The 72089-nt window shown below is 36.0% G+C and overlaps 1 protein-coding gene and 1 long non-coding RNA gene across 3 annotated transcripts; both read left to right on the top strand.

Moving 5' to 3' along the window:
• The first annotated feature begins 4332 nt into the window (after positions 1–4332).
• Positions 4333–7434, top strand: LOC141379184 (uncharacterized). Its single transcript, XR_012395263.1, has 3 exons — positions 4333–4382; positions 4455–4510; positions 6457–7434. It is a non-coding gene; the product is annotated as an uncharacterized lncRNA (long non-coding RNA).
• A 23198-nt stretch (positions 7435–30632) lies between these two features.
• On the top strand, positions 30633–61118 carry si:ch211-191i18.2. 2 transcript variants are annotated; one of them, NM_001045041.2, is given in 6 exon segments: positions 30639–30746; positions 48862–48948; positions 51491–51636; positions 55524–55643; positions 57922–58881; positions 60145–60174. In NM_001045041.2, coding segments are annotated over 4 exon segments (375 nt in total). In that variant the 5' UTR covers positions 30639–30679; the 3' UTR covers positions 55599–55643; positions 57922–58881; positions 60145–60174.
• Positions 61119–72089: the final 10971 nt, after the last annotated feature.

Genomic DNA, 72089 nt, shown 5'->3' with positions numbered 1-72089 from the left:
CGCGTGAAATGGACGATTTAGACCGTAAGTGTGAGGACTATCTAGAACCATTAAATGGAGATCACATTACACATGCTAAATGCTGGCTAATGAATTTGAAGGGACAGTTCACCCAAAATGTCTTCAGTTATTCACCCTGCACTCTAAAAAACGTTGAGCTATTTATTAACCCAATGGTTGAGTTAAACATATTTGGTGCTTTGTTGGGTTATTTTTAACCTTCTTTAGAATATTTATTAATAACTCAACCAGCTGAGTTAAATATTTGGTGCTTTGATGGGTTATTTTGTACCTTTATTAGAATATTTATTAATAACTCAACCAGCTGAGTTAAATATTTGGTGCTTTGTTGGGTTATTTTTAACCTTTATTAGAATATTTATTAATAACTCAACCAGCTGAGTTAAATATTTGATGCTTTGTTGGGTTATTTTTAACCTTTATTAGAATATTTATTAATAACTCAACCAGCTGAGTTAAATATTTGATGCTTTGTTGGGTTATTTTTAACCTTCATTAGAATATTTATTAATAACTCAACCAGCTGAGTTAAATATTTGGTGCTTTGTTGGGTTATTTTTAACCTTCCTTAGAATATTTATTAATAACTCAACCAGCTGAGTTAAATATTTGGTGCTTTGTTGGGTTATTTTGTACCTTTATTAGAATATTTATTAATAACTCAACCAGCTGAGTTAAATATTTGGTGCTTTGTTGGGTTATTTTGTACCTTTATTAGAATATTTATTAATTACTCAACCAGCTAAGTTAAATATTTGATGCTTTGTTGGGTTATTTTTAACCTTCTTTAGAATATTTATTAATAACTCAACCAGCTGAGTTAAATATTTGGTGCTTTGTTAGGTTATTTTGTACCTTTATTAGAATATTTATTAATAACTCAACCAGCTGAGTTAAATATTTGGTGCTTTGTTGGGTTATTTTGTACCTTTATTAGAATATTTATTAATTACTCAACCAGCTAAGTTAAATATTTGATGCTTTGTTGGGTTATTTTGAACCTTTATTAGAATATTTATTAATAACTCAACCAGCTGAGTTAAATATTTGATGCTTTGTTGGGTTATTTTTAACCTTTATTAGAATATTTATTAATAACTCAACCAGCTGAGTTAAATATTTGATGCTTTGTTGGGTTATTTTTAACCTTTATCAGAATATTTATTAATAACTCAACCAGCTGAGTTAAATATTTGATGCTTTGTTGGGTTATTTTTAACCTTTATCAGAATATTTATTAATAACTCAACCAGCTGAGTTAAATATTTGATGCTTTGTTGGGTTATTTTTAACCTTTATTAGAATATTTATTAATAACTCAACCAGCTGAGTTAAATATTTGGTGCTTTGTTGGGTTATTTTGTACCTTTATTAGAATATTTATTAATAACTCAACCAGCTGAGTTAAATATTTAAACTTCAACAGTCAGCTGATTTAACTGACCCAAAACAGCTGTATTAATGTGTGCATAATGTTGTTTTTGCATTAAAAAGTTTATTTAAGCTATAACGCAATAATTTAGTTGTTATTATTGTTATTTTTTTATGAAATTACCTCTTGGTGTCATGTTTTTATATCCGATTTACCATGCAAGACCATCTTTTAGAAGCGTTTGGATTTGGTTAAAATGTATTGTACATTGTGGACACTGAGTGAAGCCTGCTGCAGCTGCTGGACAGCCTCTACAGCACACAGAGCTCCATATTCTGCTCCACCAACACAGGATTTTCTGCTTGCACAGTTTATAACCGTCTGCACTTTGTTCTGTTTCTTTATTGTTTGTGATTCTTGATTTATTTTAACAAAAGTGTCTAGAACTAAAATGTAATGGAAATAAAGCATTTTTAATATTTTTGAATACTATATGGTATTTATTTACACAGTAATAATTATAAAATTAATAGTAGTACTAGTAATAGGAACAATAGTAATACCAGAATGAAAAAAATAGCATTTAATCAAAATAACCCATGCAAGGGGGTAAATTATATAATCTTCTCTGAGCGGAAAAAGTTTGCCAAGTCAGTCGCTTCTTTTTTCATTGTTCAATCAAATGAAAGCAGAGGCAGGGTTTCTGCTGAGGTGACAGCAGTGTTTGTCTTGTCAAGACGACTTTAGTGACTTTTAAAGAATCTTTAGAATGAAGGAAAGACCACTGGTCGCTGTTTTGAGTTAGCCAGAGCTCTATGACTTCACAAAATCGCGAATATCACAATATTATTAAAGCCTGCATGAAGCGGAGGCTGCAACCATTTTTTTTTCTTTATATCATGATGTAATTCCTAGAAAAACAGAATTTTAGTTGAGCAAACAGTGGGCATCGCTTGCTTTTTCTACTGCGAGCTGATTAGATGTAGTAAAGTAGGCATTTCATTAAGAAAGATCTGGCAATGGGTTTTAGTACAGTTGTTACAACCTAACAGACTCCGCCTCCTCACCATTTCTGTTTGTTGTCAAAACAGACAGTTGGAGGAGCGTGGTTAAGTATGTTAGTCATGCCAAAAAGCATAGAATCACCAAGAGGCGACACTCTGTTGCTATTTGGGAAACAGCCACTAGATGTCGGTAGTGTCACACGGATGGAAAACCTCAAACACACTGCTTCCTTTTGTGACAACATGGAAAATTCAACAAGCCAGAATCAACAAAAAAGCCAGATTACAATTTACTAAACTACACTGGGAAAAATAATCATTTTTGGAGACATGTCCTGTGGTCTGATGAAACTAAGATTGAACTGTTTCACAATGAAAAAGCGCAATCGGTGTGATCGGCCCCTTATGCTGCATGGGTATTATTGGGAATAGCCAACAATATAGTCTTTTATGTCAAAAATCACTAGAGTAGTAAAGATCATCTTCTATGAAGACATTTTGTAAAGTTCCTTCCTTATATATATAAATATATATTAAACAGTAATTTATTAGTAATATACATTACTAAAAGCTTCATTTGAACAACTTTAAATATGATGTTCTCAATATTCAGTTTTTTTTCACCCTCAGATTCCAGATTGTATTTCGACCAACTATTGTCCGGTCCTAACAAATAATACATAAATGGGCAGCTTAGTTATTCGAATTTAAGATGACGTATATATCTTATCCTATTATAGATATTTAGAATCTTTCAAGGTCAAAAAGCACATCCCTCCATCACTATTGTAATTCATACAACTCTCTCATAAATCTGAACAGGGCAGTTGCTGGAAGAGAGTCATAATTGTTCATTAAGTTATAAATATTAATAGTTTTCTTGGTAAAAAACAATAACAACATCCATAACAAAACGAAAAAGCAACTTATATGATGCATGAATGCACTTTTTTGGAGCTTTGACTTTCACTGTGAATAAATAATGAATTAACATGCTAAATGAGTAGCCCTAAATATATATTTTAAACATATCATCTTTTCTGCTTGTAAAAAGAAGATGCAACATTTCAAAAAGACGGAAAGTAAAAAAAACAAAGCCTGATAGAAATGCCGAAGGTCAAAATGTCTTGCGTATTACAGAGACGCAAGTATTTTCAGATGCCTCAACGTGCATGAGCAAAGTTTGAAAAATGCTAGTATTAACGGTGAGCATTTCAGACAGAAACACATTTTACAAATGTATCTGGATTAGTGTAGGCAGACTCAAATAAATCATCTCAAACTACCCTTTTAAGTAAGCAGATAACACTTCGCAAACATTGCAGTATTCTTAAGATCAGTATCAATGCTTCTGCGTTGCTCATATAATCAAGTGAAATGAACAGCAATGCTCAAACAAAGCTAAGAAAACACAATAATATGAAGTTCTGGAGTTGATTAGCAATAACAAGCGGGATGTGAGAGAGGTTTAATTGGATCCAGGTGAAGCCGCAAACCCACACGAGCGGGGTCAAGAGTGGACCTGGGGGATTTCAGTCACACAGTGGTTCAAGATGCAGACAACAAATCCTGGGAAAACACTGTCTTCTTGAATAAAACGCTGTGTAAATCTGAAACGGGAATGGGATAAGTGATAAAAAGGGCACTTATTTGAAACTACTAGTTGACTATCTTAGATTTCGTAAGAGGCAATAAAAGCTTGAGTAATGACTAAGGGATTGGATGGTACTGGTAAACATGATGACATTATTAAGTTATTTTCAGGCAGGAAAGTGGGCCAGTCGGTAATATTTCTGAGAGCTGTTAATACATCATTGAACACTCTAAAAAAGGTTTAGCACAGTTCATTTAGAGCCGTATTGACCTGAAGAATCATTGTTATGTTCAAATGATTCTTCATGTGAGTTTGGATATTTACCACCTTTTTGTTTTACAGATTTGTAAGCTTTTCTGGAGCTTTTCTTAGGTCAACTTTTTCTCAACAGGTATATTATATTTATTATTTTTTTTTGTAACTTGTTTCATAGCAATCATGTTTCTTCTCTTTTGGTTTTTAGTTTAACAGAACATCAGCTTTTTTAATTGAGGAAGCATCATCTACTTTACTGAGTAAGTAACAGAGATGTTTTATTGCTGATTAGTACTTGTGTTTATGCATAAGAAAACATATAAAAAACAAACATATAAAAAAATACTACAGTAAAAAAACAAAACGTTACCTGTATTACTTTCTGTTCATTTTTGTTACATATGGGCATCATATGCAGCGCTTCCCACAGGTTTGAAATATACTTGCGGTGGTAGCCGGATTGAAACGCACCGTTTACCCACATCACAGCTACCTATATGCGACAAACAAAACATAATTTAATTTTAATAATAATTGTATTTATTGTGACACTGTTACTTTTCAATGGGTTAAAGTAAAAATAAAAATACTTAAAAAAAGACTGAAATAAAAAATAAATACTTGTATGCTATTCAGGAGCCATGTGCACCCAGGCTGATCTCACGAGAAAACGTAAGCATTTTACGTTTTGCCAGTTTAGTGGCTAATTCGTACGAATTTGTACGAGTTCAGTTGTACGAAATTGTACGATTTTAAAAAGGAGGCGTGGCACCCAACCCCACCCCTAACCCAACCGTCATTGGGGGATGAGCAAATCATACTAAATTGTATGCATTATCGTACGAATTCATACGAATTAGCCACTAAATCTAAAAGTTACAGATTGCCGTGAGATTGTGTTGGTGCACCTACTGACAGGCTTCTCTCTCTCATTCAAGTTCAAAGCAAACTTAAATGCAAAAGCTTTTAAGATATGTATATAAAATAGCCTATGTAATATATTAACATCATCAAATTAATAAAATATACAGCAAATGAGAAATAAATTACAGAAAAAGGAATAAAAACAGTAAATTTCTCTAAAAATGATCATAATTGCAAGATTAAAACAGGTAGAGTTTTTAAAAAATAAGGCAAATGCATTGATTAACCATTACTAATGGTGTACATATATTTTGCAGCCAGTTTAGATGTCATTTCGTCCTCTCCGAATATATAGTGGTGTTTTTCTGAGTCGTTTAGATAAATTAATCTATTAATTACTTTTTAATCGCAGCTGTGCGTGTGCTGTCAGCTGTGAAAACAGGCGGAAAGTAGTCTTTAATAAAATAATATGCAAGCATTAGAAAGCAAAAACAAAAGTTGAATTCCGGGCATTTTAGGAGATTTAAAAACCTGGGCTAGACGAATTTTTTAAGTCCCAAAAATGCCTTACAGTCTGTGGGTCTGAAGAGCATGTAAAACTTTACACGATCGTTGATAGGTCTCGTGGGCACAGAACAAAATGGGCAAACGAGAGAAGATTTTCCACTACATAATTGATTGCTGATTGGGCGCAAAAGTGTAAAAGGATGTTAATAATAGTAAAAAAAAGTGTCACTAAATACACTTTGGCGGCCGTTAATATACCTGGGTAGCCTGCCCAAGTAAAGTCTATCTGTGGGAAGCACTGATACGTAACAAAAATGTTAACATTTAAAAATGTTAACATTTAAAAAACATTTAAAATTATAAGCCCCTTTAGGCGATATATTTTTTTGTGATAAAGAACAAACCATCATTATACAATAACTTGCCTAATTACCCTAACCTGCCTAGTTAACCTAATTAACCAGGTTAAGCCTTTAAATGTCCCTTTAGGCTGTATAGCACTGATACGTAACAAAAATGTTAACATTTAAAAACATTTTTTACTTTAAAATAAATGGAAGAGACACATAGTACCCTCAAAAAAATTTTTGCTTATTGTTCAAACTATTTTTTAAAAATAAGGTGAAGCAACACAAATCTGAGATTTTTTGGGACAACTTATTTGTTTTATGTTTACATATATATATATATATATATATATATATATATATATATATATATATATATATATATATATATAACTACATATATTTATAAAACAATTAAGTTAACTGATATGTGTTGAGACACAATTGTGTAGAACACTGCATTTTTTACATTAACTAATTTGTGTATTTCAGATGCTGTGAAATCTGATATCATCTGAAGAGAGAAAATACCACTCAATTTGACCAAAAAATACACTAATAATGAAGCATCATATAATAATCATCATAATAATGACATTATAGAGGGTTGTGAAAACGTTACACAACTTAGCCTTTAACACGCATACAGTTGTTTTATTTAAACTAGAATAAAGGCAGTTTTTAATAATAATAAAAAACAACACATTTTAAGGTTAAAATTATAAGCCCCTTTAGGCGATATATTTTTTTGTGATAAAGAACAAACCATCATTATACAATAACTTGCCTAATTCCCCTAACCTGCCTAGTTAACCTAATTAACCAGGTTAAGCCTTTAAATGTCACTTTAAGCTGTATAGAAGTGTCTTGAAAAATATCTAGTCAAATATTATTTGCTGTCATCATGGCAAAGATAAAATAAATCAGTGATTAGAGATGAGTTATTGTTTAGAAATGTGTTTAAAAAAACTTTTCTCCATAAACAGAAATTAGGGAAGAAAATAAACAGGAGGCTAATAATTCAGGTTGACTAATAATTCTGACTTCAACTGTATATCCTGTTTCTGATATTCAATCATGTTCAGGTTCAACTGTAATTTTTGCAACCCAGGATCATTATTGATACGTACCCCTACACACATTTCTGGAGAGTACAAAATATGTAACAGAAGGTCATTTTTTGCAGTTTTTTGTTTATCGCAAATCCACCAGAGGCCGCTGTGTATGCTTTTTCAGATCTCTACCATTCGTACCTGCTCTTCTCATGTAAATCCACCAGAGGCCACGACTGACTGATCAACTACCCCCCACCCTATTTCTTACTTGATTATTTTCATTTTTGTATATATTTTTTTTGTTTCACCTGTTTTCTGGAACCGTTCTTTGCCAGCTTCGAACCCCTTTGGTCCCCTCGAACCTCATCGGTCTACTCTGCTCTGCACCTCAAGTCTGCCGATGTACGCAGCGAGCTACTGGGAAAACTGGTAACAGTAAAAGCCTGTATTGCTCTTATTGCTAATGTCAAAATATGTAACTAGACCACAAAACAAGTCTTATGTTGCATGGGTATAGTTGCAGGAAAAGTCAAAAATACATTGCATACATTTTTCTTTTAAGCCAAAAATGACTAGATTATTAAGTACAGATCATGTTACATGAAGACATTTAGGTAAAGTTTATTTATAAAAATATCAAAACACTTTTTTTATAGATATTTGCATTGCTAAGAGCTTTATTTGGCCAACTTTAAAGGTGATTTTGTCCATTTTAATTGAAAAAAAAACTGTCCAGATTTCATTAATTTTTCTTCAGCTTAGTTCCTTTATTCATGAGGGGTCGCCACAGCGGAATAACCCCGCCAACTTATCCAGCACATGTTTGACACAGGGGATGCCCTTCCAGCTGCAACCCAATACTGAGAAACACCCATACACTCTCACATTCACACTCATGAACTATGGCCAATTTAGTATATTTAGTTCACCTATAGCGCATGTGTTTGGACTGTGGGGAAAACAGGAGCACCTGGAGGAAACCCACGCCAACACGGGGAGAACATGCAAACTTCATACAGAATTGCCGACTGGCCCAGCCGGGACTTAAACCAGCCACCTTCTTGCTGTAAGGCGACAGAGCTAACCACTGAGCCACCATGCCACCCATTCAAATAGTTGTATCCCAGCCAAATATTGTCCTATCTTATTTTAAAAGCGTACCAGGCTTCAAATGATGTCCACAAATTTACCTTTTGTAATCCAGGTTAACATATTAATAACAAAAATATCATGAAATACATTTATAGCACTTGCAAACCATGGCTCTACTTATGGAATCATATATGAAAAGCATTCTGCTATTTTGTTACAAGCCAAACAACCTCAGCTTGGTACTGTTTATGTGCTTCAGCCAAAAAGAAAGATTTACTTCAGTTGTGGATGAGCATATGAAGAGAAGGAGTTTGATCACACATAAACAGCTTCAAAAGCGCTGCGTTAACAAAAGGTTTATTTATGTATATGTCTCAATACATCACCGTCCTCACACCCTCAGAATAACATGTAAAGGCTCGTGAGGGTGTGTTTCTGAGTGTTTTAGAGAGGTTATGAATACAGCTTGGGCCAAACTGGGTGTATAGTACAATTCCTGACACTTGGTCTATGTTTTGTTCTTGGAGGATACATTTGAGGAATGCTAAAGAAAAGCACAAACCTAATCTGTATGAAAGACTGCTTTGAACACTTAAAAGAAGAATAAAAAGACTGGCAAATGTGATTGATTTTTGGAAAATGTTTGTGTAGTTAATTAAAGATCATTTTTCAGCAGCTCAAATTTTTGCATGTCGCTTTTCTGGCAACAAGAGCCGTTTTCCAGTAATTAGTGGCACAGCGCAGACAAATGCAGTATTGCTGTTTATATACAACTTCAATGCTAATCAAACTCTTTCCATGCGTTCGCTGTCATGCATTTCACTTGAAAGTCTGATTTATTTTATTGAAACGGCTGATCCTAAATGGGTCACTCGCTCTTGTTTGTAATGTTGGCACGGCAGACTGAATCTAGTGAATGAGTTCTTTCAGATATTGTCGTAATGATGTTTAGCATTACAAATCAGTGTCACAATTTGCCTCTACACTGCAAAAAATGCTTTTCTTGCTTAGATTTTTCATCTAAATATCAAGCAAAATAATCTGCCAATAGGATAAGCAAAATAGTCTTGTTTTTTCTTTTGACGTAAGATTATTTTGCTTACCCCATTGGCAGATTATTTTGCTTGTTTTAAGGAAAAACTCACTTAATATTGGCATATGATTTCTCAAAACAAGACAATATGTTTTGCTTGTCTAGAAAACTCTTCTTGATTTAGGAATTTTTAGACATTTGGACTAGAAACAAGACAAAAAATCTAAGTAAAAAAAGAATTTTTTGCAGTGTATATAGTACTATTCTGGGATGCAGATCAAATTTAAATGTTTTGAAGTATTAGATACATTTAATCTGCAAGATTGGAAGAAAGAAATGTAAAAGTACATGCAAAACAACTAATCAACAATTTCATTGACAAAAATGAAAAAATAGATTACAATGCATGGACGTTAAATAAGGATAAAGCATTACAGACATGTTGAAATAAAAGAAAGATTGAAATACAAGGGAAAACGTTTGGTGAAGTCATACGTTTGTTAAAGCAAATGGGGAAAAATTTATAAACATTTTCATCAATAAAATAAACTAATATTTAAAATAAACAAATTCTAACATGATAAACATAGGCTGCAGTGGCGCAGTGGTTAGCACTGTCGCCTCACAGCAAGAAGGTCGCTGGTTCAAGCCTCGGTTGGGTCAGTTCGCATTACTGTTTGGAGTTTGCATGTTCTCCCCGTTGGCGTGGGTTTCCTCGGGGTGCTCAGATTTCCCTTACAGCCCAAACACATGTGCTATATGAAAACTGAATAAATTAAATTGGCTGCAGTGTATAAGTGAATGTGAGAGTGTATGGATGTTTCCTAGTACTGGGTTGCAGCTGGAAGGGCATGCTTCAACATGATAAAAATAGATAAACACATTTTTACATAAAAATAATAATTGGATTACAATATTCTAAAATAATAATGATAATAATAATAATAATTCAATCATAAATTATCCAATTTGTTTTTATTTGTATTAATCAATTTGTATTTTATTAAATTAAATAAATTAAAATAAATATGTATTATATTTTTAAAGTACTTTAAAATAAATAAACTAATTAAATTAATTTAAATTAAAAACTTGATTTGGTTAAAAAAAGGTAAAGTAGCGTTAAATAAATAAATAAAATTAAGTTTAAAATAAATGAGAATAAATTTAAATAAGGCGTCATGGTGACGCAGTGGGTAGCAAGATTGCCTTACAGCAAGAAAGTCGCTGGTTCGAGCCTCGCCTGGGTCAGTTGGCATTTCTGTATAAAGGAGTTTGCATGTTCTGCCCGTGTTCATGTGGGTTTCCTCCTGGTGCTCCAGTTTCCCCCACAAGTCCAAAGACATGTGTAGGGTAACATGTACAATGTATATGGTATAACATGGTGAATTGGGTATACTAAATTGTCCGTAGTGAGTGTGAATGAGTGTATATGGATGTTTCCCAGTGATGGGTTGTTGCTGCAAGGGCATCCACAGCGTAAAACATACGATCGATAAGTTGGTGGTTCATTCCTCTGTGGCGACCCCAGATTAATAAAGGTACCAAGCCGAAAAAAAAATGAAAGAATGATATTAAAAAAAAAAATAAATTTGAATAAAAACACAGTAAAGTAGCTTAAAATAAATAAATACAAGTTAGAGTAAAATAACTCAAATACAGTACTAATGAGCAAAGATGTAATAGAATATAATTTATTTTTCACATTTATTAAATATATATAAAAAACACATTTCACTGTATAAAATGTATCTTTATTCAATAAGAAGGCTCTAAATGAATTATTAAATTTATCACTGAACTGATAATTAAAAACAATTACACTTTGAGTAGCTTTAAACCAGAAAGATACTTATTAATAGTAACTCTTAATGTGGTAAACTAGCAGTTCGACTGCTGTAACTGATGAGCTTATAGTGGCAAAGCACTTCAGATGTGGATTCCTTCCTCTGATCTCCATCATAACTATATTATCAACACTTGCATCTTTGTCTTATTCAAAGGCATCTAAATGCCCTATGGTCCAATAGATGAGTCAAATCAGAGGATGTCAACATCTCCCAGAAAAGTCCCAATCCTGTTTAATAAAGAGTCATTCATGAACTATAATTGCCTCCAGCACTAAAACCATAAGATAGGACGGAAGTGAACAGATACAAGCTGTTATCAGTGATCTCATCGGAGATCAGATTCTCTTCAGAGGAATGTGTGAAGAAGATGAATTGACTTTAAAATGACTGAGCTTAATTTATGCCCTTTTATTTCCTCTGCATTTTCCATAATTCACTTCTATGAAAGGCTTGGGAAACAAAGTCTAAGGCATCACCAGTGAAAAACTAAAATATAAGCCCTCCTTTGAAACTGAAATTATTTTTTAAACATTTCCCAAGTGCCAGAGCAAGGACATTTTTTAGCAGTACTATTATATTATTCTGTTATAACTGTTTAAAACTGTTCAATAATATTAGCCCCTTTTACTCTTTTCTTGCCATTGACAAGATAACTTGTCAATTAAAAGAAAACGATTTGCTGCCATTGACCAAGTTTCTTTTATATTACAACAGGGGAAGCTTAAAATGAAGAGTTATACAATCTTTCTTGGGCTTAATTAATTTGGCCTGTGTGTGTATTATATACTACATGCATGCATGAAACCCAGGCTCATTGGAAATATGTACCCATGTCTACATTTTTGAGAACCGAGAAATATGTACCCTGTCCTACATGTGCATGCAGTTCTTGGCAATCCACTAGAGGGCGCCATGTAAAAATGTTGCATCTTTGATGAAATCTACCTGCATTTAAGTGGGGATTAAACATGAACACATAAATTATAGAATAAAACGGTTCTATGTTTTGATATATACTATTCTCATATATTTCTTGCAGGAGATTTTCTGATGGCCGTCAAGTATAGGTGAAAATCTTTAAAAATTATTATAGCTATGTTTCAATCCATCTATTTTTATGCGCATCAAATATACACATACAAATTGCTTGATGGAAACGCCAAGATGTGCATCAATTTTGAAAATGTGCATAAAAAAATGTATGCACATAACTGAGGAGGATGAGGGGCGATGCAGTGGTGCAGTAGGTAGTGCTGTCGCCTCACAGCAAGAAAGTTGCTGGGTTGCTGGTTCGAACCTCGGCTCAGTTGGCCTTTCTGTGTGGAGTTTGCATGTTCTCCCTGCATTTGCGCGGGTTTCCTCCGGGTGCTCCGGTTTCCCACACAGTCCAAAGACATGTGGTACAGGTGAATTGGGTAAGCTAAATTGTCAGTAGTGTATAAGTGTGTGTGTGAATGTGTGTGTGGATGTTCCCCTGAGATGGGTTGCGGCTGGAAGGGCATCCGCTGCGAAAAAACATGCTGGATAAGTTGGCGGTTCCTTCCGCTGTGGAGACCCTGGATTAATAAAGGGACTAAGCCGACAAGAAAATGAATGTATAAATGAGTAGAATGAACTTTTTATTCGATAAGAAAAGATGCGCATAAACTGCGATGGAATCACTTTCACTGAACAAACTCCAGCGTGTGCATTAAAATAGGTCATGTGTTTTGTTATAAGAGATCATGTGATGATAAAATGTGTGTGAATGATGCTGACCACATTGTAAAATGTCTGAAAAGTTGTTTTGGTCATCCTAAAACGCTTTAACCATTTCAGTATTAGAGTTATCATTATTAAAGACCTCCAGAAAAGTCAAGAGCAACTGTGCTTCGCGTCTCACTGCAAAGCAGAGGAGGCGAGGAGCAGGGTGGCGCATCTTCGCCGGTGTGAGCGTCGAGAAGAGTTGAAATCAAGTTAACTTTATGGTAATGAGCTATGACGCTGTTCGGCGGCAAGCAGTCAGAATGAAGAAGTCCACCGCTTGAGAGGAGTTCAGAGAACACAGACCTGTGAACTTTGGTTCTGACCACAGTTGTTTCCAGGGGTTTGATTATTGCGGTTGCCGGATTTCCAATTATTTACGTTTTCTTACAGGAACGTACATTAAATAAGTTACTGGCGAGTTACTGATGTGCATTAATGTTATATATATATTTATATTTAAAAAGGCGGGAATCTCATGCGACAGTACAAAACAGTATTGCTGCTTCAGGATATTTCAGATATATGGACACATTGGAAAATGAAGTGGAGCAAAGCCACACCACATGAAACTTGATCTTCCATTGTTAAATGAATGTGATTAGAAGTGCGCAACATTTTCACGCTAGGAAGCATGTTTATGCGGGAATGTAACTGATATGCTGCAACGGCCTCTTTAAGTACGAGATCAGTGTAGCGAATTTTGACTCTCTTGCTGCCAGAGCTGAAGGCAGACAGCGTTTTTGCCCGGCGTTGGGTGGCCAGAGTGACCTTTGATGCTCTTGCTGCCTTCGGTGTGAAAGCACAGTCATGCCTTCATACACCACCGTGCATTCATTGAGTGTCAGCATCTTCTGAGAAGCAAGTAATTTATTAAACGAAGAAAAGATTGACGCAGCTTCTCCTACCGCAGCAAATTTCGTTTTACTGTTGATGTTTGGCGGCAGTTAATCAGAAAGTGACAATATCGTTGGATGGAAACGCTGCTTTATTCGCATGTCTTTTATGCAATATTCTAATTTTGCGCATAAAGTTAATTCGCATTTTGGATGGAAACATAGGTATTAACTTAAAAAATTATGGCAGGGAATTAAAAAAAATTATATATGTTTATTCATTGGCTGTCCAATGACTTGCCTTAATAACCTAACTCACCTAATTAACCTAGTTAAGTCTTTAAATTGAATACTAGTATCTTGCAAAATAACTAAAATATTATGTGCTGTCATCATGGCAAAGACAGAAGAAATCAGCTACTTGAAATAAGGTATTAAAACTATTATTAAAACTATTACCTACTTAAGAAAAAATTAAAAAAATTCATAGGAGGGCTTATAATTTAGCTTTTTTTTTACTAATCAGGGGCTTCTTTACTGTGGGAGTGTAATGTTAAGATCACTTACAAATCAGAAGCCCAGCCTGTTTTCTTTAGCTTCTCCGTGCGGTTATTCAGAGAGGAGTCCATGACTGATTTACAAAGGGAAAAGACCATGAACCTGAACACTGTATGAGGTCAAGGACAGAGGTCTTCAACTCCTCCTGTGGGGACAGAAGAATGCCGACATGAGACTGAGCTTTTAACCATGCCTGAAATACTTGAGAAGCTATTCGTCATTCTAAATCAGGGCACTTTAATATGTACCAAGAGTAAAATAAACTTTTGATTGAGGAAAAAAAATTGCCAAATGACATTTGTACAGAGTTAAAAATCTAACATGTAGTTACATTTTTGAGAGGTGCATGTGTATGCGACTGCGCAAAGGCTGCGCTGGACCATATACACGTGCTCTCTATATAAATCAGTATAAATCAACCTTAACAGAGGAGCCTCGTGACTGCACAAACACTAGGGAAAATAATCAATAAAATCGACCTAGATCGATTATAGGTTCTGAATGTTGATTTAAATTATTTTTCAATTAATCACCGAGCGTTACGTGACAGAGCTTACCTATTCCCTCTTCTCCATCTAGAATAATACACAGATGCGATGTTCACACTCCAGTTCTCAAAGGAGTTAGAAACAAAAACATTTCAGCATTACATGGAAAACAAAGCACACCAACAAAAGTAAATCAAACAACTGTAGATCAAAGCAAAAGGTAAACAAACACACACACTCTCAGAAATAAAGGTACACTAGCTGTCACTAGGGTGGTACCTTTTCAAAAGGTACAACTTTGTACCTAAAAGGTCCATCTTAATACCTCAAGGGTACATATTAGTACTTAAAAAGTACAAAAGTGTTCCTTTTAAAAATTTTAAGGTATTAATATAGACTTTTAAGGTACCAATATGGACCCTTTAAATACAAATGTGTACCTTTTGAAAAGGTACCACCCCAGTGACAACTCACGTACCTTTATTTCTGAGAGTGCACAAAACAAATGTCAAACACAGCTCAAGTTCACACGAAATGCCAGGTATCCAAAACTGATGCAGTGTTTTTTCTAATACAGTGTCCCACCCAGGGAGTGAATTATACACTGACTATTGTTGGGGTGAACTTTTTCGGTAATGTTAGTTTGTGTAATATATGTTTCAGTGAATCAGATTTATAAATGTATTTAAGATTTTTTAGGGTTTTGTGGGATAGGCTATTTAGTGTATTCCGAGCTGATTAGCTATTTCAGCTTACTTTATAGTCAAACTAGATGCGTAGTTTGTATAGTTTGACCTACTTTTATGCTTTATGTAGAAACAAACACCTATTTAATGACACTTGTGAACTCTTACAGTGTCAATCTGTGTAAATCTGCCAGTTTCAGACTGCTGATTTGCTTTTTTCTGCATGGACTGATTGACGCTATTATGCATTCACAATGGTGTAAACCTTATAGAGGTGGTCAAATGGATATTTATTATTTTAATTAATAACATTATGATTTAAAATACAGATCAGAGTGAACTTTTTCACAGATTTCATAGGGACCACCCCATACATTTTGTTTGGGCATCCTTCAGGGGGGGATCAAGCCTTAATTAGGGGATTAATCCCCCCAAACCCCCTTGTAATTCGCACCCTGGTCCCAACAAAACATAATAGTTAATTAATTAATTAATTCAGTCATTTTACTTCGGCTTAGTGCCTTTATTAATCAGGTCGCACATTCGCCACAGCGGAATGAACCGCCAACCTATCCAGCATATGATTTATGCAGTCATACACTCTCACATAAAGATACACACTCACACACTACAGCCAATTTCATTCATTCATTCATTTTCCTTCAGCTTAATCCTGGAGGAAACCCACGCCAACACGGAGAGAACATGCAAACTCCACACAGAAAGGCAACTGGCCCAGCTAGGACTCGAACCAGCAACCTTCTTGCTGTGAGGAGACAAACCACTGAGCCACCGTGCTGCATCAACATAATTTATTTGTCTTTGTCATGATAACATTACATAGTATTTAACTAGTTATTTTGTAAGATACTAGTATTAAAGTGCAGTTTAAAGGCTTAACTAAGTTAACTAGTTATGTTATGCTAATTAGGCAATTCATTAGGCAGCAGTGGTTTGTTCTGTAGACAATCAAAAATAGAATATTTAAAGGGGGCTTATAATTTTGTCCACAGCAGTATTTGCTTTATTAATATGCCAAAATAAAAGAAACCAGACATGTTCAAGAGGACAAACTCAACAGGAAATACTCTGCTCTGTTAAACATCCCTTGGGAAAATGTTTGAATTGAAATGAAATTACACAGGAGGGCGAATAATTTTGTCTTCAAGTATATATGTGTGCATTTACTTCAGCTATTTTCCTTTCCACCTGCACTCTTAGGGAATCATTATTTCTGCATGTTTAACCCACACATGTGGACGCTGTGTAGCTGCGGTGTGGGTTTAACAGCTCACTGTCAGTCAATTCTATGCTGTAGTGGCTTTAGAGGGGTTTTCTCAGTGAGCTCATTTCCTGCTTGTGCTTCCATGAGGGAAACGGTGGGAACTAGAGAACCTGCAGGTATCCAAACTCTGGCCTCTGTCCCAAACGCATTTTTTCCTACACCTCTCCACGGACTCTGTGGGTGGGTTTAGAGAAAAGCCTCATAAACTCCAAATACTTAAAATAGGCCCATTCGAACCACCTGTGAAATATGTGCATGCACCATATTTTAACAAAAGCTCAGCCAAAATGACCCACCGAGACTTGTGGTGATATATCTAGTGTCGAGGAAACTAAGCTGTTCCACTTAATGCATCTTGGGCATCTTTTCCTTTTGGAAACAGTAATAAACTATAATATATCGGGATCTGTTTTAGCCCAGATATACATAAAACAATCTTTAAATATGCATGTTTTTTATTTAGCGAAAAAAATATCAATTTGCAAATGCTTTAAGGGTGCTTTCTAGGATTCGGTTATAAGATTTTGACCGTGCAATAACCTTGGCTAAAAATACTATGGTTTGACGGTATTGTGATTGAATTTAAGAATTTTTAAGACCTTTTTAAGACCCTTATCAATTAAATTCCAGACAATCAAAGAGCAAAATGTTAATAATTTTCTGTAATAGCCAGTGGAATTTTCTTTTACTTGCCCAATTAAAATTACATTTCTGTTATTTCTTAGCCACACATTATAAATAATGTGTCAAAACAAGCAAACTCTAGTGATATACATATATTTTTATTAGCACAACCTTTCTTTCAAGCTATAATAAACTAAATTTATGCACAACATAAATTTTCATGATGTTCAATAAAATATTTTCAGAATTCTGAGGTCTAAAGCAAGGTTAATATTTATTTTGACGGTAACTACACCTTTAACTTCTAGATTATATTAAAATGCTATATATAAAACAGTAATTTTTTGGTGTCATTTATTTAATTGACACTCACAATGAGATACTAATCTAAAAGTCTTCCGATAATCAAACTAAATCAATATATTTTTCACAAATGCAATAAACAATATTAAATTAAAGACAATCAGAAGTTTTAAAAGCTATAATAAACAACATTTATGCACAATATAAATTTATGTATAAAAATATGGAGAACTTTTAAACAAAGGTTATTGTAAGGATGTAAGGAAGACAATTAAACGGCATTGCTAAATAGTTAATAAATGTTAATTTTGTTAAATGTTTTTTTTTTAGATGGATTTGTTGGTTGTACTGATTGGCTATAACTTTACATGGACAATTAGTGAAAATGATGACCTGTTTAAAAGTAGTTAAGACCTATAAAAGCATATTTCAGTGATTTTTAAGGCCTTAAATTCAGTTTTTCATATTTAAGACATTTTAAGACCCCGCGGACACCCTGAGAAAAACTTTTTTCCCTTTGAACACATTATATTTCTAAATAATACATTGATTAACAAACAAACAAAACTTTAAAAGTTTTATTTTTGCATTCAGGACTATTTTGAGCCTGAAAACATGCATAAAAAGGAATACATTTCAGTAAGCAAACAAATAAAGGAAATATTGTATGTTTTTTCCCTTTTTTTATGATTATTATTGTTTGTATTTAGTGCTGAATTCAACCTAAAGAGAAAAAATAATTGAATACAATAAATAAATAATAATAAAATAAATAAATTAAATAATGCATTGATTTTAATAAACAAACAAACCTTAAAAGTTTTATTTTTGCATCTATGACTGATTTAAGCCTGAAAACATGCATGAAAAACATAGATTTAAATAAGCAAACAAATTGAGCAAAAATGTTATGTTTTCTTATTTCATTTTATTATTATTATTATTATTATTATTATTATTATTATTATTATTATTATTATTATTATTTACGGCTGAATTGAACCTGAAGAGAAAAAAAATCTGAATAATGCATTAAATTAAATAAACAAACAATTTTTAAAAGCTTTATTTTTGCATATAGGACTGATTTGAGCCTGAAAACATGCATACAAATTGCAAATAATACATGTATTTTACTAAAAGAAAAAAGCTAAAGTAAAGCAATGCCCATATTGAGCACATTTAGCTTTCATAAATGCATCTAAAAATTATGTTATGAAGAAATGAAAAAGTTATGAAGAAAAAAGCTAACTTTGAAGTTATACAAGCATCTAAAAACTTAGTTGTAAAGCATATTTAGCCTTTTAACCATATAAAACATATTTTGGACTTAATTTTGAGGGTAAACAAATACATTTATAAAATACTGACAAACAACTTCAGCATGAACCATTTTCATATTTTTCCCACAATCATTTTCTTTATCAGAAAGTAAACATTTACGCTAGTAAAATGTATTATTAAAATCTTATTTGAAAACCTTTCAGAGTAGTATTTATGCTGTTTTGACATCGCTTTGTTAGAAATAAAAAATGTAGGCTTTTAGAAATTTGGACTGATTTTGAGCAATCAGAAGTTAGATAAATTATGAACAGTGATATGTAAAACACTACAACGACTAAACGAAGCTATTATTTGGACATATTATCTTTGGAAACATGCAGAAATTCAGAGTCAGGAATTTCATGCGGCAATTAATCATGTATTAAAAATAATAATAACTGCTTTATGGTGCACAAGACACACATACGTCAAGGCGGATCTGCCTTAGTTTCTCTCAGCGGTGTCAAACAACATCCTCGCCATTAAAATTGTGCTGTTTTTATTTTAATATCATACGTATACTTTTATAGAACCTAAATGTATATATGTGACGAGTTTTGTTTGTTGTCTAAAACAAAAGAAATCTGTTGGCATGTTTGATATCTAACTTGTTCAGTAAAACACTTTTGAAAAAGAAAATTGTCATTGATGGTTATTCAGAGTCTCGGCTGCACAACACAAAGACTAATCTCATCAGCTGAGAAGATCTCTGAGTGCCAGCATCAAATGGGTCTAGATCTGCAGATAGGAAGAAGTGTAAACAGACTCCTGCTTTCAGCCCTGATTCTTGGCTTTCAGCAGTGGCACATTAAAAATAATAGATGTTGGACCGAACACTGACCATGTTTTTTCTCTATTATATCTGAGTTCATATGCTGGAGCTTGTGTTTAACATCATGGGATTTTAGTTTGATAAATGAAAGTGTTTTAATCAATGCCAAGTATTTTTTATATACGGCACGGGTGGTTATTTTAATCTACTACTATGGACTGTGAATTACAGTATGTCACATTACCATCTGGTAATGTAAATACATTAAATCTGTCATAACTCATTGAACTGTTCCTGGGTTCAGTACAAGTTAACCCTTATGATGCATTCAGAGCTGATTTGAGATAGAATTTTTTCCCACCACAACCAGTTTGTCCAGTTAGCTCGTCATGTATGTTGGCGGAGTGGAGTCGACGAGCTGACCGGCGACGAAGGCGATGACCGGGTTCGAGTCCAGGGAAGAGCGGTTCCAGAAATCACGTAAGACAAAAACAGAATCCAAAAAATAAAGTGAACGAGTTCATAACATGGTGAGAATGTGATGAAATCCGAAAACAAGAAAATCAGATGAGGGCTTTACTTTTTCTGGACGGCTTTTGTAAATCGTTGCTTGGGTTTAGGGAAGCAAGCGAGCGGGCGGGTCAATCAGTAAAACTGGCTTGTGTTTAGGAAAGGAGGAGGAGGGTGGGTCAGCTGATTGGCCGGTCGCCCAGTCAATCATTTAGTCAGTCAGTCAGACAGACGGTCACTCGACAGTGGGCTCCGGTGGCCTTACACGAGAACAGCGCGGACGAGAATGGTGCTTGCAAGAAACGTTCGAGATGTGAAAACAACGAAACACGAAAACAAAATCTGCACAAATACGTACCTCCCGGGAAGTATTTCGCTTTCTCCAGAAATGTCCGCAGGACTACGTTGTCAGAATGAGTCTGGGTTGTAAAAATGTGTGTGAATGGACAAACCAGCAGCTGAGCACACACTGTAAAACATCTGAATTGTTGTTTTGGTCATTATAAAATTCCTTACCGTTTAAGTATTAGTGTTATTATGTTATTAATGACCTCCAGAATCATAAGCGTCTGTGCTCCGCGTCTGACACCTTTAAACGCCACCGCGGGTTTACTGCGTGTCAGGATTGCTTTCTGAGGCGCAAGTGATTTATTAAATGAAGAAAATATTGATGTAGCTTTTCCTACTGCAGCAAATTTCACTTTTACTGTTGATATTTGGCGCTAGTTAATCAGAAAGTGATATTGTTACTCGTTGGATGGAAATGCTGCTTTATCGCACGTCTTTTATGCGATAATCCAGTTTTGCGCACAAAGTTCATTCACATTTTTGCATGGAAATATAGCTATAGTAACATGTATTTATTGTTAGTAATAGTAATGGCATTGTAACGGGGGAAACAGTAATTAATTTGATTACTCGTTACTGAAAAAGATATCGTTGTTAGTAACGCCGTTTATTTACAGCACCGTTATTCCCATCACTGGCTAAGCGTGATTTGCACTGAACCAGAAACAAACCATTTAAGTAAAATTTTTAGCACAAGCAGCTCAAGATGCAGAATGCCTCACAGGTCTGCTCTTTACAGTGTGCATGGAAAACCGCTTCTGGATGAAAGCCCAGATTCCATGCAAATGCTCTCTGCTAAACACTGGCAAATGTTTTCTCCCAGCGGCTCTCGTCCATTGTGGGAGCTCACATGCAGAGCGGCGGATCAGTCCCCAGCGACCCCCGAGACTCATCTCTCTCTGTTCTCACGTACACACACGTCCATCTGAAGCTCCGGTCAGCATTGCCCACGCTGAGAGATCAGTGGGAGTGTGGCCGACGTCCCGCTCACATGTAAATCACTCACTTACCCCCAATGGAGGATGTTCATTGAGATCTATTATTACTCCGCCGACAGCTAGCTCTCTGCAACTCTCACATGGTCACCCACTGAAGCTAAGCAGGGCTGTGCCCGGTCAGTACCTGGATGGGAGACCACAAGGAAAAAATAGGTTGCTGCCGGAAGTGCTGTTCCAGCAGGGGCCAGCTCAACCTGCGGTCTCTGTGGGTTCTAACACCCCAGTATATTGAAGGGGATTCTATACAGCTCAGTGAGTGAGACTCTCTGTGGTCATGAAAAATTCCAGGATGTTCTTCGAAAAAGAGTAGGGGTTTAACCCCGGCATCCTGGCCAAATCTGGCCTCAGTCCATAACCATCCTCATATCATAATTGGCTTAATCACTCTGTCTCCTCTCCACCAATCAGCTGGTGTGTGGTGTGCGGTCTAGCGCAATTTGGCTGCCATGGCGTCATCCAGGTGGATGCTGCACACTGGTGGTGGATGAGGAGCTTGTGTGAAGGGTTTTGAGTGTCTAGAAAAGAGCTATATAAATGTAAGAAATTATTATTCTTAATTATTATTACTCAATTCTGCTTCACTATAGGGATGGGCAAATAATATAGAATCTTCAATTAAACATTGGCAAAAGGTGGTCGATTTCATACAAGTGTCAAAATGCTCATTTTGCTCAATATTCACGTGGACAATCTATCAAATATAAAGTGAAAGCATGTGAGAAGCAAAAACTTCCAAAGGATAAACAGGTGAAGTCAGAATTATTAGTTTCTTGAATTATTATCTGCCCTGTATATTTTTCCCCAGTTTCTGTTTAACGGAGAGCAGATCATTTCAACGCAGATCATTTCAACACATTTCTATTTCCAATATTTTTATTGCATTTTTTCCAGATATTATACAAACTTGCAAATGTATATGAAAAATAGAAGTCCTATCAGCAAAGAGATGACATGAAATACATAGCAATAAAAACAAGAAATCTGTAGAACTCTTTAAACAACCTTACATTTTTCTACCCCCTTCTATGCACCATCCCTCCCATCTCCCACCCCTCCCTATTTTCTGAGGCCTTCAATAAGTATGTAACGGTGAATCAAGACACTGATAAATAAATAATAAACATATAAACAAATAAATAATAACATTAGAAAAAAAATTATAAATAAAATAAATAAAAATAAATATATGGGTAAATACAAAGGATGAAAATGTAAAATAAAAACTAGAAGTCTCTCTTTCTCCCTTTCGAAATTCTAGTCAGCAGTTCCTGAAATGTTAAGGTTCTCAATGACTGACAGCATGGGACTCCATGTTTTGTTAAAGGAGTTCAGTGATCCTTTAAAACAATGTCTCAGTTTCTCAAGATAGATGCAATTAAGAACCTCTTTAATCCAGTTTTCTGATGAGGGAGGGGACACATGTTTCCATTTGAGGAGAATTGCGCGCCTGGCGAGCAAGGTGGCAAAGGCAATGACGCAGCGTGATGTTTGTGTAGTTGGGGATGGAAGATAACCAAAAAGGGCAGTCAGAGGGTCAGGAGTGATGATTATATTAAGAGCTTGAGAAAGAATTTTAAAAATGTTAGACCAAAAGGTTCTTAATTTTGAACATGACCAAAACATGTGAAGGTAATCGGCCGGTGACTGCTTACATCTGTTACAGGCATCACTTCTGTCTGGAAATGTTCTAGAAAGTTTGGCATTAGTGAAATGGGTCCTATGAAGTACTTTACATTGTAGTAGGCCATGTCTGGCACAAATAGATGAAGAATGAACTAAACTAAGAATGTCTTTCCATTGGTCCTCAGAAATCTCAATACCCAGATCTTGCTCCCATGTTTGTTTAAGTAAACCAGTTGGAGATGGAAGCAAATTTCAACACATTTCTAAACATAATAGTTTTAATAACTCATCTCTAATTACTGAGTTATTTTATCTTTGTCACCATGATGACAGTAAAGAATATTTTACTAGATATTTTTCAAGATTCTAGTATTCAGATTGAGGTGACACTTAAAGGTTTAACTAAGTTAACTATGAAAGCGTAATTAGGCAAGTTATTTTTATAACAATAAGTTTGTTCTGTACACAATCGAAAAAAAAAATAGCTTAAGAGGGCTAATAATTTTGACCTAAAAAAATGAAAAACTGCTTTTATTTTAACCAATATAAAACAAATCAGACGTTCTCCAGAAGAACAAATATTATTTGAAATACTGTTAAAAATTCCTCTATTAAACCTCATTTGGAAAATATTTGAAAAGGGAAAAAGTCACAGGAGGGCTGATAATTTTGACATCAACACTATGTTTATTATACTATATACTTTTAAAAGGTGTAATAGGTGATTGTCTTCAGACACTATTTTATTATGCTGGTTGAGAGTATGGAAACACTTTGCTTTGATGGTCCATTTGACTATTAGTAGACTGTCTGCTTAATATCTGTTGGTACTGCTCCTTCACCAAACATTTAACTGACTATAAGAAACTTTGCAAGTACATGTCAACCTACATTAACCCTAATCCTAACCTAACAGTCTACTTATAATCTAATGAGAATTAGTTGGCATGTACAGTTGAAGTCAGATTTATTAGCCCCACTTTGAATTTAATTTTCTTTTTTAAATATTTCCCAAATGATGCTAAACAAAGCAAGGGAATTTTCACTGTATGTCTGATAATATTTTTTCTTCTGGAGAAAGTCTTAATTGTTTTATTTTGGCTAAAATAAAAGCAGTTTTAAATTTTAAGGACAAAATTATTAGCCCCTTCAGGCACATTTTTTTTTCTCGATAACCTACAGAACAAACCATCGCTATACAATAACTTGCCTAATTCCCCTAACCTGCCTAGTTAACCTGATTAACCTAGTTAAGCCTTTAAATGCCACTTTAAGCTGCATAGAAGTGTCTTGAAAAATATCTAGTAAAATATTATTTACTGTCATCATGGCAAAGATAAAATAAATCAGTTATTAGAAATGAGTTAAAAAAAACTATTATGTTTAGAAATGTGTTGAAGAAATTTTCTCTCCGTCAATCAGAAAACAGGGAAAAAATAAAAAAGGGGGCTAATAATTCAGGGGGACTAGTAACTCTGACTTCAACTGTAGATGCAACGTGACTTAAATTTAACAAACAGACCTTCAAAATAAAATGTGACCGAAAGTATCTTCACATCCTGATAGCACTTATTAAATTAAGTTGTCAAAATGTATTTATATGTATTTTAATATTCTATAGACGGTGTGGGAACAAGGTTTGTCATGTCAAAATATTCCGATATGCTGTCCTACGTTCACAAACACAGTTCAGTAAAAATATTATCGATCTATTCATCGATCCATCTAGAAATTCATATTATGACTACATATTTCATGGCACAGTGGTTAGCACTGTTGCATCACAGCAAGAAGGTTGCTGGTTCGAGTCCAAACTGGGCCAGTTGGCATTTCTGTGTGGAGTTTGCATATTCTCCCAGTGTTGGTGTGGGTTTCCTCTGGGTGCTATAGACATGCGCTATGGGTGAATGAAATAAATTGGCTGTAGCGTATGAGTGTGTGTGTGAATGTAAGTGTGTATGGATGTTTCCCAGTACTTGGTTGCAGCTGGAAGAGCATCCGCTACTTAAAACATATGCCAGAACAGTTGGCGGTTCATTCCGCTGTGGCGACCCCTGATATTTAAGGGACTAAGCCGAAGGAAAATGAATGAATTTCATGCCTCTGAAAGACAGAAGTGGATGTAATGTACATGAAATTAGTCGATCACTGATCATTTTTAAAATGATCAATGACAGTAGTATTAAAAATACACTAACTGAACTGAACTGAAAATACAATAAAAAATGTAATCAAAAGGAGGGCTTGTGTATCAGAAAAACTTTTTACATACTTTATGAACCCCCTTAAACACTTAATCATGCCTGCGGTGTAGTTCATAAAATGTTTACAAAGGGAAAGGCAAAGCATCAGATGAAGCCAGAGCTGTTATAGGGGTTATGCGGAGCTGATATTAATCTCTAATTCCTTCCTTTCCTCACTTAAAGAAATCCTATCCTATTTTCCGGTGTGCTTCATCAGGGTGACAATTCTTATCAGCAGTTCCTTTCCTTACAAATGTTACTGGACAGCTTGCAGGAAAAAAAAAAGTTTGCAGTTGCATTTTTGGGGAGGAGTCGGGGGCGGTTTCATTTCCAAATGCACTTGTAACTCTCGCACAGATGGAGTCCATCTGTGTTATTTACTGTGAACAGAAGCTGCATGTACATTAGTTTTGTTTTAAAATGCACAGGTTTTGCATCCACATTATTCCTGAGATTTGATCCGCAAAAAAAATGATAAGTTCAGGAAATACAGACCCTCCACTAAAAGACAGAAAATATGACTTTACAAACTGTGTAAATAAATCATATGAATATTTTCATATTAGTCAATAATATTCATGAAATTAATTTAAAAACTGAATAAATATAGATTTACAGACATTTACACTGTAAATAAACAGAAATAATGATGGGCTAAAAATCTGTAGTTTCCTTGTGGGTCATGACTATCGTTTTGCTTTCTTTCCATTAACTTATACAGTTGGGAAAACAAATACTATGGAAGTCAATGGTTACAGATTTCCAACATTCTTCAAAATATCTTCTTTTGTGGAGAATCCCATAAATGTTTAATACCACACGAGGGAGAGTAAAAGATGAGGTAGTTTTTGATTATAGTGTGAATAACCTCTTTAAGACAGAAATGGTCTGAATTAGCATTTTGCATCATCAGCATGACCCACATGCACACTGACAGTTTCCTTGCAATCATTTCTCTCTTTTTTCACTGAACGGAGTTTTAGGTTTCAGCATAAGCCCAGGGTGTGTCCGGAGCCCACGGGCACAGGCTAGGACTGAAATAAGAGGACTAGGCAGAAGAATAGCTCTTAACTGTTCGTAGGAGGCGCATGTCCTGTCTCACACAGTCCCACGGTCCAATTCACACAGCTGGGGGCTGTGAAGAGGGCTTGAAGAGCCAAATCTGGATGACTCAGAGAACCGGAGGGCCACATCAGTGCTGCAAGACAGGAAAGAAAGGCTGAAAGGCTGAGAATATTCATTCATTTGCGCACTTTACTGACAAACACCCCCTGCGCTGGGCTTTTTCCTGTCACTGAAGTCCTGCTCTCTGTACCTTGAGTTTCTTGTGGAGCTCCTGCTGAGTAGAAAGGATGGGCAGGTCGAATCCGCCGCCTCCCACCGAACAACTCAAAAACATCTGGCACTTGGCATAGCAGTGGGCTTCTCATACTGTGGGACCCGCATGCAGATATTCAAGGTTTTTTTTTTTTTTTTGGAGGATATCTGACACTTACATTAAGCTAAAACAACTGTGTGTGTGAGTTTAACCTTCTCCTGCTTATAAGTTTCCACTCTTTCAAGTAAGAGTTTAACCCCTCACACCAAAAGAGAGATGGTATCAGATGGTAATACCATGTTATTTTGATTTATGTGTTGTGTTGATGGAAGATTAACTACACCATGTACCTTTGAGCAAACTGTTTTTACACTCTTGTTTTTGCTGCACTTTTCAGATGACCGAAGGATACCCAAGAAGAATTTGATGACATAATCAAATTTTCATAATGTTTTCATAATGCAGCACCAAAATACAAATTAACCTTCATTACAAAATAATAACAATATTATTCCGTTGCCAGCCATATCTTTTAAACCACTAGATTTCATTTAAGATATACTGAAATAAGTGCAGGTCAGAATGAGTGTTTTATTTTCCATAAATACACATTAAACTGAATGAAGATGGGACATTATTTCACCCATATTTAGTGTTTTGGGTATCACAGAGGCACAGTGGGTAGCACAATCGCTTCACAGCAAGAAGGTTGCTGGTTCTAGCCCCGGCTGGGTCAGTTGGCATTTCTGTGTGGAGTTTGCATGTTCTTCCTGTGGGTTTTCTCCAGGTGCTCCGGTTTCTCCCACAGTCCAAAGCCATGCGCTATAGGTGAATTGAATAAGCTTAATTGGCCATAGTGCATAAGTGTGAATGCAAGAGTGTATGGGTGTTTCCCAGTGTTGGGTTGCGGGTGGAAGGGCATGCGCTGCAAAAAAAACATATGCTGGGTAAGTTGGCGGTTCATTCTGCTGTGGTGAATCCTGATTAATAAAGGGATTAAGCTGAAAATTAATGAATGAGTGAATATTTAGTGATTTCCCAACACAATCTCACGGCAATTCGTAACTTTTTCATTTAGTGGCTAATTTGTATGAGTTCGTACGATCTAATTCGTACAATTTAGTACAATTTGCTTTTCCCCCAATGACGGTTGGGGTTAGGGGTGGGGTTAGGTGCCACGCCTCCTTTTTAAAATCGTATCATTTCGTACGACTGAAATCGTACGAATTCGTATGAATTAGCCACTAAACTGGCAAAACATAAAATACTTACGTTTTCTCGTGAGATCAGGCTGGATTTCCTCCACGCAAGTTATTTTTAAACATTAAAGTACACTTCACTGCATTTTCTATGTTTTTAAAACCACTTTTGTTAATTTAATTTGACGCAGACACCAAAATAAAGCCTAAAAACATACTTCAGTAATTTTGTCAGTGCCAACAGCAAAGTGGTTAGGTGCACTGACATATAGCACCATGGTGCTCACAGCGACCCGAGTTTAATTTCTGGCTGAAGGTACTTTGCCAACCGACCATTCCCTCTCTCTGTTCCCAGTGCTTTCCTGTCTGTAACCTCCACTATACTTTCCAATTAAAGGTGAAAACCCCCTAAAAATAATTTAGTAATCTTTGCTTTGTTTTGAATTTTATTTATATATTTGTAATTGTAGCAGCACTTAGAAATGTTTATTAATATACAATTGATGACAAAAATATTAGACCTTCTGTGAAATTTTTATTTATATTATAATATTTCTGAAGTGCCCATTTTTAAACAATTTTAAAACAACTTAATTTTTTTTAACCTTTTTAAAACAAGTAATCTCCTTGGTCTTTGCCATGATGACAGTAATATTTAAAAAAAAAAATCCAAAATAGCATTCAGCTTAAAGTCAGGCTAGTTAGCTAAATTAGGTCATTGAACAACAGTGGTTTGCTCTGTAGCAAATCAAGAAAAAAAATCCTAAGGGGGAGAATAATATTGAGAAGGTTTTACTTCTTTTGAAAATTTCTTTTTAACTTGAGCCAGACTTAAAGAAATAAAACTTGCTTCAGAAGAATAATATAATCAGAATACTGTATCCTTATTATTATATATTTTCTGTGCTGTTAAACATTATTGATTCATTCATTTTCTTTCGGCTTAGTTCCTTTATTCATCAGGGGTCGCCACAGCGGAATGAACCGCCAATTTATCCAGCATATGTTCTAAACAACCCTTCCAGCTGCAACCCAATACCGGGAAACATGCATACACATTCATTTCAGCCTCTGGCACCTAGAGCACACTTACACTATGCTATCCGGTGCCCAGGCCCGTTTCCCAGATCGTCTGAGAAGTGTGAGTGCTCTGAATTGGGCTCAGGTGCGGTTCACTTGACCTGCCCTGGCCCGGTTGGAAGAGGTGTGTCACAGTGAGGTTGACTTGGGCTCGGTACGCTTGAAGAGTGAGTGCAAAGCGTGCCTGAGCCTGAAACTGAAGACGAGCCGTGACTTTTAAGGGACTGTTTCATATGTATTTATTAATTATTCTTACTGTTCAATTAATTCAAACTGTCATTGATTAGTAAAAACGCAAACTCCTCACTGCATGATAGCTGCACCTTTAGTGAACTTCCTAATTCCTGCAGCATGAGAAATTTATGACTGTTTATGAGAGTCAAAAGTGGCTGATCTGATCGGCGAAATATTTGACTGTGTCACTGCATCCCAAACGACTAAAACAATATAACTAAAGAAATGTCCACTGTGCTGAGCGAAAGCGCTTACTGAACAGTGCATCATCAATGACGTAAGCATGCTCAGGCGCAAATGCAATGTGAGTGCAGGCTGTAGGGGGAGCTCTGCACAAGAAGTTAGGCCAGAGGAGAAATGGTCGTGTCCAACTGAGCCTGGTTTCTCTCAAGGTTTTTTTCCTACACTTTTGTCAATTGGTCAAGTTTGTTCCTCACCGCTGTTGTCACTGGCTTGCTTGGTTTGGAACTTGTGGAGCTGCGCATCGATGGATCTGCTCTTCAGTGTTTGGACTCTCAGCAGTGAAAATTAAACCACACTGAACTGAACTGGACAGACAAAGTTTCAATTTACTAAAACTTCTATGTCAAGCTGCTTTGACACAATCTACATTGTAAAAGCCCTATAGAAACAAGGATGAATTTAATTGAATTCACACAGTCATGCACTATGGCCAATTTTAATTTATTCAATTCACCTATAATGCATGTGTTTGGACTGTGGGGAAAACCGGAGCATCCGGAGGAAACCTAAGTCAATACAGGGAGAACATGCAAACTCCACACAGAAATACCAACTGACCCATGCAGGACTCCAACCAGTGACCTTCTTGCTGTGAGGTGACAGTGCTTACCACTGAGCCACCGAGTCGCCCTGTTAAACATCACTTTGGAAATATTAGAAAAAAAGGTACAATAATTTATTATATATGATAATTTAATTTAGCCAAATAATTTAGCCATTAATTTAGCCAAATAATTTAGCCTTAAATTGCATTTTTATTGTATTTAGGGGTTGTTGGCATTAAATTAACAAATAACAATGATGCAAAAAATCGTGTAGTAATGCCCAATAAAAACACACACATTAAATGCCTTTGTTAACTGATCCTGATGCATCCTTTCCGAACCATTAACTGCACCACAGGCATCCAAATTTTTCACTAATAAAGATCAGTTGACAAACAGCAGATACGAAACCAGCTGCCTGGATGACCTTCCCAAAGGCTCTGCGACCCACATCCCAATCCTTTCATCTCTCGCCTGCCTTAAAATGTAGCGCTGCTAAAAATAAGCTGTTTTACTGAATGAGAGCAGCTACACTCCTAATCCACCCTAGACACTGACTATAGTATTGTGGTGCTAGTTAACAGATGAATGAGGCAGTTCCCGCCCCCCGTTTCTCCTTCCTCCACCCCTTCGCTTTCCCGTTTACACACACACACACACACACACGCAGTCATGCGCTGCAGTCATTCAGGGGCTCAGCGTGGAGCTGCACACACACACAGCGACATGGCAAGACGAGCTGAGCGCTGTGTGATGATATCAGTGTGTTTGCTGCTGCTGCCGCTGTGCTGGGGTAAGTGAGACACAGACGCTTTACCATTCTTAAATGAGATCTATTTCTAAGTGAGATCAGTGGAAGATATAAAAAGTGGAGCATTTGCATGTGTTTGGTGTTGGAGGCTGAGGAAGTTGTGAAAAAAGTGGTAACTTGTGATTGCTTTCTTAGTTTTTCTAGGGATCACTTAGCAAGAAAAAACTTGTTTGCTCATGTCTATAATACCTGTACTTATTTTGAAAGTGTTCTGAACATATTTTCTTCTTGCAATGAAATTCAGTGGGATTAAAAAGAAAATACTAATAATAATAACATATAAAAATAAAATTGCACCTCAATGACTTTCATTACATGAAAATCATTATTCAGAATATTTTTTTTGTGTTGCACTTTTAGGGTTTAGGGATCAATTCTTAACAGTAATTTCACTTAAATACACTTTTAATTTAATTGCCAAGTAGTCAAACTCAATCGTGGGGTCTTAATTAGGGATCTTAAAGGAACAGTTCACCCAAAAATGTAAATGGTGTCATAATTTACTCCCCATTAACTCACCATTGAGTTTTTCTTGTTCTGTTGAACAAAAAAGAAGATATTTTGAAGAATGTTGGAAACCTATAACCATTGACATCCATAGTAGGAAAAACATATACTAAACTCAGAAAAAAGGTACTCAGTGGTACAAATAATGTTCCTTAAGGACCAATTTTGTACCTTTGTAAAAGTTGTACCTAACATGGTACCTCTTTTGATACTTCACTCTCAGAAATAAAGGTACGCGAGCTGCCACTGGGGTGGTACTTTTTCAAAAGTATTTGTACTTGAAGAGTCCATATTGGTACCTAAAAACTATATATTAGTACCCAAACATTTTATGAGGAACACTTTTGTACTTTTTATGTACTAATATGTACCCTTGAGGTATTAATATGGACCTTTCAGCTATAAATGACAGATCATGACAGATCATGTACCTTTATTTCTGAGAGTGTACTTATGATACATACTACTTTTTATGGTACAGCTAAAATGAAGATACATAGTTATATTCTTAGTAAAAAGGTACAAAAGTGTTGGACAACTCCTTCTTTATTAAAACAAATATGACTGGAAAGGGAAAGTGATTTTATGAATAATTTCCATACTAAAACATTAATCATCATTTAAAAACATATTTAAAGAAACTCATAAACATTAATTACTAAGACCTATTAAACAAAACAACTGGTAAAATTTAAAACTATAGATATTGTAAATTAAAAATAAGGCATTTTTAACAAACATTTGCTAAGCATTCTCATAAATACATTTATATTATTGATATCTGCACCTTTTGGCGTTTGCTTTCCACTATACGCACGCGAGCTAGCAAAAGTCCTGCATATGCAAAGTGTTCATGCAGACATTTTAGCATTGTGAAAGTAATTACAATACTTTTGCATGATTACATTTTTTTAAGTAAATAAATTACTTTTAGATGATTACAAAGCTATTGTGTGAAGATTAGAGAAAAAATGTTTTATATTGTAGATGGGAGAATGTGTTTCTGTAACATTTTGTGAAAAGTGCTGAGAAATGTTTAGCAAAAATGCATCTTTTGATTAAATAGATTAGATAAGAGTATTTTTTATTCTTGTATTATTGTAAATGAAAAGGTGCATTTACACAAAAATAAACGTTTTTAAAAACATTATGTATTTGATGTTTTATATTTACTGAAAATAAATTGACGCATTTTGGATAAAGCAAAGGAACACATTTGACACAGTTAAAGTGCAAAGTGTCTTGTCACTGTAGTGGTACCTTCATGGATCAGATTTGTACCATTGATGAAAGTACAACATCGTATATGCAGGTTTAAAAAAAAAACCAAAGGTACATTTTGGTTTCCCATGGCACAAATCATGTCCTTAAAGGTACAAACTGCAATGGTACACATTTGTTTTTTTGTCGTAAGGTACAATTCTGTTCCATAAAATGGTACTGCCCTAGTGACAGTGAGAGTTTTCTGAGAGTAAATGGAAGTCAGTGGTTACAGGTGCAACACTCTTCAATGTTCTTTTGTTTTCAACAGAACAAAGAAACTCCAATAGGTCTTGAACAAGTGAAGAGTGAGTAAATGATGTCAGAATTTTCATTTTTGTGTGAACTCTCCCTTTAGACACAGTCATGCAGCATAAGGCATTAATAAGTGCTTTATAAATACTAATAAACAGCCAATATACTAAATGCATATTAATAGGCAACCAGTTAATAGTCCTAACTGGTCCTCAAACTGCGTTTCACTAAAAAACAAAAGCATAATTTTATTGATTTTGTTGAAGCAACCTGATGTATGTTCAGTGATTTTATGTTAAGGTATTGATGCACAAAATATGCGACTCAAGAGCACTGCCAGAAAAAGACCATGCTGTGTGAATCTGGTTTTGATCTGTGCACAAGAAAACTTTTCCATCTTCAGAAAGCAGTCAGGATTGATGCTGTAAACTGAAAGAATGTATGCTGACAGATTCATTGCATCAAAATTATGATGCTTAATCCCTCAAAACACATGAACAGTTCACCAGCACAATTACATTAAGGAGTTATAATCAGTTTATATAAAATATTCTTATTTTTCGTGCCTGCAACCATTTAGATTTACAAAAGTACATAGAAAGTGTCATCAAAGTGCTTCAAAGTTTCAAATAACTTGTGAATATTTAAAAATATGCAATAATCTTTCAGTAAAACAGATCCAATTTACACTGAATAATATTTAAACATATTTATCAGTTACATATAACTAAGGCACTATTCATGCTATTAATAAGTAATAAATATTGCCTTAAACTCCTAATTGTCTGTATATTAATAGTTATTAAGGTGGTAGTTGGGTTTAGGCATTGTAGAATGAGATCATGCACAAATATAAGTGCTTTATAAGTGCTAATAAACTGCCAATATCTTATTAATAGGTAAGTAATAAGTATTTGTACTTAAATTAAAGTGTTTCCTATTTAATTATTCTGGTTAATTAAAATATAATCATGCTGAATTTTAATAAAGATTAAAAATGTCTTCCTAAAATTGGGATTGTTTGAAGGATAGTTGCAAAGTATAAAGATTGACAAAAATGACAATGGATCAGTATTTTAGAAATGCACTGATGCAGAGTCTTTTTGTTTCAAGCCTGAGAGATTATTCCTACATACAGTACAATATATCTATTGTATTACTGAAGATAAAAGAGGAGTATTTCTTGTCTAATGCATTCTGTTCAATTTTGTCTGAGCAAGTATTGCGCAAAATGACAAAGAACAAAAGAAGCCGGAGCATTAGTCAGGATGGCACTTGCTAACGCTGCATAATCCTGCTCATTTGTAAATTTAGCACTCAGAGTCATGCTGGAGATATAACTGTATGGAAATTCCCAGGAAAAAGCACACAAAAGTGCATCCTTATGGAGTTGTATGACATCGCAAACTCTTCGGCATGACAGACGGCCTCAGGGGGTCAGAACAATCACGAGGGCAAAGTAATCCCGCAGCGTGTTCCTCGCACAGCTGTTTTCTGTCGACGCACACTCACAGATCTCACTTCCTCCTCTTGTTCTCTTCATTGACTACCAGCAGAAACAAGCAGGAATTTGTTCTTTTGTGTGGAGGAAGTGACAGAACATCCATGACTTCAGAACTACAATAAGTGATAATTAGCAAAAGAGGACTGAATGATGTCTTAAGCGAGAATAAAACCTTCGCTGGTAAAGATTTACCACCAATACAAACAGCTGCATTACACATTCCTAGCAGAACAAATGAGTTGCCTGCTTTTAATGCGTGTAGGATTCCGATTGAAACTTGGCAGATTTACATGCTCAACTGCGCCTGTTGATGTCTTGAATTAATTACTTTAAAACAGAAGATAAAGTGAGAATTAATAAAGCAGATGTCATGAGAGGAGTAACATGCGTGTTGTGGGTTTACTGCTGGACTGAACTCACTGCCTCCTGCGGTTTTTGGGGGAAGCGATAAGGAGAAGCGTTGGCCAAAATTCATTATGGGAGTGAGGTCTTACCTTGAGGATATTTTCGTAACTTTGGGTTCATGCTTGTTTTGACATTTCTTTAGGATAACATCTTGAAATCACAAGTTTTGGGGGCTTTGAATGACTGATGGTAGTTAGGGGGAGTTGAAGGGTCAGCCTGACTACATTTCCCAACGGTTCACAAGGAACTATGTTGGTCAGTAATTGCTATTACATGTCAATCTCAGCTAAGAAGCATAAGTATTTTTCAGATTTTAATACTAAAGTTAACATATTTGCAGTCAAATAGATGGGCTTTCAAAAGGCAAATGCATGCTCTCAACACATGCACACTACAAAGATTCATCCTTATCCAGCATCTGTGGTATTCCTCTCCAAAATTAATGAACAACAAAAATGGTTCTATATGATCTCAAAATGCATTTGTGGACATCTCTTAATGTCCTTATACAAGTACTCTTCACCTTATATTAATGCACTTTGAAATTGGCAAAAAAAATCGAGTTGGATTTGGGCTTGTGTGAAAAAGCGTTAATGCAAATGGAAGATACAGTAGAAACACATCTGCTGAATAAACTCTGATGTAGCGAACATTACACCCATGTGACCAGTCAGCTTTCTTCATTATGCTTGCCTTGTTTACTGTTGGTTACCAATACATACATGGCTGTGTTTACGCATGTGTTATGTATAATATAATATCTTTTATATTAATTTAAATTGTTTGATAGAAATCATTTAATCACCAGAATTCGTCAGCACTTTGTCTTAAGTAATTTGTTTTTGATCTTGTTCATTCTGGCTCTTGACTGCATATGCAAATTTAAATTAAAAACATGTAGTTTGTGCACAGCTTAACTTTTCTAATCACACATGTGATTTGAATTGTTTTCAGAATCAAAGAAATACGAGCCATAGCCTATATTTTTGTGAAAAGTAAATTACATTGCTCCAGGTACGTTTTAGATGACAAATCCACTAGAGGGCGCTGTTTATTATTATTTTTTTGCAAATCTGAAATGCTACTTATGCTGCTCTCACACAAGATGTGGATGAAGCGTCAAGCGTGAGTGATTTACATGTTAAGACAACACAAAAGACATGAACAGACATCCTGTGGCGCGAATAAAGTTGCGCGAGTTGAGCATTTTGCTCGTCTGATGCACTTATTGTGGAAGTGGAAGTTGGAAAATTAACTTCAGGGGTAAACCAATCATGAGCTTGCTCTTTTAGGGGAGTGATTGAGACCAAAGTCCCTTTAAGGCAAGTCATTTCACTCAGCGGCTATCTTTATTCACCATATTGCGATCGATGATTGGCTCATGTACTAGTAGGCGGGGCTTTATTCACCATATTGATCATTATACTTTTCCCCATTCAAAAAGATACAAGTGACATGTCTTGTGTATTCTTTAGTCTTTGTTATGATGTAGTGCCTGTTGTTGGTGTCCTGAGGGGAAATCCTCTTTCTGAAACTGGACAACAGTTCATCAAACTAAGCTTGGCTCATTCAGAAGCACTGCTGAAAGCTTCCATCATCCAGGTATAGTTCTGGAAAAGCTCATGAGCTCTCGAGCTGGGTGCACCTTTGAAAGTATCTAGTGGACTCAAGACACAGCGCCGAACAAATTAATGCTGTTTTTCAGCCTTCCTAAAGCACATAAACACAGCTACTCTCTCAATAAAATCCATGTTAGCCATTTAGCAACAAAGCTAAAGTCACTTGTCAGAAAGAAGTCCTGCCCATGATGCGAATCTGCGTCTATTGTGAGCTGAATTTCACGCGGGGATAAAGCAAGTAAACTCAAACATGTTCATGCATCTGTTTACATGCGAATAGCTTGATTTATTTGCGCATTCTGAGTCTGGTGTGAACACAGCATAACAGTACATTTTGCTGTACATTTCAAAAACATTCTTATACCACACATTCATTAAAAGACAGTTTTTGTCATACAGATATCCTAGTGAAACACTGACCTAAACCCAACCAATAGTGTTTTCAAATGAAAGATTAAATTAAGAGAAAAGATCACCACAACCACATAGTCTTACATGGCATTTATCTCTTTTGAGGAACTGTGCATCACCAGACTCGAATCTGAGTTTATTTGATTACAAATCATTGACATCACTAAGCTGTGTGGTGATATTTAAATAGTGTTGTGCAAAAAAACGGCACAAAAAAAAGATCCTTCATTCATTGATAACGTCACTGTACTTATCATTAGTGTGAAGAGGAAATTTCATGAGTTCACACTTAGCTGACGATTGGTAATAAGCTTGTTTGGCATGCTGTCCCGGGAGAGAGCCCTGAGCTCATGAGATCCTCGAGCACAAGGCTCCCTCGCGTTTGCAGGGCGAGAGGAGAGTTTGAGCTTAGGTAGATTTCAAGACCCCCCTAACCACCCCACCCTACTGCTGCTTAAGGATTGGAATTGGAAGGTGGGATTATGACTATGGTGCTGATTGTGTTTAGTCAATTTACTTATGTCTCATGTTTTGAACTGTGGGAGGAAACCGGAGGACCCGCGGAAAACCTACGCAAGCACGTGGAGAACATGAACTCCACACAGAAATGCCAACTGGCCGGGTAGAGACCCAAACCAGAGGCATACTTGCTGTGAGGCCACAGTGCTAGCCACTGGGCCGCCGTGCTGCCCTAAAGAGGAAAAAGAGAGGGGGTGGAGGGGGGGATTCTTCATGATGAAGATGACTAAAGGAAATATGCTTGGTTATAAATACTGAGCCAGGAATCATTTGATTGGTGGTTGGTGAATTAGCTTGACTCGGGGCCAGCCGTGTCAATCATAAGCACGTTATCCTCACGAAATTAGTTTATAAATAAACTTCACTTAATGGCGTCATACTGTCCCAAAGCATTCATTTTTCATACAAACTACAGTATGTTGAAGAACATTTTTGCGCTTTCACAAAAATGTAAGCTAAAGCATATGCTTCCAATTAGCTTGTGTTGGTCATTGCATTAAACTGTTCATAAGAGGTCAACACAGAACTGGACTGTTTTCTGAAAAGTCTGAAAAGTTAATGGAGAAACAGCAACAAACTACTGAAGACAGCAGAAAAATAGCCCGTGTGTTTAAAGGTGATACAATATATTGCAACTTTTACTCTAAATGGACAATAATGAATCTTTCTAATGTGCATGTGTTGAGACCAGTGAAGTTTACATTGAAAGGCCATGCAATTGGGCTTCAGTTTAAATCACATTTTTGAGGTTCGTTCCCAGCTTTCACTGCTTTTTAGGCTTTCGTGTTCCAGCTTGTTTGCTCTGTGACTGATGTGACAGTGCTGGGTTTTATAGCCTATACTGAAAGCATGAAGTTGGACAAAGGCCAGACAGTATGCTGAACCGCTACAAACTCAGGAACTTAGCTCATATCTCACCGGCAATGACACGAGAGCAAGCAAGAGTGATAACAGGAATAAAAAGCAAACCACACGTTTACAGCTTAGCTTCATTAAGTTTCCTCGATGAAGGAGAAACTTGAAAAATCATTTAGCAGGGCATGTGAATACCTTCACCCTGAAATCCACCATGCTAACTGTAAGCAGACAAAACGTCACGCTGTTATTTTTGTTTCTTTATTTGGCAAAGCTATCTGATTAAGAGGGCACGGTGATGTTTGGATAAGTACTCATAGCATGAGTCTAGCGTGAGACTCAATTCACACTTAATAGACAGTGATTGTTTTGACCTCGAGATGATGACTGTAAAGTAAACAGCACGTCGTATATTAACCACAGACCCTGCCAGACATCTCCATATCTCTGATAGCTAAAGCGTTTAGCCTCATGCTGTTTATGGCACCACTTGTTTATTGGTGTTGATCCAGGTATTAACTCTGCCCTGTTTCCCATGAATCTCAAGAGAAAGTGGAAAGGCTTTGCTTACAGATGGCTATTAGTACACAGATGACAGTCTCCAAAGAAGAATGGCTGCAAATGGTTTGGTTTGAGGAACTATAAGGACAACCTCGTGATGCAGTGTAAAAATAAAGCACTCGAGAGTTTTTTTTTTAGTTCTTGTTGCCTTCAGGGATGATTGTAATGATAAAGCAAGGCAAGTCTGGAAAAAGATTTAAAGTCTTAATGGCAAACAGCCATAACGTAAAAGCCAAGTGTTGTTTCTTGAGCATGTGTGGCAAAAATATATTTTCTGCTGAGTCTGGTTTATGAAGCTGTCAATCAAACACTATTCTGTGTTTAAAAATAATCTTCACGATGTTGAACTGGGATTAATTTAAGATAAACAGCAGGGCTCGACTGCCTGATGGCCTGGGGAAAGCGTGCTGGACGCTCAGGACAGTAGACTTAATTGGGGCAGTGCTGCCTTGTCACCAAAGTTTAATTTGGCTGCAACTGTTTGTCAATTGTGTGAAAATAGGGTGCTTTTTACACCTAGAAGATGGTTTCGGAACCTTTCTCAGGCCCCGTTTACACTAGTGTGTCTTAGTTTTAAAATGGCGTTTTAGATCAAAAACGATCTACGTCCACACTAGCATTTCACCTAGCGTTTCTGAACATATCTCTGTCCACACTACGCCACCAAAAACGTATATCACGTGACCATGGGCATGCGCGTTCTAGTATAAACAAGAGCATGCGTCTCGCTCGGCATTTGGATATTGTTTGTCAACATACGCCGGTTGAACAATGAACGTGATGGCAAAGAAAGCAAGAGAGGTATTTTTGTGGACAGAGGGCGAGTTGTTACTAAACGTAACAAATGAATAACTGCACAATGGCGCCTAAAACAGACAATAGTGCAAACAACGCTCTCATTTCTGTGTCCATGTTGTTGTTTACAGTAAAGGCTGATCTGCTGTCTCCTGGTAGCGTTAAAGCCATGTGTTATAGTCATGTGATAGGGGCTTGATGAATAAGGGAAGGATACGCAATGACACAAAAGCCCCAACCAGGTAGCGAATCTCCGCAGCCCCGCCTCTGTTTTCAGATGTCTCCGTTTTCCCCCATCCACACTGAGACGGAGAATGAAAACAGAATGCAAACAGGCGCTTAAAAACTCTGGTGTATTGTGGACAGATGGCGTAACCGTAGCAAAACTTATGCGTTTTCAAACTAAAATGCATTAGTGTAAATGGGGGCTCATTTGCCCAGTTAGCATTGTTCGTTTGGCATATGTGAATCCTCGCACTCGGATCCGCGAGTGAGCGTGCCTGAATGAGAAACAAACTCTTGTGCGGATCGATTGTAGTGAGAAAGCAAAATGATCCAACGAACTAATGAACCAGGCTATATCACAGTGTGTTATGGTTGTGTAATAGCCATATATATGGCTATATGAAGAGAGAAATACAGTATGATTCGGGCAGGATGTCATTCCGACCGGCAAATGTGCGTTTCATGTGGAATATGAAAGTGAAACCATGCTGAAACATCACCGAGTGCTGTTTATCCGTTAGGAAAATTGACCGGAATTTACCATCTGATCATTTTTCCATATTTTAATATAGTAGTATTTTGTATTAGGCCTATTGTTTTGTTCATTTCTGCACTCACACCTCGAAAGAAAGATCATCATTGAACTGCTTGATGATCACACTGCAGTCTCGGTTCATCTGTGATTTCTCTCTGTAATGTACGCCTATAATGCAGAATTATAGCCAATTTTTTAATAGATTAATTGAATAGATAGATTTTTACAAATTTTGACAACTGAAATGAGGTTATGAGAAAGTCTTGCCTCCCTGATTTATATTTGGTGGCAATGTCTGTGTACATTTTGTCTGTGTACACAATTAAAATGTACATTTTCGCTTATTATATATAGGGCAGCACTGTGGCGCAGTGGGTAGCACAATCGCCTCACAGCAAAAAGGTCACTGGTTCGAGCCCTGGCTGGGTCAGTTGGCATTTCTGTGTGTCTGGCAATTTGGTGCTCCAGATTCCCTCACAAGTCCAAAGACATGTGGTATACGTGAATTGGGTAAGCTAAACTGTCTGTAGTGTATGTGTGTGGGTGAGTGTGTATGGATGTTTCCCAGTGATGGGTTGCAGCTGGAAGGGCATCCGCTGCGTGAAACGTGCTGAAAAAGTTGGTGGTTCATTCCGCTGGAGCGACCAAAAAGAAAATGAATGAATATATATATGGTCACACTTTACAATAAGGTTCATTAGTTAATGCATTTACTAACATGAACTAATCATGAACAACACTTGTACAGCATTTATTAATCATAATTGAACATTTACTAATGCATTATTAATATTCAAGTCCATGCTTGTTAACATTAGTTAATGCACCATGAGTTAACATGAACTAACGATGAACTACTGTATTCTCATTAACTAACGTTAACTAACATGAACAAATATAGTAGTGAATGTATTGTTCATTGTTTGTTCATCTTAGTAAATGCATTAATTAACATTAACTAATGAATCTTATTGTAAAGTGTGACCATAAATATATATATATATATATATTTTTTTATTTTTATTTTTTATTTTTTTATTTAGTTACATTATAAATTTCTTAATTGTCAGTTGCATTCAAAGAAAAGTTATGCTAAAGTTCTATTTGGATTTTGACACATTATTTAAAATATGTGGCTAAAAATAGCTAATTACTTATTTTTTTGCTGGGGCCAATGAAAATTTTGGCAGGGCAAGTAGAAATCTGACTTCAGCAGCTCCGTGCACGTAAACAAAAGTGCCAATCTGATTGGTGGAGGTTTTAACGTCAAAAAAAAAAAAAAAAAAAAAGAGCATGAGGTGTTTCTTTCAAAATGACACTTTTACGCCTGTCATTTTTCGCGTTGGTGTGCACGCTCACATTGGCGCCCTTTATTTAGTCATGAAAATGCTAGCAAAAAGCGTGAACAGGCCTTTACATTAATAAAAGTAAATACAATGTACTTACTGTGTTCATAATGCATTGCAGAACACTTCTGAGGTTACTGAGGGGTAAGTTTAGGGACAGGTCTGTGGGTATGAATAGGTTTAGGGATGGGTTAAAAGGTAAGGGATCGTCCAGCAGTGTATTATGTATGTGATTACAGACGTTAATTACAATGTAATTACATGAATGTATTTAATCAAGTATAAGTTCAATGTTAAAACGTGTATTTATACAATAAGCACATTGTAACAAATTATTGTTTTCAGTGTAAGTACTGTACATATTAGTTGTAATGGACTTTAAACAATGAACAGCATTTAAATCTTACTGAATATATTAGATTACACTGTTAAAACAAAATGTAATTTAATTTAATTTATCAGATATGTAAAGCTCCTAAAGCGGACAGCTGGAAACCGGTGTATCTGGGTGTAAATGACAATAGAAAAGAGCTTTTACAACTCGAACTGATATCTGATATTTACCTCTCTCCCAAAACAGTTCAAAGCAAATGAAGTCAGACAAATCCAGATAAGCCCTAGGCATCAGAGGTGGGCTTTAAGTCCAGGTGTAGTCTGGATATCGTTCCCATTCCCTGAAGGAAAACAGAACACAGACATGATCACGGCTTAACTGAACAGCTGTGTAAATGAGATACATGTAAAAGGAAAACCCTCAGAGATTATTTTTTTTTAGCCTAAGGAAGAGGATCTGGGGTCAGTTCCCATCCACTGTACTTTAAAACCAAGCTCAGAGGGGGGTCAGCACTTCAGGGACTCCTGTGCATCCAGGGGCCGTTTGTCCCATAAATACATGGTGATCTAAATGTTTGACAGACTTCCATATGATCCTGAGGAATATTCAACTAGAGACTGGTGTTTTTATAGTGGCAGGCCTGTTTCTGCAGCTTGCGTTTTTTAATTTATACTGATTCCCTTAGCAGACTATTTTATCCGAAGTGACTTCAAAATTAGCATAGTAGAAGCACTTCAAATGATGTGTGTAGATGCAGTGGCAAATCTTGGATGATTTAGCATTGTTTGAAAGTTTTTTAACAAACAAACAAATAAAAAAACAAGCAGATAGGCAAGACAAACATAAAATTAAGATAGTATTGGCAACAAGTATAAAAGCTACAACCCGGCAAGGGTGTAAAGAAGACCCAACAACTAAAGACGAATGGCTCAAATATTAGCAGAAGTTGAGGAAATGGAAAAAACTAAACATGAACTTCAATTACAAAAAAAGATCTTTGAAAAGAAATGGAGTAAATGTCTGGCTTACCCCACAACGACAATATAATTATCCATAATTTAACATTTACATAATTGTAGAAGTTGTGCATCAATAACCTTTTATTTTATTTATTTTCTTGACGAGGTTAATGTACTATGTTTATGTTTGTATGTATATATGTATACATGTATAGAATGGTGTATTGTATTTTTGTGTGTGTGTGTGTGTGTGTGTGTGTGTATATATATATATATATATATATATATATATATATATATATATATATATATATATATATATATATATATATTGCATAATTTTATTGCATAAGAATGCAATTTGGAACGCACCTTTTATTTCCACAGAATTCTGAAAAATAAGTCAAATCATTAAAAAAAATGTCCTTGAAAATTTGAGGAATGAGTCACAAGAATTTTAAGAATTTCAAGGGAAATTTAATATATGTTCAATTTAAACTCAGAATTGAGAGGAGAAAAAAGCAGAATTGTATTGTGTGATGTAAACTCAGGATTACAAGACCTAAATAATTGTGAGATATGCACATCAATTGTTATAAAAAATACTAATTGCAAAAAAGCCAATAAATTTACAATTGGAAGAAATAAAGTCAGAATTTAGAAATTTCTCTGATTGTGAGATTGTGAGATACAAACCTCAAAAATGCTAGAAAGTCAGAATTGCAAAATATCAAAAGCTAAAAAAAAAAAAAAAACTTAGGCCGTACTCACACTATGTACAGTTGCCTCTAACCGGGCCAAAGCATGCTTGTCCCCCCCTACCGTCTCCCCCGACGGCCCGCACTCACACTAATCGGGCCTGGGCACGCTTATGTCGCTCGATAATGAGCGCTCTCGCTCAGCACAGTGGAGATTTCTCTAGTTATATCGTTTCAGTCGGTTTGTTATGCAGTGACATGCAGTCAAATATTTCGCCAAACAGTCCTTAGGGATGCGGTGACACGCAGTCAGATATTTCGCCGAACAGATCCGCCACTTTTGGCGCTCATAAACAGTTATAAAGCCCTCGTGCTGCAGGAATGAGGAGGTCTGCTGAAGCCGCGCAGCTGTCATGCAGTGAGGAGTTCTCGTCTTTAATAAACTACGGCAGTTTGCGTTCACTGAACAGTAAGAATAATTAATAAATCCATATGAAACAGCCCCTTAAAAGTCACGTCTCGCTTTCAGTTCAAAGCCCAAGCTCAGGTACACCTCTTCCAACCGGGCCAGGGCCGGCCAAGTGAACCGTGCTTGAGCCTGATTCAGCGCACTCACACTTCTCAAACAATCCGGGAAACGGGCCTGGGCATGTTACGAATGGCATAGTGTGAGTAGGCCCTTAAACTTGCTTAAAAAACGTCAGAAAAGTGAGATATAAAATCAGAATTGTGATATAAAGTGTTTTTTTATATTTTATTCCATGGCAGAAGCAAGCTTACATATCTGCAGAGAGAAATATCTGTTAAAGGGACAGTTCACCCAAACATGAAAATTATGTCATCATTTTCTCATCCTCCGCTTATTCCAAACCTGTTTGAGTTTCTTCTTCTGTTGAACACAAAAGAAGATATCTAAAGAATGTTGAAATAAATCAACAATTTACTTCTTTTCCCAACATTTAAAATATCTTACTTTGTGTTTAAAAGAGAACAGAAAGCTACAAATACTTAGAAAGTGAGTAAGGAAATGTAATTGTTGGGTGAACTCTCCATTTACCCAACTGTCTCCTCATTTCCCCCACACTGTCTTGAGCCTGACAGAATGGGCTTCACAGATGTTACCGCTGACTCTTCAATTTAACATCTCCATAATCTCACAGTATCACATTCACATCAGGAAAAGACAGGATGCTTGGGAAGACAGAACGTCATGGGGATGGTCTCACATGACTGACAAATGGCAACAAAGCAATACAAAGATCTCAAATTACCAACGCTGCTCCTTTTCAGTGGGAAACAATGTCTTCTATAGTTCATTGAGGTGACTGAGGTGTGCTGGCCAGTAAAGATGGCCAGATAGTGTTTAAAGACTTAATTGTGTATGTGAAATGAAGGCAAGTCATGACTGAGGCCCCGTTTACACTAGTACGTTTTAGTTTTAAAACGGCGTTTTAGAATGAAAACGATCCGCGTCCACACTCGCGTTTTACCCAGCGTTTCTGAACTGCTCTCCGTCCACACCAAAACGCTGAAAACGCACATCACGTGACCACACAGACGCTCTCGGGCAAGCGCTGCAGCCCATGTACCCAGATGAGAGCTCTGCTAGTCGGACTTCTCATCAAGCATCTCCCGCTGGATCTAATCTCACTATATTTATTAAACGGGATATTTCATTCATCTTGTTGTCTTTATCTAACGACATATTCCCTGACTTTGGGCATTGGAATCTATTACTTGTTCTCAGGTAACGTGTTTTGGCTGAGCGCAAAGATAAGTTAATGATTAATGTAACCACGTACATTCTGTATATTGACTTATCGCTTGCCTTTATTTCCTATAATGTATAAACTTATTGTATGTTATACTTTTAAAATGGCCATTATCGATTCTTAAAACTGATACTCAGCAAAAGAGAGGGTGTGTTTCGTATTTTCACTGAAATTGAAAGGAGGCAGTTGTTATCGGCTCCGTTTTGTTATAAATATCCAGACAGTGAAGATGACGCTCATGCAGCACGGCGCCTCAACATGTCTGCTGTCTAAGTTGCTAATATTAAAATGAAAATAGGCAGTTCCTTAAATCATGTTTACATTTTATTGTTGACAAAGTGAAACAACGAAGCCAGGGTGATGTGAATGAAGTTATAAAGTACACTGTTCCCTTTGAAGATTTACCCGTGTCCTCGGTAAAGTCTGTTTTCCATATCAAACTGAGAAGAAGAGACTGCAGCCTTGATCAAACTTGCGAAGTCTGAACTTACACGGAGAAGATTCAGGACTGAACTGTGTGTTAGGCTACTTAATATTCAGGAAAAGCCCCAATCAGAGAGGCGAACGTCTGCAGCCCCGCCTCCGTTTTCAGATGTCTCCGTTTTCCATCATCCACACTGAGACGGAGCAGCAGCGTTTCAAAATGAAAACGGCCTCTCCAGCGTTTTCGAAACGCTCCGTTTTCGGCGCTCGAGAACTCCGGCGTAGTGTGGACGGTTGGCGTAACCGTAGCAAAACTTATGCGTTTTCAAACTAAAACGCATTAGTGTAAACGGGGCCTGAGGCTAGCATGCTGTGACAGCCGCTGTCTGACTCCTGGTATAAAGTTGAGTTTTTGTCAATCTGATAACAACACAAATAAAACTGTAATAATAGTCCTCTAAAGTTTTAACTTTGTCCAAAGGTGCTCATTGGATTAGCTTTCACAGAATTCAAGCAACCATATTCTTGAATGTTATGAAGACGAGAAAAGGAAAAGAGCACAATGTCATCTTTCAGTCCAGATTTTAATACAAACCCTAAGCATGCTGTGTAGTTATATGGCTATAATCAGAGCAGAAATGAAAGCTGTTGCTCTTTTTTCCCTATTCCGATGTCTCCATTGGTGTTCATATGTACATTTCATAAGCTTATTTCTCAATATTTATTCATCCATTCATTTTATTTTCAAAAAAGTCAATCATCAGTCCATTTTAGGAAGAAATAGTTTTCATTCACTATCATTAATCATGTATACTAACGATTGTCAGAGTGTGTACAGGAATTGTCCTATCATTAAACATGCAGATGATTCGGTGATTGTGAGTCACCTCCACGATCAGGATTTGGGACATGGTCCTGTTGTGGAAGAATTTACTGAGTATAAATGCAAAGTAAAACAGAAGACATGGTGATAGATTACAGGAAGGCTTCTCCTACCCCCAGCATAACAAATACTGAAGACTTGGACATTGAAATTGTTAACACACATAAATAACAAGGGGTCGCTATTGACATTAAGTTGACATTTCAATCTAACACCCAGGCTGTCAGTAAAAAAGTTCAACAAAGACAGTTTTTTTCTGAGGAAACCTAGATTGTTTCAGGTTCGTACCTCTATGATGACACTGTTTTATAAACAATTTATTGAATCTGTTTTATCTTTCTGCATTGTAGCTTGGTACAGTAGTCTGAGTGTGTCAAGTAAGAACAGGTTTAGTAGCCTGATGAAGGTGGCAGGCAAGATCATCGGTTTTAACCAAATTGGTCCAATGGTGATTTACCATGACTATGTTTTGAAGAGAGTTCAGGGTATCCTATGCACCCCGGATTACCCATTATACTCTGTGTTTCAGCTGCTGCCCACAGGACGTTGATTTAGAGTTCCTATTTGCAGGACAAATAGAACTAATAATTATTTTATAATGGTGGCCATTAAGCCATTAAATGAGTCCAGCGGGGAGAGAGATGCACCTACATAATGATGCATAGTATGTTGTGTTGTGTGGTAATATTTTATTAATGTGTACATGGAATTTCACCTGTGTTATGGCATCTTGCTGCAATTTTAGTTTCCCTAAACAGAATAATGAAGTTGAGTCTGACTCTGAGTATTTACGTTTTATTTTCAGAGACAGATAATGTATGTTTCAGGTAACGTAATGTCCCTTATCCAACTATCAGTGGATCTCCAATGGCTTTTCTGACGTAACGGTTAACCTAGCCTACGTGACATAACGCTAGCAAGATATTTTCAGTAAAATAAGTAATAATAAGTAAGTTGTTCGGGGCTCAAAACACTGATCTAGTGATTTTTTTGATGCGTGGCTCATTGCAGGAAGTCGTGCTGTTTATTTCAACTTACCTTCTAATGTCCGTTGATGTTTTTATCTTGCAGTAATTACTGTAAATTTTGTGAGCTTCTGAGTTAAGCTCCTCAATACTCTGGGAAGCAAGTATGATGACGGATGTCTTAAGCTCGCCTTCACTTGATCTATATGGAAATGTAATTGGGTGGTAGTTCGGTTTAAAAAAAACAAACCTAAAATGATCGGCCAACACTGATGAAGCTATATTTAATTGACAGAAAAGGATTAATAGTACCAAAAGTCCCTTTAATGCAAGTAATTTCACTCTGCGGCCATCTTTTAAAATATGCCCAGGCATTCTGTTTAAATGTGGGAACATCTCTTAAAAATTGCTTGCCAAGCTGACGACTGAATTTCATATTAGAAATCACCAATGAAATTAAACAATAACTGTTTCTTTAGTTTTATTTCTAAAAGTCCAAATCACTCAAAATCTGCAGAAACTCATGCCTGGACCGAGCTCCTCCCCTATAAAATCGTTCATCTATATCGATCGATGATTGGCTCCTGTACTAGAAGCAAAGAGACCCAATAGAATGTTCCATTGCAACAGCAGCGCCCAGCAACAGCCCTGAATTTTGCCATTTTTGAGTGAAAGTGATCGGCCGTCCATCGGATCTCATTACTGTTGCGATGGCAAGCAGCTGCTTTGTTTTTTTGTTATTTATTTAAAAAGCGCATTAAAGCTGAGATACAAGCTAAAAGATGACAATACAACACTTATTATCACAATCATCAGCACTTTTAATAGTTTATTTTACAGACTTTTAATATGCTGTTGTTCTATTGGAGTGTTCATTCCCAAATGGCCGCCAAGCCCTCTAGTGGCTGTTTCCCAAATTACACTAGAGTGTCGCCTCTTGGTCATTCTAAGCTCTTTGCTAGAAGGCAGGCTTCATTTAAAAAATAGCAATCGATGATTGGCTCCTGAATTTGTAGGCGGGCTTTATTCAGCATATTGACCATAACACTTTTCCCATTCAAAAAGATACGAGCGAGAGCGATAGTCTTTTGTAATTCATAAGTAAAAGAGAAATAGCATCAAAAAAGTGTCATTAAAATAGAGCTGAAATATGGCACTGCACCTAAAACAAATCATAACACCAGATGTGGTGATAAAAAGGGCCTTAACCCCAAAAAAGATTTTTCCACAAATAATAACTATATTTAATCTATTTTGTCTTCACAGGAGTAGAGCCGGATCACGAATATGAATATGAATTCACTGATACTCCAGAGTTTGACTACAATACAACATTTGAGTACAGCTTCTTTAGTAAGTTTTAGTTTTATCATCATTACATAACACACTTTTCACATGTAGCATGAGGTTTGTTTCAGCTTTATAAATGTATATGAAAGTATTTCAACGTATAGAGTCAATGTCAGATTAAATAAAACAGCAGAGTTAGAGAAGCTATGCTGCATTCCAGTCCAATTTCTCATGCTTGCTAACTTCCCTCCGTCTCAAAAACTCAGATGTCACTGATTATGTTATGCAAGTGTCCACTATTGGCAGAACATATGAATGGGTTTAAATGGAATGCCCTAAATCCTTGAACACTTTTTTGGGACAAATAGGTACTGGGGTGGACATATGAGTTTCACTCCCTTGGTCAAAATAGAGACATCAAGGGTGTAAACATCCCTCATTTACTTGACAAAGTGGAACGCACTTTAAATGGCAGCGGGGAGCCCACTGAGGGCAAAGTGCTCTTGGACGAACTGTCATAGGTCATTGGTCCCCTACACTGTTAACGATTTTGTAAATTACACAGTTTTTAACTGTAATATGAACTGTATTTTACTGTAGGACACTTATGCCGTATGTTATAACTAGGCCCACACGGAATCTGCGCGCAAAATTCCGCAGATTTTCTGCAGAATTCTGCAGATTTCTGCAGATTTTTAGCCCATTATTAATTCTGTTTATTTACTTGAGTAAATGTGTAAATCTGAATTTATTCAGTTTTTATTCAGTAATGTATTACTTTTTATTTATTTTGTTAAGGTTTAAGTTATGATACCCCGCAGGATACTCCCAAAATAATTCCGCAGAAATCCGCAGATTTTTACCAAAGTTCTCTGCAGAAATAGCAAAAAATTCCGTCTGGCTCTAGTTATAACTATATTTTAACGTTGCATTGTGAAAATTACTGTATATTTTAAAGATATACATACAGTTCTGTAAATACACATACAGCAAGATAAATGGTGCTGTAAATGTAAATATAGTATTGTTGCTGCTATTGATTTACAGTAAGTTACTGGCGAAATGTTAATTGTGTGGTTATCTAAACAATCAGATTAAGGGTGTATGGGTTACCCGACCACAACCTGAGCATGATTTATTATCTTCATGATGTAGGATTAATGACTCAAAAGAATGCTTAAGCCTAAAATTTACTGCAAAGTATACTCAATTTGATAGCAGGAATGAACGCGAAAGATTCATCCTCATCCAAATAGTTTGAAATTTGTCTTTTCAAAAGTTATGAGGGATTAAAATACTCTTTTCTACACCTAAAAGTCTTTGCATTCATTTAAAAACTCTATTTCACACATGCACTGTTAAACAAAGGAGTAAATTGTTTTTGTTATATTCCAAATGTTGTTTATCTCAAAATTAGCCAAATTTATAATGCTTTACTACACATTATTACTACACAAAATACATGTTTTTTGTAGGTAAACCATGGTAACTATGAAGTAAACAAGTCAAATAAGTTAATCTTTGTCATTCTAAGCCAAAAACATGGTATATTTTAGATGTAGTAAAACTGTGGTTAATTTTCATAAGGGCTAATGAATGCATTTTAAACCAACAGTGTCATAAAACAAGTCATACCCTGTCAAACCCAAATGTTAAGGTAACTCAAACCATTTGAGGAAACTGACTGCAACAAACTATTAAAGTTCAAAAACTAATCCGAATGAGTACTGTGAACTTAATCCATTTGAGTAAATGAAGCAATTTAAGCACAGTAAAACCCAATTAGTAAAGAGAGCTCAAACCAACTGAGTACTGTTAAACACAATAAGACAACTCAAACTGTCTGACTGCTACAAACCATTTGAGTTGAAAATCTAATCTATATGAGTACTGTGAACTTACTCCATTTAAGTTCAGTAAAAAGGTATTTAATTAACTCATTACCTTCAATAACTTTAGTTCAAAACTCTTTTTAAATGAGTGGAATTAACTTTTAGTCAATTTTGAGTTCACTACACTCAATTTATTAAATAAAGTTGACTGTTGGGTTTTACAGTGTACAGGTTTACAGTTTACTTTGCTTTTTAGATGTATAATAATTTACATATTATGAATATCTTTAATAGATCGTGTCATCATTTCAAATAGTTCATAGAAATGAGTGAAAGGAGAACGTGAAAACTAGAAAGCCTAATGTATGGCTCAAAGTTTAGGGTTGGTAAGATTTTATCAGCTCTATTTTTGAAAGAAAAACAAAACTTAAATTCATAAAGGATGAAGTAACTGGATCAAAAACAGCATTTATAATATCACAAATGTTTCAAATTACGTTCATTTGAACTTTCTATTCATCAAAGTGTTTCTCAGTTTTCACAAAACTGCACAAATGTTTTCAGCATTGATGATAATAAGAAACATTTTTTGGCATAAAATCAGCACATTACAATAATTTCCAAAGAAACATGCAAGACTGAAAACTGGAATAAATGATGCTGAAAATTCAGCTTTGAATCACCAAACATTTAAACAGTAATGTATGTAATTATGTACTGGCATGAAACATAACCACTGCTCTTTTTTATAATCTGCTGTATCTCTTGATCAGGCAATGTTAGCAGTGAAGATCTAGAGAAGTTTTTAAAGGGAGAAGAGCTGTACACTGAAGGAGAAACAAGCTTTACAGAATCAGAAACAGATGGACGGGTGCATCAAGAAAAGCCCACCGAACCCCCAGTCATGTTTGAGAGTCAGGTATTTCTCAAACCATTTCAGATGCATCAGAACATGCTGAATAGACAAAAACACTCGCAGCCGATACATTATGAAGTCTTGAGTAATGTGGTTCATCTCTCCTGCCACATAAAGGCCTTGTGTCTGAGGTGGGATTGTGAAACGAGGCTGTTTTACTTTATCATTTATGTGGGCGGACAAAACTCCTCCACACTGATCCGAAAAGCAGGTCAGATGTTCAGCATCTTAAACCCTGCCTTTCCAAAATGACAAACAAACCCGCTTAATAATACAAAACAGCTATCATCTGTGAAAAAAGGGGAGAAATATGTCACTGACCTGTTCGTACACCCCAGAAAAAGAAACAAACATTGTGAAACCCAGAGCTGCTGAACTTTTCAAATGTCTGGATGATTTCATAACTACAGTATTCATAAAACACATATGGTCATTAGAAATCAAATAGCTCTCTCTATATGAAATGCTGAGAAAATATCACCAGGGAGTGATATTTACGTTCAATGAGTGCAATAAAACTCCGCTAGGTGAAATGTCTCTATTTTATTAGTCTCACAAGCAGTGGTGGAAGGAGTACTGAAAAACCATGCTCAACTAAAAGTACCATTACTTGCCAACAAATTGTAGTGCAAGTAGTGTAAAAGTATCTGTTCATTCATTCATTTTCTTTTTGGCTTAGTCCCTTTATTAACCAGGGGTCGCCAACTTATCCAGCACATGTTTTATGAAGCAGATGCCCTTCCAGCTGCAACCCATCACTGGGAATCACCCATAAACTCGTATTCACACAAATACACTCCGGGCAATTTAGCTTACCCAATACATCTATAGCCCATGTGTTTGGACTGTGGAAACCGGAGCATCCGGAAGAAACCCACACCAACACGGGAGAACATGCAAACTCCACACAGAAATGTCAACTGACCCAGCCAAGGCTCGAACCAGTGACCTTTCTTGCTGTAAGGCGACAGTGCTACTTTTATAAAATACTTAAAGGCTGTGAGTAGCTAGTATAATGCTGTGAAAGGTTGATGCTGTGCACGTATCTGTGATCATATGTTAATGCTAGGGTTATGCATTTTGACTGCTGACATGAAGCTGTTAGTGTCCAGCAGGGCATATCATGATTTTACCAAGTACGATGCGATCCTGGATTAACATCTGTGTTGATCCTGAAACATTATTTGTGTTCAAAAATGTAATCCATAACCCATTCCCAACCCCTAAACCCAACCATAACTCATTTAATCATTCCTTCATTCATTCATTTTCTTTTTGGCTTAGTCTCTGTATTAATCAGGGGTCGCTACAGTGGAATGAACCATCAACACACACACACACACACACACACACACAATGGCCAATTTAGTTTATCCAATTTGCCTGTACCACATGTCTTTAGACTGTGGGGGAAACCGGAGCACCTGGAGGAAACCCACGCAAACAGGGGGAGAACCATAACATAACTGTAAATTATTATTCCCAAAATCAGAGAGAAATAATAGTTGAATAACAATAATGTAGAAGTGCATAAACCATAAATATAAAACTATAAGCCTAAACATAACATAAACTGTAAATTTATCCTTTAATTCTGATTGGCTGATTGGAATCTTGTTCCATTATCAACATAGAGGTTAATCCAGGAACATGTCCTATTTGGTGAAATCAGGTTGGCGTCCAGCAGGTGGCGCCAAAAACCAACTTCATGCAGCTCAAATAGAATACATACAATTTGTTTTGAAAACGTAACATTCTGTAGTGCATGTGGGCATTGCGCGTAATGATTTAGCATCTTCTTGGACACTTTGTAATGCTTCTATGCTGTACATGTGGATTTATAAAGCTTCTGTGTCTTGAGGTCAGTCTGTTGGATGCAGTGTTGGCAGATATAGCCGATTTTTTCCAGCCCAAAAGCTATTTAAAACTCGCCCAAATGCACAAATATCATCCAAAATATTCATTCATTCATTCATTCATTCATTCATTCATTCATTCATTCATTCATTCATTTTCTTTTCAGCTTAGTGCCTTTATTAATCAGGGGTTGAACCATCATCTTATCCAGCATATTTTTTACACAGCGGATGCCCTTCCAGCTGCAACCCAGTACTGGGAAACACCCATACGCTCTCATTCACACACATTTAGCTTACCCAATTCACCTATAGGGTATGTCTTTGGACTTGTGGAGGAAACCCAGGAAGAAAATGAATGAATTTATGAACCACACAGCAACCAACACCAACAGTCACAGAACCACAATATATTGAAATTACACAATAGTAAACCAGACCACATCAAAACACTGCACCCCTCCCACCCACACACTGCATTTATAGTTGTGTAGATCACACTACCTATTGGATATTGTAGATTTAAATTGTTTAAAGATGAATTTTAAATAGTTTATAAATGCTTTACCTTAAAATTATATCTAGCTATTATTTTATTGATTTATTATTTTATTCACACTATTATGAATTATTAATTAATTAATTAATATTATTTAACGATTTTTTGACTCTGATAATAAGTATGAGAACAAGAGACAGACAAGAATTTGCTAAATGTGTCAGGCCAACAATTAGATGCAGAACAGGAGGCTGAAGAACTCAGCTGAACGTCTTATTGGGACAAAGGCATCAACAAACACAGATGTTGGCGTCACTACTAACTAAATGTAGTAGGAGCAAAATTTGTTTTAAAACCGCCCAAATTTGGTCAAAGATATATATTTTTTACCTACACAATACAATTCAAACTCACCCAATCTAGCAACACTGGTCCAATGTGATTTTTCTATGCGCAATCTGAGTCACAGAACTGATTATTTTACTCAGCCAATCAATGAAGACAAAATAAAATAAAGTAGGGATTGAAGGCTGAAGGAAAATAGTGGAGAAAAAGTACTGATACAGAGCTATTCATTCATTTTCCCTCAGCTTTGTCCCTTATTTATTAGAGGTTGCCACAGCAGAATGAACCGCCAACTATTTCAGCATATGTTTTATGCAGTGGATACCCTTCCAGCTGCAACCCAGTACTGGGAAACTCCCAAACACTCTTGCATTCTCACACACACACACACACACACATGCGCACTACAGCCAATTTAGTTTTTAATTCTCCTATAGCGCATGTCTGTGCACTGTGGCGGGAACCAGAGCACCCGAAGGAAACTCCAACACTGCAAGAACATGCAAACTCCACGCAGGAATGCCCAGCTGGGACTCAAACCAGCAACAGTGTTAACCACTGAGCCACCGTGCCACCCTGATATTAAACAAAAAACGTATAAAACATGTTAAAACTATTTACTAAAGTACAATTCCTAAGAAAAAAAGTACTGAATACAATAGTTTGCGTATTTCACTACTTTACGCCACTGCTCTCGAGGCACTACGGACCTGCTGACTCATCAAACTATAGGAGTGAACATGAATGTAAACAGGTGTCCTGATTATTTTAAGATCAGCGCTCCATCTGCTTCTTATCCTCTTGTGTTGGGAAGTTAAACAATAGCTCTGCTCTGCATTAAAGGAAAGCATCTGCAAATAGAGGAAATGCGGAGGGGGAGACGCTCCCAGCAGTGCAATAGTGAACCTATATACACATGCACATTTAATTAAACAACCTAATAAGTTTACAGCATCTTCTGAACTCCTGTGTAAAAATAAATGAGATACATTTGCAACATCCGCTTTAAGACCACAATGGAAAAACCCTCTGTCATACTGCTCCACATACACTGTATATACTGTAATATATACTGTACATTTACTTTAAACACACAAAAGCACAAGATAATTTAGTATTATACTACAGGGCTGTTGAAGGCCTGATTCAGCAGTGCACTGACACAATGCCTTTTTTCATTATAATTTCAGGCATCTCGATCATCACCCGCATGTCTCCTTCTTACTTTGGTTGTAATGGTTCATCATCTGCTCAGACTGTTATAGCAGACCCAGTGAGTACTACAGGATCCCGTCATACAATCTGGACAGGTGAGTAAAATACCTGAATCCAAATTAAAAGTCAAGAACTTCAGGTTTATAATGTGAAGACAATCCCCTTTAAATGATAAAAAGGTATGAATTACACATTTCTACAGCAACTCTACTTTTTTACTCTTCAGAAAAGCAAAAGAAATCTTTCTTCTAAATTTGTGATCACAATTATGACTTTATTCCCTTTAAAACTGTTCAACTAATGCTAATCCTGAGATTATAGTTTTTTAATGGAGAAAAAAAGCAGAATTCTTGTGTTCTAAATTTATGATTTTTTAAATAATCTGTTTATGTTGAAATTCAGACATTTCACCCCTTAAAATTGTGAAGAATTTTTTTTTTATTGCAGGCTTTTCGCCTTCAAACTGATATAAAAAGGTAGCAATATTTATATATTCATTCATTTTCCCTCAACTTAGTTCCTTGATTCATCAGAGGTCACCACAGCGGAATGAACCGCCAACTTATCCAGCATATGTTTTACACACTGGATGCCCTTCCAGTATATATATATACATACAGTTGAAGTCAGAATTATTAGCCCCCCTAAATTATTAGACCGCTTGTTTATTTTTTCCCCAATTTCTGTTTAAGGGAGAGCAGATTTTTTCAACACATTTCTAAACATAATAATTTTAATAACTCATCTCTAATAACTGATTTATTTGAACTTTACCATGATGACTGCAGATAATATTTTACAAGATATTTTTTAAGACACTTCTATACAGCTTAAAGTGACATTTAAAGGCTCAACTAGGTTAATTAGGTTACCTAGGCAGGTTAGGGGAATTAGGCAAGTTATTGTATAACAGTGGTTTGTTCTGTAGATTATTGAGAAAAAATATAGCTTAAAGAGGCTAATATTTTGTCCCTAAAATGGTTCGTAAAAAATTCAAAACTGCTTTTATTCTAGCCGAAATAAAACAAATAAAACTTTCTCCAGAAGAAAAAATGTTATCAGACATACTGTGAAAAATTTCCTTGCTCTGTTAAACATAATTTGGAAAATATTTAAAAAAGAAGCAAAAAAATTGAAGGGGGCTAATAATTCTGACTGATATTATATATATATAGGTTTTTATGAAATATGTTACTTTCCTCCCAGCTCTCCCCTATACATCAATGTAAAGCTTATTTATTCATTTATTATCAATCTAGGAATTGTCCATGGTCACATGTATATAAACATAATTATTTAAATAGTCTTCAGAGTCTTTAAACATTAGCATGTGATTCTCTATGCCGCCTGCAGAGGGCACCCATACATCAGTGCTGTAGCTTATGTGGTTTACTGCTAGAAGGGATACAGCTGCAATAGAAAGATAACAAGAATTATTTACATCCTTTATTAAATTTACCATTTATTGTATTTTATTAACATCAACCCCAACACTGTAAAATATCTGTAAATAAGCATTTTTTCATATTGTGTGATTCATGTTTCTATTTTTTCCCATTTATTTATAATTTTGATATGCATTTTGGGAGCTTAATCTTTCTTCCAACAACATTTAAAACTTTGAAAATTTAATTAATTTTTTTTATCTTTAAAAAAAACTATATATATTTCTAATAGTTTAAAGTGATTTATTGTCTGGGTTGGCGTTGTACATTACACTACAAAAATCTTGTTTTACACTGCCAGTACATTTTATTTTATTTTATTTTAAACACTTATATCTTTATATGTATTATTTCTTATCAATTATATTATTTCAAACTACTAAAATATCACTTTGTTAAACTGTGGATTTAAATTTTCAACATCAAAAGTCGACAGAGCAGAGATCAACGTCCCATAATGCAATTTAAGACACTTGTAAATCACAAAATGCAGAACCCGATCATCACGGTAATGTACCAGTAATTATACAGTCTTATTCAAATGATTGAATAAATTATTAATTAAACAGTTTTTTAAAGCCCACCCCAACACCTCACAAGTCATGTGAAAATATTAAATAATAAATAACAAAAATTGATGCTATATTGATGCTATGTGTCTGCAGCTGTATCCCTTCTAGACGTTACCATTGTTGTATTGGTGTAACAGCACACAGAGGGCAATATCAGCAGCAGCGTATTGGGATTTGAAGTGATTGTCTGAAAGCTCTAGAATTGAAAAGGTTCAGACTTCTTGCCCCTCATTACGCTCCAGTACATTGCTTTTTATGTGCCGTCCTGCCCTCTGCTCTCATCATGAGCCAATAAACAAACGATAACATCTTTTAATATTTTAGGCTCAGTTGCTTTCTCTTTTCTATTACTCCAGGAGTCCAGAAGGAGGAGGAAGAGCAGATGGACAGATAACCTGAGCGAAAGACTTTTGGATGACACACATGCACACTCACGCACCCTCAAAAACAGCAGTGGATCCATGACAAACCATGACAACACATGGCTTGCAAGCTGTAAATGAAAAGACACATTGTTCACCATTCTTAGTCACCGAAAAACAAGCGCACAGAGGTCAGAGGTCTCATAGGCTGGAATATGGATGTGAAATGGGGCTAAACTAAATGACAGGGTCTTTTGTGGTTATTCTTTCAGGCTGAGCACGAGCATAACAAAGAAGCTGAGGAAAAACAGGATTTTTCCCCCTTTTTTTGGTTAATGAACAGATGTAGAAATGAATGCGCAGTCCGTCCACTGTCATGTCAAACAATGCAGGCTCTTTTATGACAAAAAAAAGCAATGGAATTTCAATTCACCTGTCCCATTTATTGGATTTTTTTAGTTTGAAAGCATACTTTTAAATATATTGTGGACATCCTTTGTCGTGACAAAATGCACCAAAGCTTGCAAAAACAGACCAATCATTCATAATACATCATGTACACGCACTAATATAATATATTACGCAGTTTAATATTTAAAGGGACAGTTCATTCAAAAGTTAACCGTGCTGTTGATTTGTTAAGCAGTGTTGAGTGCGATTTCCTATAAAAGTAAATAGATACCGTAATTAAATGGCTTTTCTGCTAAAAAAAGTTAAATTTAAGGGATTAAGGGAATTTTTAGGGTAACTTAACTACAGTAACATAATGTGCTTGCCTTAAATGTACATAAATTCAACAGTTCTGCATAAATCAATTTAGAGAAGAATTATTTTGTTGTTATACCACAATTTTGCTGAATAATTCTGTTTCTCCACTAAAAATAGTGATGTTTATCAAGACAACTTCAGAAATTAGTTAATCACGATAGCTGGTATGAATTCAGAAAAGTAGAGTAATTATCCACTCACCGGCCACTTTATTAGGTACACCTTGCTAGTACCGTGTTGGACCCACTTTTGCCTTCAGAACTGCCTTAATCCTTTGTGGCAGAGATTCAACAAGATACCGGAAATACTCCTCAGAGATTTTGGTCCATATTGACATGATAGCATCACACAGTTGCTGCAGATTCATCGGCTGCACATCCATGATGCGAATCTCCCATTCCACCACATCCCAAAGGTGCTCTATTGGATTGAGTTCTGGTGACTGTGGAGGGCATTTGAGTACAGTGAACTCATTGTCATGTTCAAGAAACCAGTCTGAGATGATTCACGCTTTATGAGGTTGTGCGTTTTCCTGCTGGAAGTAGCTATCAGAAGATGGGTACATTGGGGTCATAAAGGGATGGACATGGTCCGCAACAATACTCAGGTAGGCTGTGGCGTTACCACGATGCTCAATGGTACTAATGGGCCCAAAGTGTGCCAAGAAAATATCCCCAACACCATTACACCACAACCAGCAGCCTGAACCGCTGATACAAGGCAGGATGGATCCATGCTTTCATGTTGCTGATGCCAAATTCTGACCCTACCATCCATATGTCGCAGCAGAAATCGAGACTCATCAGACCAGGCAACGTTTCTCCAATCTTCTATTGTCTAATTTTGGTGAGCCTGTGTGAATCGTAGCCACAGTTTCCTGTTCTTAGCTGAAAAGAGTGGCACCCAGTTTGGTCTTCTGCTGCTGTAGCCCATCCGCCTCAAGTTTGGATGTGTTCTTGTGTTCAGAGATGCTCTTCTGCAGACCTCTGTTGTAACGAGTGGTTATTTGAGTTACTGTTGCCTTTCTATCAGCTGGAACCAGTCCATTAGGCCATTCTCCTCTGACCTTTGGCGTCAACAAGGCATTTGTGCCCACAGAACTGCCAATCACTGGATATTTTCTCTTTTTCAGACCATTCTCTGTAAAGCCTAGAGATGGCTGTGCATGAGTGTGTGTGCGTAAGTGCTAGTAGATCAGCAGTTTCTGAAATACTCAAACCAGCCCGTCTGGCACCAACAACCACGCCACTTTCAAAGTCACCTAAATCCCCTTTCTTCCCCATTCTGATGCTCAGTTTGAACTGCTGCAGATCGTCTTAATCATGTCTACATGCCTAAATGCATTAAGTTTCTGCCATGTGATTGGCTAATTAGAAATTTGCATTAACAAGCAGTTGGACAGGTGTACCTAAAAAAGTGGCCGGTGAGTGTTTATATATTGTTTATAAATGTTTATATATTTGTCGGGATATTTTGCAACAAAAAAGGAAAAAAAAGAAAGATTTTTCAACTACAGAAGGTTAGATTTGTCCAACAAATAGACTTTGGAAAGAAAGTGATGATAAATGGCATATGGAGTCATTGCTTTTAAGTACAACATTTTTAAAAGCCCTATTTGACTCGAATGAATTAAGAGTTTAATTTCTATCCCCTATGCATTGAGATTCATAGGGATTTTAAGTGGAATTAAGTCAAGTAATGTAAATACTTTTACACAAAGTAAAGAGAAAAGTGTTTATATTTTAATAATGTAATTAGTAATAATTATTTTTTTAAACTTACCCAATACTGTGTGTTAGTGACTAAAGGCGAATTTTATTTTCAATTGTGCTGCTTGGAGATTCATAAAAAGCAAGTCAGTTGCTACCAGCCCTTTAAGAGAAAAAAAACAACAAACAAACAAAAACAAAAAAACAAAACTAAAAGAATGCCTGTGTCTCCTAATGATACTTTGAAGAATTACAAGCTTATGCAAAACATTTCGTAATATCAATTCATAAAACATTGGTTTAAAAAGTGCATCATCAGAAGTCACAGGTATTAAATCTGCTTTGCCTGTACATGTTTTTTTACTCTCAAAGTGCCAATACACACTAGTTTATGGTGAACTGCCCCTTTAAATAAACATAAGGAACACATTCAGTAAAAAAAAAAAAAAAAACTCTACAATCAAGCTTTTCTAGTCATCTAAAGCATCCTGACCTCTTGCAGATATTACATATAGGCACTTTCCACTGCACTTCTAAGCCTCACTATTTCCTCAGTAATTCAAGCACGTTTTTATAATTATTTTGTAATGGATTTATTGTTTTTAACAAAAAGGCATGGTGAACTTCACCAAAAATGCACATGAACTTGTAAGTCAATTGAGCTTTTTTATGTGTTGTTTTAAATACTGAATAAATATTTTTTCAAGTAACACACTGCTGCCTTATCATCTGTGTGAATTCAAGATTTTATTCTGGATATCATCATCAGCTTTTAAATCTGACCATAGACCACAAAACCAGTCATATTGGTCCAGTTTTGGAAACTGAGATTCATTCATTTATCCACTTTCCTTAGGCTTAGTCCCTTTTTTATCAGGGTTGCCAAAGCAGACTGCCCTTACAGCCGCAACCTAGTACTGGAAAACACCCATTCACTCCCTCATTCACACACACACACTCATTCACTATGGCCAGTTCTGTTCATCCAATTCACCTATATTGCATGTGTTTGGACTGTGGGAGAAACCGGAGCACCAGGAGGAAACCCACGCCAACACAGGGAGAACATGCAAACTCCACACAGAAATGCCAACCGGCCCCAGAAGGGACTCGAACCAGCAACCTTCTTACTGTAAGACGGCTAACCACTGAGCCACCGTCCCACCCGAAACAGATTTATACATCATTTATTCATTAATTTTCTTGTCGGCTTATTCCCTTTATTAATCCAGGGTCGCCAAAGCGGAATGAACCGCCAATTTATCCAGCACGTTTTTGCACAGCGGATGCCCTTCCAGCCGCAACCCATCTCTGGGAAAGATTTATACATCATATAAAAGGAAAATGAATATACTTTATATACTGTACCGTTTGTTCACAGTATATTATACCGTATTACCGCGTTTTTAACATTTTCAACGTGGCTTAAGACGCAATATGAGAATATAAAGAGTTAACCAGGTACATTACAAGCGGTTGCAAGTAACAAAACACAATTAAATACATCATTTGCAAGCTAGAGAAAACAAGGACGCAGCTATGGTAATGCACTTACTCACACTTGTGAAATGGAGGAAGAAACTGATCCATAATCCACTGATCCATGTACTGACAAAGTGCCTTACATCAAAAGTTCTGATCCTTCGTTTAACAAACGGCCAACAAATGCCCAGTTGTAAGCATGTAGATTCCAGAAGCACACGAACAGCACAAGGCTGGGCTATAATAGTGAGGAAAATAAACCTTAACCACTGACTCGTCACAGTTTCATCTTTGGGTAGAGAAAATAACACTAACTTTCCCTCAGACTTCCAATAATATCCAGCTGAGCACAGCGTTGATTTAACTTACGTCTGCTACAGTGTTTGTCTTCTTCTTTTTCTTTGCTACTGTTTGTGGGCGGGGCTGCAGGTTTCAATTTTCACGGGTTTGCATGCGCAACAATTGGGCGGGGCTTCAAATTCATATCGACATCACGACGAAACGGCTAAAGACTCATTATCAAGACGATTCATTTCCACCACTATGTGTCGACTCTTTTATAACGAATCAATAGTTTTAAACACTCAGATTCAAGCTGGATATTTCACTTCATTATTTCACTTCTATTTCACAGAGCTGTGTTAAACACTACATGGAAGGTCATTTTCAAAACCCCATAATAGGGTATCTTTAAAATGAATGCTATGGGGTGGTATGTTGCAGCAGACAGCTTGTTTTCCTTTAGCACTACCAACTGAGCGCTTACCTCCGTATGACAGCTTTTCCAGTGTTACCAGTTTGCCCAGTAGCTCTCCGCACATGCTGATGGATTTTGGATGTGGAGCTGAGATGACCATGATGATGGGGTTCGAGTCTGGTGAAGAACGATTCCAGAAAACAGGTAAAACAAAAATAAACAAAAAAACAGGCTGAAAATGTGGTGAAATCATGCGGCCGCGACTCTTCTTTTTCTCAAAGATTGCTTTTGAAAACACTAGGTTTAGAGAAGGGGCGGGTGGGTCAGTCAGTCAGTAGTCTGATCAGCTGATCTGTATATTGCCCCCTCTGGTGGATTTATGTGAGAAGATGATGCGCGAGAGAAATTTGAGATCTTAAAAAAAGCATATACTGCAGCTTCTGGTACAGGGCCGGCCCGTGGCATAGGCAGTATAGGCAAATGCTAAGGGCGCTGTACATCCAGGGGGGGGCGCCAGAATTGAGCGCGGTTAAGTTGGGTTTGTTTTCGATATTCCTGACACATTCAGTGATAGTTGGCAATAACTCAAAAACCTCTTACCCTAAAAAGATCTAAAGTGTGTTTCCTACAAAAAGACAAAGCTGGTTATGTTTCACAGCTGTCTTTTTCTTTTTTTTTTTTCGCTCGACATTATGACCACTGCTCCGTTTAGCCGGGAGAGCTCGCGCGGAGCGGAGCTCTCAGTAAGGGACCGTCGGAAAAGTGCTTTTTTTTTTTTTTTTTTTTTTGCTCCGTCCTGCGTGTTTTATTTTAAACACAACTCATTTTCTCTTAAATGAGCACAAACAGTTACTAAAGTAGTCGAATGCTTCATTATAGGTCTGTGCATTCTCACATGAACACCTCTTGTTATCAAACAAAACACAATGAGAGATTCATTTGCTGCTCTTCACTAAATAACTATAGTAACTTTATTCAATATGCAAATACAATCCAAATTTAAATATATATTATAAAGCTTTATTTAATTTCTGTATAGGTCATTGATTTTAATAGGCTAAACCTTTTATTTTATTGTCAATATTTTCTAATGTTTGCTATGTTTTCTACCATTTAAAGCTATTTGTTGTCCCATAATTTACATCCCAACATTGACAGATTGCTAATCAATAAATAGCTATAGTGCTATCTGTTTTAATGTCAGATAATGTTATGGAAGGGCAAAGATGTTATGGAAAATAGTAATAGTAATGTAACTACCCCCATCATACTTCCTCAAGCAAGTGTGTAAATATTAGATCTATTCAGCAATAACATTAATTGCATTGGCATATTTATCTGATGTTTTCCCAGCTTAGTAGTCGATCAAAAAGCGATTTAGTTTCTTATGACTATACACCAGCAGTGGAGTTTACTGCGATGTGATGGGGCGCCACCTGAAATCTTGCCTAGGGCGCCAAATTGGTTAGGGCCAGGCCTGTTTTGATAGATTTGCAAAATCAAAAACTGCAAGCAGACGAACCTCCAGTTATGTATATCACTGTCCCTAGAAATGTAGGCCTGTGTATGTATCTGCAATGAGCCTGGGTTGTGAGTGACACTTAATAACAGTTGTCATAAGCATGCATAAAATCTCATTCACATTCATGACATGTGTCATAATTATAGAGGTTTAATAACAGTCTTAAGAACAGCCCTTCAAGTAAGGTGTTACCTTTTTGGCTTAATAGAAAAATGGAGAATTTTGAATTTATGTCTGTATTGCCACAAATATACTTGTGCAACATAATATTGGTTTTGTGGTCCAGAGTCACAAATGAAGCTTGTTCTGAATTCAAAGCCATTCTTTGTGTTCTTCACCAATAAGGAGACTGACACAATTCTGGGTCACGTTCTTCAAAAACAGCCAATGGTTAGTCAGCATTACCCAATTAAAAACACTTGACGACCTGCAGCAAATGTGTCAGGAATAGCCTTTTCTCTATCAGCGGCTCACATTAGCTCCGCTTGCTGCTCCGCACCTATTCATTTAACCGCTGTCAGAGGGAGTCAATCAGATCATTAAAACTGAGGGGAAAATATCCTGTTGCCTGCAGTACATGCGTCAGCCCGTTTCAGCAACAATCAGGGAAATATTCATGATTTTCAGCGGAAAGAGAGAGAGGCTTGAGTCAATAGGTCAGTGGGAGAAAACACAGACAGAGGCGTCTGGAGGCGTTCACCAAACACTGAGGATGACGACCAGCCGTATCTAAAATGGATCTTTATCAGAGCTCTTCAGACAGTTTATGTTGTGTTCTGCTCATTTTAAAACAGCCCTGAGATCAGCTTCTGATAACGGGAGACACTTCTGCTCAGGGAATCTCTCTTTATGCTGTTTTTTTTTTTTAAGACAGGCTCTTTAGGATAAGGAATGAGGAACAGGACTGGCTAACTTTCCAGGCAGGCTTTTATCTAGACTACTAATGTTCTTTTCGCAGACTTGCTCAATGAAGAGCAATTTTCAGGACATGTTCACTGCAATATATATATAATATACTTAGCTGTGTGAAATTATACATACAGGTTTACAGGTAGGGAGGAATGCCAGGAAAGAACCATTTGGTTTCTGTGTACAATTCTTTAAAAAACACTACACTTATTGAGGAAATAGGCTCATTTTACAACTCCCCTATTTTATCATTGTTGAAACCATTTAGTCAGTCTCTGGGGGCATCTTTAGCTTAGCTTAGCATAGTTCACTGAATCAGATTAGACCATTAGGATCTCGCTTAAAAACTACCAAAGTGATTTGATCATTTTTACATTGTGTACTAAGAACAACAGAAAATGAAAAGTTGGTCTTTTTTACACTGTAAAAAGTTGAAACTCAAAATTGTAAGATAACTTATTGCAGAGCTTTTTTGAGTTGACTCAACTTTCAACCATGAGGACTGCATTTGACTTGATTTAAGTTGAGTCACCTTAAAAATGTCCTAAAGCTGGTTATAAAAAATAAAAATTTTAAAGGCCTCTTTTTTACAGTAGGTGTACCATTAAAACACAGAATCTGTCCATTTTTTACTGTTGGTATACTATTAAAACACAGAAAATAACCGTTTTTAACATAGAAAACCCTTAAATTAATATAAAATGCCTAATTTTTTTTACTGTAATATGGACACACTGTCAATTAACGGAAGTTTTCTGTTTTTAATTTACGGTTAAAAAAAAAAAAAAAAATCAGTGTAATGAGCTGCCAGTACATTTACCCATTTTTTTAAGAAATTATTTTTTTTTGAGTGTAGTCGGATATGGCTAGGAACTAAACTCTCAATCTGGTGTAATAATCAAGGAACTCTGATGCCGTACCAAAGTTGCAGCATATATTACTGAGTTATTCACACAATTAAAAATATATCATTTAAAATAGTTTTCAGGTACCAAAAAAGGTTATTTTGCATTGCTACAAAAAAAAAAGATATTTAAAACATACATGCATTATTCTCATCAATAAGAATTTTTAAAATCTGCACAGTGGGTAGCAAGATCGCCTCACAGCAAGAAGGTCACTGATTCAAGGCTCAGCTGGGTCAGTTGGCATTTCTGTGTGGAGTTTGGAGTTTTCCCTATGTTAGCGTGGGTTTCCTCCGGGTGCTCCAGTTCCCCCCCCCCCCCACAAGTCCAAAGACATGTGGTACAGGTGAATTGTATAAACTAAACTGACCGTAGTGTATGTGTGTGAATGAGAGTGTATTGATGTTTCCCAGTGATGGGTTGCAACTGAAAGGGCATCCCCTGCGTAAAACATATGCTGGATAAGTTGGTGGTCCATTCCGCTACCCTAGATTAATAAAGGGACTAAGCCGAAAAGAAAATGAATGAATGAAGAATTTAAAAAAAGGTATTTGTTAAAGCATTATAAGCCATGAACCAAGTTAAACGGATATGAGAATTAAAAATATATATTGTTTGAAGGAAAGAAAGTTCAATAAAAATCTAATTTAAAATAATAATCATAAGATATATTTTTAAGCGAGGCAGTGGCACAGTAGGTAGTGCTGTAGCCTCACAGCAAGAAGGTCGCTGGGTTGAACTTGAGTTTGCATGTTCTCCCTACGTTCGCATGGGTTTCCTCCAGGTTTCCTCCGGTTTCCCCTACAGTCCAAAGACATGCGATACAGGTGAATTGGGTAGCCTAAATTGTCAGTAGTGAGTGTGTGAATGTGTGTGTGGATGTTTCCCAGAGATAGGTTGCGGCTGGAAGGGCATCCGCTGCGTAAAAACTTGCTGGATAAGTTGGCGGTTCATTCCGCTGTGGCGACCCTGGATTAATAAAGGGACTAAGCAGACAAGGAAATGAATGAATGAAGATATATTTTATGTTTATTGCAAAATGAGCACACATGCTATTATTAAAGCTTTTTCAGAGCATCTAGAGACTTGATTACATCATTCCGTTTTCACTGGGGGCAATGCTTAAAGGGCACCTATGGTAAAAAATCTACTTTTCAAGCTGTTTGGACAGATCTGTGTGCTGGTATAGTGTATAGACACATATTTTTTAAAATTTAACTACAAAAAAAAGGGTCGGCCAATTGGAGCTGTTTTCAAATCGATCGCACCATTACGTAGGTGTGCGATCCCCCCGCCCACCGAATTGATTGACAGCTGCGCGCATTAACATGTTCCGGTAGTCGCGTGTATATGTCAACAAGACCAGACAGACATACGCAAAGCAACCGGGAATAAAAGGTCTGTTCTGTTCGCTAGGATCAGCAATCATCATCAAATGTGATTAAGAGTAAGTTTCACATGTTTAAAGTGTTTTTAAACAGAGTATGTGTGTAATTAATTACAGCGTTTTACTTCAGCTTTACTTCATTAGCACAGCCGCGTGTCAGAACAATTATAAAAGAAGACGCTTCAATCCCGGTTTGTGGAAGTTAAATCAGGTTTATTTTGTACATTAGCATAACAGATATCCACACAGTACTTGAGGTTAGCCTTAACTAAGCAAAGCGCGCTCTGTCTGTCTGTCTGCCTGCCTGCCTGCCTGGAAATCAGTATAAAACAGCATCTTGTAAAAGGTATAATGAAAAATCTGATGGGTATTTTGATCTGAAACTTTATATACACATTCTAGAGACGCAAAAGACTTATATTAAATCTGAAAAAAGGCGTAACCTAGGTGCCCTTTAATTTAAAGTTGAATTAGAAGTCATAATTATAAGCCCCCCTGTATATTCCCCCCACCCAGCCCTATTTCTGTTTAACAGAAAGAAGATTGTTTCAACACATTTCCAAACATAATAATTTTAATAACTGATTTCTTTTATCTTTGCCATGATGACAGTAAATAATATTTTAGATATTTTTATAGATCACCTTAAAGTGCAGTTTAAAGGCTTAACTAGGTTCATTGGGTTGATTAGGCAAGTCATTGTTCTGTAGGCAATTAAATAAATACTGCTTAAGGGGGGCTAAAAAATTGACCTTAAATGATTTAACTATTTTAAACTGCTTTTATTTTAGCTGAAAAAAAAGAAATAAGATCTTCTCCTGAAGTAAACAGTTATAGGAAAAACTGAAAAATTCCTTGCTCTGTTAAGGAAATGTGTGAAAAGAACAAAAAATTCACAGGAGGGCGAATAATTTTGTGTTGAGTATTTTGCTGGATGCAACTTTAAATTGGTGGAATTTTCTGGACGACATCATGGAGAATGTAGTCTTAGTCCCTAGTCCCTGATATATAGTGACTGTTAATTACTCCGCTGATAAAACCGCTAATAAAAATGTTTTTATGCAGCAGATGCCCTTTCAGCTGCAACCCTGAGAGTACAAGACCCCTTAGCATGGGAAACACCCATATACTCTCTCATTCACACACAAACATTCACACACGGTCAATTTAGTTTTTTTCAATGCACCTATAGTGCGTGTCTTTGGACTGCAGGGGAAACAGGAAGCATTAGCATATTACAAACATTGTTTTAAAATTCTAATTGAATTAGCATTAACAGACGGGTTTAACAAAAGCATATTTAACTAATTACCTGTATCAGAGATCTGTCAGTTTGCAGTTATTGCTAAAAATCTATTTCCCTGTTAAGGAAATGAATGAGTTTTAGCTTCTACATGTCACCTGTTGTGCTCTTGTTAAGACCTTCGATGAAATCAATAAGAGTTGGCTTAACAAAAGATATTTTTAAGATCTATTCCTTGGCTGATTTTCCTCTGACAATGCTTTTTGTTGGTTAACCTAATATAGTGAAGTTAATTTTAACAAAATTATAGTCTTGAAAAACATCAGTGTGCCTGAAAACAATACAGCTTACAATACAACATTCCCCAAGATGTTGTGCAGAAAACTCCACCAATCAGAGTGTTGCATTGGGCAAATACATATGTAGCTCCGCCCACTCTAATGAAGCTCAATGTAATCAGGGCAGTCTCCAGATGATCTAAAATACTTAAATATTTGAATGTGTGTATATTTTGCAATGTTTTAGTTTTGTATTTTTTCATACTTCTTTGCTTCAAATTTAAGTAATGCTTCAACAAATACCTTCTGATATGAAAAAAAAATGTAAGTATTCAATGCCTGCATAGTAGGCAGCTTTTACAGATTGCCCAGAACATTAGTGGCTTTAGCTCTCATCCTCTGTCTGAGGAGTTTAACCTACTCCCTTTAGGACGAAGGTTGCAGATGCTTTTTAGTAAAACAAAATGTTACAGAAATAGCTTTGTCCTAACATCAAATGTTGCTCTGAATAAATTGTATTATTTTATAAGGTACTCTTTAATATGTACTTTATATGCACATTTTTTATATATGTGTATATGTGTGATTTGATTGTATCAAATGCCTATTTTTGCTGCAACTCAGTAAAGTCAACTAAACTGAACTGAACTTATAAAATTTAATTTTTGGGGCCTGAAAGAACCTTCAAGCAAAACAAAAATAGTGAATAATAATAATAATTATAACAATAATAATAATAATAATAATAATAATAATAATAATATAATAATCATATATTCTATAAGTAGTATTCTTATAAAAAATGCTTTAACTGTAAATATGTCTATGTAATGGAAAAGTTCTATAGCTGTTTGTAAAATTAAAATAACATTTATTTAAATAAAATAAAATAAATTAATAAATTGAATTGAATTGAAATTAATAAATAAATATAAAAAACTTAATAAATAAAAAACTTAATTAAAAAATTAATAAAAATTAAAATTAAAATAAACTAAATTCAAATGACATGTAATAAATACATTAAAAATAAAATAAAAAAATGTAAATAAATAAATGAATAAATAAATAAATTAATATGAAATTAAATAATAATAATAATAATAATAAAATAAAAATAAAAAAGTAATGAATTAAATTGAAATAAATAAAGAAAGAAAGAAATGAAATAGAATAAAATAAATTAAATAAAAAAGAAAAAAAATAATAAACAAATAAATAAGGAATAAAATAAAAAGAAAACATAAAAAAGAAAAAGAAAAAAGAAATGAATTGAATTCAAATGAATACATGAACAAATAAAAAATGTAATAGAATTAAATATAATTAAATAAATACATTTAAATAACAAAAATGAATAAATAATTAAAGAAATAAAATAAAAAGAAAAGTAAATAAAAAGAAAAAAAGAAATTAATTGAAATAAATAAATAAATAAATAAATAAATAATTAAATCAAATTAAATAAATAAATAAAATGTATAAGATAAATAAACAAATAAATAAAAATGAGCGTTGTGAGATTAACCGTCTTAATCCTCTCTCACTTTAACCCATGCTATAAAAAATTATCCATATAGAAGATTTAATAAAACCCTGCTTTTTTCTCCATCATTCCACTTTTAAAAAATATATATAATTTGCAAATCAGTGGATTTACACAGCTAGTCTGTGCTTCATCCAGCATAACCGATCGCTCACACTCACAGTCATGCTCCAGTAATGATAAAATTTCAGTCATGTTCTCTGTTTTCCTGCCCCATTGCGTTTCCATATCAACACTTTCATATCAGCTCCAAAATGACAATGTAAAGCCCAGCTGAGGACGAAGCTCGAAAACAGACTGAATTCTCCTTTATGCAGCAAAGTCAGGTTTTACAGCACAACCAGAAACCTGTTTTTACACTGAAATTGATCAATGCATTCAAACAGCTGCCAGCAATGCATCTACAACAGTGTATCTCTTCATCTCATCATGTCACTGTGGTTTATAAAGTGGCATTTGCTTTTCAGTTCAGTCTTCTCAATTGATCGAATGTCCTCACTGATGGTGTTTGCGGTGTGATTCGTATCTCTCGGGACATTTTCTTGGCATTTCAGATTTGATTATCAGATCATCAGTGCCAGAAATGTTTGCTCCAGTGTGTGTTTAGTCGCTGTTGTTTGCAACCTTACATTTTTTGAGTGTCTCTCTACAGGTTTACTCACCTGGGGTCTCATTCATTCATTTTCGGCTTAGTCCCTTTATTAATCTGGGGTCGCCACAGCAGAATGAACCGCCGAACTGTCCAGGATATGTTTCATGCAGCGGATGCCTTTCCAGCTGCAACCCATCACTGGGAAACATCCAAACACCCTTATACACATACATACACTGCAGGCAGTTTTAGCTTACCCAATTCACCTGTCTTTGCAGCAGTGTTTCCCAACCCTGTTCCTGATGGCACACCAACAGTACAAATTTTTAACCTCTCCCTAATCAAACACACCAAAATCAACTCATCAGAACATTAAAAGAGACTCTAAAACCTGAAGTTAATGGATCAGATAAGGGAGACATCCAAAATATGTACTATTGGTGTGCCTCCAGGAACAGGGTTGGGAAACACTGCTTTAACCATTCAAAATCTACACTCAAAGCCATTGGTAAACATTGCGGAGCCTTGACATTATCTATGGTTGTATATCAGTAAATAGCAAACACTGGAAACACATACACTCATGTCACATTCATGGACAGATTTGTAATATAGTATGCGTGTATTTTTGTAAGGTCTCCCATCTGATTCAGGATGCATCAGGTCATGCATTTTGTATAAAGCCGACTCCTCTGTGTGCGCCGCAAGGTTACGCTGCTAACCAGGTGAAGGGCTGAATAATGGTCTGACACTTCAGAGATGCGCATCTGTGGCAGATTCAACACTGCTGAATAATGCAATGAGAAAAACAACCAGCGCACGCACATTGACACACTCACACACACACACATACACAGACACACAAACACACACACTCTTAAAAACGTTATCTATTTAATCCAATGGTTGAGTTAAACACATTTGGTGCTTTGTTGGGTTATTTTTAACCTTTATTGGGTTATTTATTTAATAACTCAACCATTCATTCATTTTCTTTTCGGCTTAGTCCCTTTATTAATCTGGGGTTGCCACAGCGGAATGAACCGCCAACTTATATGTTTTACACAGCGGATACACTTCCAGCTGCAACCCATCACTGGGAAACATCCATACACACTCATTCA

The sequence above is a fragment of the Danio rerio genome, chromosome 19 (assembly GCF_049306965.1).
Source record: "Danio rerio strain Tuebingen ecotype United States chromosome 19, GRCz12tu, whole genome shotgun sequence".
Lineage (NCBI taxonomy): Eukaryota > Metazoa > Chordata > Actinopteri > Cypriniformes > Danionidae > Danio > Danio rerio.
The sequence above is the reverse complement of the archived record's forward strand: the minus strand, read 5'-3'. Positions and strand labels throughout refer to the sequence as shown.

Bases quoted from the DNA above. Each gene is read 5' to 3' on its own strand.
- si:ch211-191i18.2 (XM_073930955.1), top strand. From the start codon at position 30,680: ATGGCAAGACGAGCTGAGCGCTGTGTGATGATATCAGTGTGTTTGCTG. The intron at 30,747-48,861 runs GTAAGTGAGACA...TTGTCTTCACAG, and splicing joins GCTGCTGCCGCTGTGCTGGG to GAGTAGAGCCGGATCACGAA. The intron at 51,637-55,523 runs GTATTTCTCAAA...TTATAATTTCAG, and splicing joins CAGTCATGTTTGAGAGTCAG to GCATCTCGATCATCACCCGC.